The 60948-nt window shown below is 39.6% G+C and overlaps 3 protein-coding genes across 3 annotated transcripts; 2 read left to right on the top strand and 1 right to left on the bottom strand.

Moving 5' to 3' along the window:
- Positions 1-255: 255 nt before the first annotated feature.
- CUNH6orf62 (chromosome unknown C6orf62 homolog) lies at positions 256-7988 on the top strand. The gene is made up of 5 exons (XM_051812825.1): positions 256-2508; positions 4440-4616; positions 5207-5329; positions 6063-6197; positions 6700-7988. Exons 1-5 carry the CDS (start codon positions 2380-2382, stop codon positions 6823-6825), a joined length of 690 nt encoding a protein of 229 aa, XP_051668785.1. The 5' UTR covers positions 256-2379; the 3' UTR covers positions 6826-7988.
- A 7792-nt stretch (positions 7989-15780) lies between these two features.
- On the bottom strand, positions 15781-21401 carry ACOT13 (acyl-CoA thioesterase 13). The gene is made up of 3 exons (XM_051812845.1): positions 21266-21401; positions 18081-18269; positions 15781-15924 (listed from the first exon to the last, which is right to left on the bottom strand). The coding sequence occupies exons 1-2, from the start codon at positions 21344-21346 to the stop codon at positions 18081-18083; spliced, it is 270 nt and encodes an 89-aa protein (XP_051668805.1). The 5' UTR covers positions 21347-21401; the 3' UTR covers positions 15781-15924.
- Positions 21402-21426: 25 nt separating this feature from the next.
- TDP2 (tyrosyl-DNA phosphodiesterase 2) lies at positions 21427-27907 on the top strand. The gene is made up of 7 exons (XM_051812802.1): positions 21427-21639; positions 21714-21796; positions 23839-24006; positions 25224-25315; positions 25754-25872; positions 26245-26415; positions 27255-27907. Exons 1-7 carry the CDS (start codon positions 21427-21429, stop codon positions 27534-27536), a joined length of 1128 nt encoding a protein of 375 aa, XP_051668762.1. The 3' UTR covers positions 27537-27907.
- Positions 27908-60948: the final 33041 nt, after the last annotated feature.

Below are 60948 nucleotides of genomic sequence, written 5' to 3'. Positions count from 1 at the left end.
TCCGGGTACTTGTCCCGCGGGCAGTTACACGAGGCGTGACGGGGGGAGAGGGAAGAGCATGGAAGTACGACCCAGATTCCTAGTGTGGTGACGGCTCGGAGATGCTCAAAGCCGCTGTTGTACTCTCTTCTCTGCCTCTTCCGACAAGACTTGTGCGTTGCTACGGAGGCCGAACCCTCCTGCCGGGAGCATAAGATAGCGCCCCCCCCCCCAGAGACGTAGGCGCTTGGTACGCGCCGGCGGAGCGGTCAGGGCGGCGCCTGTGTGACTAAGGCGCTGCCATTTTGAGGGGTCGGTGGTGGACGCGCAGCTTCGCTTGGCGCTCGCTCTCTGCCGAGGCGCAGGCGCTTCCGCAGCCTCCCGTCCGTTCCTGCCGTCGCCTCCGAGGACGCCTGGGCGAAGAGCTGCTTTCCTCAGCCCTTCCATCCTCCTCCCGGCCATACCCGTACTACTCCACCGCCGCTCCGGGATTTCTATGCCCGCCGCCCTCCTCCGTAGGAGCCGCTAGCGCAGGGACCGCGTCCTCCTCCTCGTTCCACCGCCGCCTTCGCCTCTTCCTCTTCTCCTCTTCCGCTCTCCGCCACGATTTCCCCACTCCCCGGCCCCGGGGCGCTGAGCTAGACTATGGGGACCAGGTCGGGGCCGAGCGGCGGCAGAGCAGGCGGCCCGGTCACCGTGTCCCCTGCGGCAGGGATGGGGGGGCTCCGCGGCTTCGTGGCTTTATCTTGACATGGCTCCTCTCCGTGCTGCCAGCAGCGCCGCCGCCTCCTCCTCCTCCACTGCTCCTCCTGCGCCCGCCGGCTGCGGGTAGAGAGCGGCCACGGCCCCGGGCTCTCATCGGAGCCTCTCAGTCTCTTGCTTAACTGGGGGGGGAAAGTTTCGGGAGGGGTTCCTTTTGTTTTGTTTTTGTTTTCCTTTCTTTCTTTTCCTTTCTCTCCAGACAGAGAAGGGAGGGGAATACTTTTTCCCCCCTCCTCTTCTTAACCTGGTCCCACGAATTTGCTAACCTAAAAACTTTTTAACCCCAACTAATCAAACACCTGTGGTGGGGGAAAAAAAAATGTCTGGAGAGAGGAAGAAAATAACCTGATAATTGGGGATTTGCTTTTTTTTTTTTTTTTTTTTTTTTTTTTAAGAGGGGGGAGGGTATTTTAGAGGTTTAAAATTGCAACGCAGATTTGCAATTGAACAAACCTCGGAAAAAAATTTTACACTGAAAAGCAGGAGCAGAAAAACACTCCATGTTTTCCGAGTCGTGGCCATGAAGTGAGAGGGGAGAGACGCGGTGTTGCTGTGGGTGTCCCGCCGCCCCGGGCGCTGCCGCCCTGTTTGCAGAGAGGGGCCGAAGGGAAAGCCAAGAGCGCCGGCCATGCACAGCCTCGGCTGACTGTGCTCGCAGCAGCAGAGAGAGAGAGAGAAGGATCCCCGGGGGATCAGCAGCCCAGGGAGTGTATGAGGTGTCGGGGGATGTAGGGCTCTCCCAGTGTTAGGGAGCCCGGGTTTGGGGCACCGATTCGGGTTTTAGTCTCTAGGTGAGATAATACTGTCCTTTGAACCCCTATCCGCCCCTTGTCAATGGCTATCATGATCCCTCTCCTCTTTGGCAGCAGTAGCCTCAGGGCAATGATGAGCAGGATGAAGTTAGAAATGACTCCGCTGTCTTTTCTCTTTGCTCCCCTGCGAACCAGCGCTGTGTTGTCTGTAGTTGATTTTGTTGTTGTTGGCAGAGAAATGTCATACTTCCCGGGTTGTGCACTCTTCCTTTGCACCCTTTTCTCTGCTCTCCACCAAGTGTAATAATTCTAAAGAAAAAGGCGGGCAACATAGCAATAGTGGAAGGCTGAGAATAATAATCAGTAGAGTCATGAATCTGGCTGGGGTAAAACGCAATTTGTGATTTCAGCTTCGAGGTTTTTTTTTTTGTAAGCAGAGCAAAAGTACCCCCCATGGATTGGGCTTGTGCCAGTTGCTTTTTATTGTTCACATAAATTGTGATAAGATTTGTTCGGGGCTTGTTTTTTTTGTTGTTGTTGTTTTGTTTTTGATTTTTTTTTTTTTTTATTCTTACCCCATTATTCCTGCGGCTAAACTGTTCAAATTTTTGTCTTTAAAATTCTTCGGGTTTTTTTCTTCATTTATTGTAAAACCTCTTGTCTAGCCATGGCTGGACAACTACTCACTTTGTTTCCTGACCCCTCCAATACGACATTTTCTTAAAATATTGCCTGAGGTGCGGTTTTGGGTTACATTAGCGTTTGATCTATTCAGTCGTATTAGCAGGAATCAAACGACTTGTTTCTGTTGTACTTGAGTCTTACGAAAAGGTGCCCATAGTTTAGCGACAGTTTCCAAAGGCTTTAGTACCACCTGTCTTACAAAATGGGGGACCCAAACTCCCGGAAGAAACAAGCTCTGAACAGACTTCGTGCTCAGCTTAGAAAGAAAAAAGAATCTTTAGCTGACCAGTTTGACTTCAAGATGTACGTTGCCTTTGTGTTCAAAGACAAGGTAACTTGGTTTTAATGTGTCTCTCTGTGTTGTCTGTTGTATATGAAGTGTGCTGTGCAAAGTCTTGCTGTCTGATTGCATCAAATGTTTTGTCTTGGATAGATTCCATTGACTTTTTAACATTTATTTTTTTAATTGCTAATTGCTGTAATATTTACTTAGCTCGTGTTTGCCATTTTGGCTCTTTGTATGCTGTAGTTTTGTAACGCAGAGGGTGCCAGTGCATCATTACACGGTTACTTGGTAACTTCTGTATTGGGTAGATATTTTTCAAAGTTAACACTGTAACTTGTTAACTCTGATTGGTCCCTAACTTTCACAATTGTTCGCTGTGAGGAGCTGAGTTGTGAAGGGAGAAAAGGGAGAACTGGCTGGGGCGATTGCCGAGTTACTGCTTTTATCTGGTGAAAGCAGAAGGGAAGACCTGGCAGTTGAAGGGAGGAGTCGCAAAATGGGATGTGGAAATGGCCCAAGTGCGCACGCACATGTGAAACTGCTGCTACCATTTTGAAAGGGAGCGGGGAGGGCGCAGAGGAAATTTCCATTTGCTTGGCTGCCTCTACCGCTGTGCATCCAGGTGGGGAGCCGGGTGATATTTCTAAAGCCAGCTACAGACCTAAAATTGTAGGAGAGTTTCCATCCATAGACGGTGAAGAAAAGTAGGTGCTTCAGGAAGTGAATGTGCTGAAAAAATGACGAGGAAGTGGAGATAAAAGGAAATGGCAACAGAGTACATAATACGCAAACTGCACGTAGATGAGGACTGAAATTGTTTAATCCTCTCAAATGTATAGTTTTTTTGCATTCACTGCAATAATGATGTATTTTTAATGAAGACTGTTTCCTGAAAAGCTTTGAAAATCTTTTAAAATTCATGAGTTCAATTTGCTTTTCTTTGTCAGTCCTAGTACAAGCAGAGGTGGATATGTTTGGATATAATTTCTGGGTACTGACTCAGTAATACAGATACGAATGTTTAAGCCGTGCCAACAGATTTTCTTAGATGACACAAGTTTAACACTTTTAGTTGAAGCATTCATACAGCTGCTGGGTTGCTGTATAGAAATTTGTTGCAAGTTTCTTTTCTTATATCATAGTGAACTTGAAGATGTCCATCCCATACCAGATTGCTTAAAGTAGGAGTTTAGCTCAGGTTAGCTTGGTCAGCAAATAGTTGCCTGCTGTGTATGTTCTGATGAGGGGGGAGTGGAGCATTATTTGGTAAAATATACTTTGTCTGTTATGTAGCTCTTAAGTAGCTCAAGATTTCTCATGAGCTGTAAGAAAGCTGTTAGAAACAGAAATACAACTTCAGGTGATTTTATGTACAGCAAAAACTTATTTCACATTCTCATAATGTTTTGGCCTTCCTTGAGAGATACTGCAATATTTATAGTGAGTACAAAAGTTACTTAGCAAATTAAAATAGACCTCCTTTGAGAGGATTATAGTTTATAGTTAACTTCAGATGGACTCTCAATCACCTGCTATCACCAAATGTGGTATTGAAAGATTTCACTTTTCATTATAGGTCAACTATAAAAAATTGAAAAGGGGGGAAAAAAGGTGTTGATTGGCAAAGAGAACCTTGCAGAGGGCTCTTGGTCAGCCCAAAACCATGTACTCTACTTGATAAAGCAGAAATTCTGTTAGTGTTTAGATATAGCTTTAATGTTTGCAAGATTAGTGTGCACATCTTTGGAGACTACAAAAATGTGTTCAACTTTTATAAAAAGTTGTTAATCTGATTCATTTATAAATTTTCGCATGTAAATTTTAGTGTGGTTTGTGTCAAAGTGCTAACTTGTGTGATGTGGACTTTATACATTTATACAGAAAATCACAAATCCCAAACCAAAGTGTTACCTCTAGTTGCCTAGAAAGGATTGTAGTCTTTATGTAATCTGTGATTTTTTTATTGTTTTTTTTAGAAGAAAAAGTCAGCACTTTTTGAAGTGTCTGAAGTGATACCAGTCATGACCAATAATTATGAAGAAAATATCCTGAAAGGTGTGCGGGATTCCAGCTATTCTTTGGAAAGTTCCTTAGAGCTTCTGCAGAAGGATGTAGTACAGCTCCATGCACCCCGCTACCAGTCTATGCGCAGGGTAGGTCTTCTTTTTACACTTGCTGAATCTTAGTCTTTCAGCACTTGTGCTTTTCTTTGTGAATCTTAAGGCTAATCCTTCCTTTTTTTTATTTTCTCACCACATTTGCAACATGAGGGTTCTGCAGCCATGTGTTTATGGGGTCTAGTTTGAAGGGTAACAAGAGCATATGTGTTTTAAAAACTGTTTAAATATATAGTGCCTAAGCTTTACCTTTCATTTGTCTCATTCGGAGGTTTGCCTTGGGAATTGTATCTTCTTGTCCTGTTTGTCCTTTAGTAGGCATGTGTTTATAATTCTTACAGTGACTCCTGTTGTACAACTAAGTGGTTTTGCTTTATGAATATTGGAAGGTAGACAGTCTTTGCTAATGTTTTCTTAAATTTGTAATTTACATTAACTGGCTGCTGATACTAAAATTCAGTGGAAGGCAAGGAAGACTTTAGTTGTGCTTTGAGTAATACAAATGGAAAATTACACAAACATTGTAATAAGTACCACCTCTAAATTATGTACCTGTATAGATAATTTGCTTATCTGTGTCTTTGATTAACGAAGGGAATATAAACACAGGACTTTGCCATTCACAGGATGTGATCGGCTGTACCCAGGAGATGGACTTCATTCTATGGCCTCGCAATGATATTGAGAAGATAGTCTGTCTCCTGTTTTCTCGGTGGAAGGGATCTGATGAACCCTTTAGGCCTGTTCAGGTATTTGGTTTTGGTTTTTAACTTCAATAAATAACTCACTCCTGGAGGGGAGGATAAGTGCTCACCTTAACCAATAAGCTGATAAGGTATGTGACTTCTGTGGTATTAGAAAGTATGCTATTTTTATTTATAAAGAAATCAGTGTTTTGAATGCCAAATTCTGCCTTCTCTCTTTATGCACTGTTACATTAGTCCTTCCAAAATTTAAGCTTCCGAAGGATCTTTGCAAATGCCATGTATGTAGAAATGCACACAGTGTGTTTGTATTTGTAGAAGTGGATTAGCCTCGTAGTACAAATGAATCTTTGTGTAAATATGATGGTGTCATTAAGGTTCTGTGAGCATCCCAAGTTGCTGTATTTGGTTGGATGAAAGAGGGTCTGAGATGGATGGAACCTTTGCATTATAATTTTCCCTAGAAATTGATGCACAGGGATGTTCTGCCACAACAACAAGGTAAACTGAGTGTTATATCTGCAGTTAGTCATACCTTTGAATTGTTAATATGTCATTGCAATGGCTAATGTCAGTGTTGGCAGAATGAAACTAGGGAATTCTTTAAATGGTGCCAAGACTCAAGTATGTTGTTGCTGTGGTCCCCAATTTCTACTTTTCATAGATCAGAAAAGGAAAGAAACTAAAGTGGTTGTTAAGCCCCAGATTGAAGGAAATTAATAGGTTGCACAAGCTTTATCTTAATAAATATTTTATTCCCCTCCCTCACACCATGTAGGCCAAGTTTGAATTTCATCATGGTGACTATGAAAAACAGTTTCTGCATGTTCTGAGCCGAAAGGACAAGACTGGAATTGTTGTCAACAACCCTAACCAGTCAGTGTTTCTCTTCATTGACAGACAGCACTTGCAGGTAAGCTTCTTTTGTCCTCATCTTAACAAGTGTGTTTTAATCATAAAAAGCCTTTTCTACTTGGGAACATCAGTGATTTTGTTGGAAAATGCTCAAGTAGAAAAATGGATCATGCATTCATGATTGCGTTTTGGCAGTTTCAGAGGAAAGTTACGCTATAAATAGGATTCATACGTGCAAAAGCTAACTATGGGCCACAGATGCATTCACATAGAATTAATGTTTTTGTATTAAAAATTAAATAAGTCCTAAAATAGACCTAGAAGTGTTCTGGAAAAATTAAAACATTGTTTTGATTTGGGTGATAATACAGAAATTGTTCAAGCGAAGAATGAACAGAATAGCGAAAACATTTTATTCATTAGAGGTTGCAGACTAATTTTAAGTTCAGGCTGTTTATATGTATGAAACAGTGAATTTTAAATGTCTGTGGGGTCTGCCTGTTAGTCCTGAGTTAACTTTTAGGTTTAATAGCTTTTCTTTGGGTTTTCTTTGCCTCTAGACTCCAAAAAACAAAGCTACAATCTTCAAGTTATGCAGCATCTGCCTGTACCTGCCACAGGAGCAGCTCACTCACTGGACGGTTGGTACCATAGAGGATCACCTCTGTCCTTACATGCCAGAGTAAGATACTGGCCAGCAAAATGGGGAAGATCACAGAGTGCAGCAGTGGATTTTCACTTTCCTCACCACTTTATTCTTTCAGAATTTAGAAGAAAATGGACTCATGTTCAGAACACTATACATTGTGAAACTTGATCATCCTGGATTCTTTTAATCATTTGTATCTCAGAACTTTGCAATTTTTTTTTAGATGTTTTCTGCATGGACCTTGTGAAAGAAAGGATGCTCTGCACACTTCTGCACTGCATCAGCATCTTGCTAAAATGTGAAATGAAGGGACTCTACATTGAAACAAATGTATCCGAAAGCACAAGGTGATCATTTGTGGTGGTGTTCCCATTTGTGCTGGTCATGCCCCCTAACATCTGTAATGTTAACCATCAGTATTTGGAGGGTGAGAAGTGAATGTAACGGGTATAAAAGCCTTATAGCTTTGCTATTAATGATTGTATCGAAGAGCACTATCACTCGTTTTAATGAACGAAAAAGTGTCTATTACAATAGGACATAAATGTGGGAAAGAAATCTTTCTTTAAAAAAAATGCATCTCATTTAATGTGTAGGCATTTTTTGCCTCTTTTAGTTTGCTTGGCCATGTCTAAGTTTACTGGCACTTTTGTTTTGGATCTCTTTCCCCAAGTTGCTGTATAACTGTATGAAGGTATTCTTTTGAGTTGGATGCATTTATACAGATGAGGCAGACCTGGAGTCTGAAGTTGCTAAAGCAGCTCAAAAAAAGGTAAAATAATAGCTGCAGAAACAATGTTGGTAGAGGATTATTTTTTCTTGAGAGTTGAGACTTGTAAACTTGCAGGTGAACTGTGCAGGAAATACTGGTTTCTAAAACATTTCTTATGGAAAACCCATTGAGGTTTTTTTTTTTTTCTTTTGGAATAGACATTATAAACCAATGTAAAATAGTGTTTGGAGTGTCAAAAGTTGGTTCTGGCAGAACATTTTAAGATTGTGCAATTATAAAAGGAAGACTACTGTATAGTTTTGATGACAAAGAAGGCTCTGCTTAAGGGTTGAGTACTTTACTGGAATAAAACTGCATAAGCCTGCTCCCTTTGGATAAAACTAGTGCTTACCTGTTTAAAACTTGTATTTAGCTTTTGTTTGGAATTGGAAAAAAATTGGAATTTAAATAAATTAGGTGAAAGATGACTGGTTTTATTTATGAAAATCCTATGAATTGAATTTCAGTAGTGTCTTATGTCTTAAGTGTCCCCCATTGCAAACACTGAAAATGTACAGAATGTAAATGTTTATGAAGGTTAGCAAAGATTAGTGGCAAAGGTGTTCTATGTGGGCTCTATGTTTTGAAAGTACCTGCCAGAAATAATGGAATTACTGGCATACTGTTGTATTAGTACACGGGTGTTTTTACTTCCTCAGTTATAAGTTCCTACAAGTTAATCTGAAGCACCCTAGAAGAACACCACGTGGAAGCTCCAACTTCACTTTCACAGATGCCATACATTACAAAGAAATATCTTGAAAATGCTGCTCTACAGAATGCTAAGACTTTCTAAAATATTTAGTAACCACCACACCTCTTAAAATCACTGAAAATTTCCCAGCTTTAAGTGCCTCTTCCTTGAATGATGTGTAAGGTATAATACCAAGGGTCCACATGAAGCTTGAGATGGGAAACAAATTCCAGGCTCCTGAAACTTTAACTTTCAAGACCCTACAAAACCTAAATGCCACCCTTTGTTCTTAATTTGTCATTTTGGACATCATCTCACAGCAATGAGAACAGGGCCATAGTTACCTTGGTTAGCAAAGCAAATGATGTAGTTCTTGCTTTAGGAATTTTGGTTTTCTTCATTCTGATTTCTCTTAGAAGAAACCTCAAGGTGTGTGCCTGAGTGGCTGCGTGCAGTGTTTTTCAAGTGTCAGCAGTGGTATGATCCTTCAGTTTAATTGTCTGTATTACAGGAAACAACCCATTCAGTTTAATCGCTTTAGTTTTGTATGGGATGTGTAAGACAGGCTGCTTGTTTGTTCCTTGTGACAGTGATCCCAGAGTTCAATAATACCATGCTTTCTTGGGAGAACACAGTTGGAATTAGGCGAAACAAAAAATTGGAATACTAATTTTGCTAAATGTCCATTCTACCCAGCTAACAAACATTATGCCTTTGCTGTGCTATCAGATTGAGTTGGTAGCCATCTGTATTGTCTAAGTAGTGGGGGGAAAAAGGTAAAGGGGACCAACGGGCTTCAGAGCATGAGAATCTTGGGGAGTGTATGCGAGTTTGTTCTTGTGTTTTCAGCTTTGAAGGGTATCTCTTTCTCCTCTTAATCAGAATGGCTTTTGAGGGAAGAGATTAAACTCTTGTTCCACTCTTCCTCAGTGGAGCTTTCAGTTTGATCTTAGAATATTCTTCTGATAAGTTACTTCAGCAAAATGCCCTTCAGAAGTGAATGGAAGCAGTTCACAATATCTAGCTTTTGGTTTCAGGCCCTCTTTATATCAGCTTAGTGGCTTTCTGGTAGGCTTTCTTCAAAGTGTAGGTTTTATCTCAAAACTAATGTTTCCAAAGCACAGGTTGTCATGGTGTGCACCTAATTTGGTGTTCAGTGGAGCTGTTTGTAAATACAGAAAGGGCTCTTATATAAGAATAATAGTTGCTACCTGCTGTCAACTGCTTGTGTGGCTACTTTGGATATGCTACTACCAGTAATTGAAATACACTCAATATTTCACCTGAATATGGAGTTTTAAGAGGCTGTTTTCTTGAGGATTTGTCCTGAGAATTTGGTGAGTGCCAGTGGGGCACAGATAAATTAAGTAGATAGAAGCCCGTTAGATTTCTTGCATCTCAATGAATTGTCTGGTGAAGGGAAGCTTGTGTCAGGTGCTTCCTGCATGATGAGGAGAAGCTTCTTAAATGTCATAGTTGGTACATGTTTCTCACTTTTCAAGCTTCTTCAGCTGCGCAAGTTACCAAAATATGGTAAGGCAGAACTGCTGTACAAGCATTGCCAAAATGTAATAGGCCTGTAACTAGTTTGCAGTCGATGCCCATTGTCACGTCTGTCTCAAAACAAATTCCTTCTCAAAAACTATTTTGTTATGCTAAAGTTGATCTGTTAAGTGATAGATCAGATAGTAGAAATACATTGAGATTATTCAGCCTTTCTCTTTAATTTTTTTTTTCATCACAGAATGTTAAGCCTATTAGAAACAAAACTGGTGGGGTGGAAAAATGGTAATTTTACAAATTTTAATTTTTTAGGCACTTAAAAAATTGACACTTCTGAAAGACCTACGTGATTTGTACTTAGAAAATACAAAACAGAGAATCACTCTTCACTGGGGGTAGGTGGCTATGGTCCTTGTGAATTACCATAACTTTATTTGGCACACTAAGATGCACTGTATTAATTTTGAAATAACTTTAAAACCCGACAGGAGTGCCATAATCTCTTGCTCCTTGCACATAGTCCCAGCTTGTGAACTCTGCAAGCATCCTTCCCTGCCCACTCCTGTTCCACTACTGAGAGAACCTGCTTTTTCTTGCACTTGTCGTGTACTGAGTCATTAGATTACTTGCAGTTATTGAATGCTAAGTTGTGTTACATCTAGATCTCTGGGGGTTGAACAGTGAGAAGAGTCACTGAAGGGTTTTTTGTCTCTTAATGCAGAGATTAGTCTAATGGACTGTTGAAGGCTTCATTTAAGATTACATTAAGGTTCCCGCCATTGAGCATGATAGTTGTTAAAGTCAAGAGTTACTAGAGCATATTTACATCCACTAAGCAGATGGACACGCAGTGTGAGTTTACTTAATTGCTATTTACTTTTATCAGCCGGATGTTTCATTTTTGCATTTATTGCAGAAGCAAATTCACAAGCTATGTAAGCCTACAAATTCTGGAACAGCTCTTAGGAGTGAAGTAACATGATAAAACTACTAAAAGCCTTTACATAAGGGGGGAAAAAAAAGGAGTGTGGATGTTTGAAGAATGGTACTAGTCTGAGTGGTGTTTATTCTAGAATTCATTCTGTGAATTTTTTCATTTTGGTAATCTTTTCTTATAAATGACTCTTTCCCAAACCATAAGGCCAATGTTGTAATTTATCCCTAAATATCTTAGCACCCAGAAATGACATTTCTGTGTACAAGTTTTGCCTTCATTTGCACCTGTACTACTTTATGGCCTGCTGTTGTTGTGAGTGCAAGGCTTCAGCTTGTAGGTCTTGTCTGTATCTGCTCGGCTGTTGCACTTCAGAGGTTGAGACAAGAGCAAACCTCTACACTACAACTGGAAGTCCCCTTAGCTTTCCCTGCTGTCATGGACCAGAGGTGGGTGCTTTGTATAACTTTGGTGTTTAAGTCTTACTTGGTGTGGTGGTCTTGGAGTAGACATGAACGGTGCTGTGAGGAATACCATGGAGGAGGCCGCAGTTCTGTCTGCAGCAGTAGGTGCTGTTTCCTGATTTGTGCACCACAGCTGGGAGGGAGTTCATGAGCCTGACTGGGCAGTGCAGATGCCGTGGAGGGCTGTGTCAGCTCTACAGGTTAACTGAAGCTAAGTGTAGTTTCTCTTCTGCCTGGCTGACTGAAATGCTTTTCAGGGCTGAAGATATTCGTGACCTACTTCTGTTTGGAAAGGATTTACATATGGAAAGGTCCCTTAATTTGAGCACAATTACAATATGCTAGAGCACCCATTCAGCAAACTGCTTTTCTGGACTCCTGAAATCTATTTATTCAAACAGCTACTGCTTTTAAGCAGAAGAAATCAAAGATCTAGAATTTTACTACAGTGGTACAGCCGCAGGTACTGTCTTGGTGAACAAAAGTAGGGTTTCCGTTGTTGGGTGGGGTTTGTTTGTTTTCCTGAAGGGATAGCAAATGTGTCTTTTTTGATGAAAGCTTGCATGTAATTTAACTCTGTTTTAGGCAAGGACAGTATATGCTGCTGCGTCCACAACCACAGCAGCTTGAGACTGGGATCTGGTGGTAGCAGTCATTCAGTGAATGCATTATAGAATCACAAAGGTCATAACTGTCATCATGTTGTCCCTGAACTCAAGTAGCAAAATAGGAATCTAAGTGTTTTTTATTTCATTCCCATGGACAATGAGGTAAGGGAGAGGTTTGGGGGTTTCTTTCTACTGGCTAAATGGCCTCTGTAGATAGAGAATTCTAAAATGGTCAGTGATATAATGCAGTTGGAAATTCTTCTGTATCCCGTGGCAGTGGCTCAGAGCCAGTCAATGAAGCTGAACAGATTTGAACTGCTGTTCAGAATAGTTATTTAACTGCCTAATTCTCCTCACATCCCTGCCCTCCCTGCCCCATCCCCTTTAGGTGGTAATGTTTGTCAATTTGAGAATTGTAAACCAACCAGCTAGCTCATCATTAAATTGGCAGATTACCCAGCAGCTCAGCTGTGAGACCCCTGTGATGGAGTGGCTTGACCTGAAGGAGTAACAAGGAGTCCTGATAGTTTAACGCCTATTTCAGCAGTGATGCCCTTCCTTACCCATTCCTCCCCTCAGTTAATCACTGACAAATTGAGTCTTCCTGAGAGCTGGAATCCTTAATGACTAAACCCCTCCTCACTGCACCTTAATCTGTTGTAGGTATTTGCCCTGATTAGTATTTGGACTCCTGGTTTTAAATGCCAGAGGGAAGAAGTCTTTTCTGATTTCTCACTTTCTTAAGGCATCTGTAATGCACAGCTGTACATGGTGCAAGCCCCTGGGTGTCAGTCTGAATGCATTCGTGCAAAAGTCATGATGTGAAACCAGCATCAAACACTTGGCTGGCCAATGTATTGTATGAAGTGGGAAGCTGAAGTTATTTTCACTGAGAAAGACAAACTGTTCCACAACATATGGCATACCACTATGTGGCCCTCCATGAGGACAGACGTCTAGACATCAAGTATGGTGTAGGTGTTTGGTATGTTTTAAAAAAAAAACCCGACCCAAACCACAACAAAATACAGTATGGGAGGGCTGGTCTCGAAGCTCTAAAATATGGAACTTGCAGTTGTCTGTCAGTTACTGGATATGTAATCTGGTATACTACTAAGACTCACAAGATGATCTCATGAAGTCACTGTATTTTCTTGCCTGTAAGAGAATTGTGCCTAAATCTGCAGTGATGGAACCAGGTCAACCCCACAGGCGATCTGTTTGTTCTGATGCCAGGTGGAGCCAAGTACCATTTGTCCTTATTATGGTAATTTTTTTCCATTGCTTTCTTCAAGACTCAGCTAAGGCAAGATACAGAATTTTCAGTGTGTATGTTGGAGTGAAATCAGCAGAGAACACATCCAAGTATTAGGTCTGATGTTTGACAGTTTACTCCCAAAGCAAGGCAGGCTCAATGGTGACAACTCCTTCTAAGGTCATATCTGTGCCTAAGTTGTGAAATAAATTACAAGGTCAACATGCTGCTGGTAGAGGGATAACAGACAAGGTTGTCTTAAAATAATCAGTTTAATTAACTTCTTTTAAAATAACTGGCCTGCATATTAATGATGTCCCTCATTAATTAGGCAGCACTAAAATACTATGTTGAATAGTCTGTTTTAAAGGAGAAGAGAAATTCACTTGTTTTTTCAGGTTTTTTTTCCCATTTCCCTCTTGGACTGAAACAGTCCTTGCCAGGCTTGATTGGGAACAGGAGAGTACTGTTGTTTTTGTGTTGAGGTTTGCCACTCTCAATTTGCCTGGACGCTTTTCAGTTGTAATTATGTAGATATGATGAATGCTAAGTGATAGAATGAGACCACTTAACTATGGTAAGTTCCTGAGGCAGCCAGTGTTGATTGAGGGAAGTCATGTGAAGTTGCAGTGGGACAGTTAGACAAGGACAGAATTGCCCAAGCACACAGAGCTGAGAGCATTCTCAGTCTTTCAGCACATATTGAATTTGGCACCTCCTTTGTTCTCACCCTCTGCCTTTTATTTCAGGTAATAGTCAAAATCAGTCTTGTGTTCCAGTGAATTGGGGGGGTGGTTATAGCAATTGAGGGAGCAGTTTCAATGTTCACTTTCATTTCCTTACACTCTACATGAGTAGCCTATGGCAGAAAACCGGTAAACTTAAGAATGAGAAAAAAGATGACTGGAGATGCCAGAACATGTTTATAGGAAGATAACCAGATCAGCAATTGCCAAATTCACTAGGTGTGTCCACTTGCTGTGATGAATTCTCTCTGACTGCTCATCCTAGCAATTGTAGAGGAACTGGAGATGCTTGAGACTCGTAACAGAGCTCCAGGCAGAGGGAGCGGTAAAGTGAGAATTTAATACAGTGAAGTATCTAGTTCTGCTTAGTGAAGATTTAAAACCAAAAAGGTTGCTCTTGTAGGAAGCATCTTTGCAGAACTACTTTAGCAAAGCATTATGCTCCTTTAAAGAGGATTCGGGGGTGATTCTGAGCATGAGTAACTGCAAGTGCTGAGGAAAAAACAATTTATGAATGTACTGCTGAAGAGAAGATGCTGCTATTAAAAGTTCAACTAGCCACAGGCATGTAAGCAATGTTTACTTCTGAGACAGTGTCAGAGAAAAAGCTTCTGTTGGAAATGTATATACCATGAACAACTGTTCTATTTTTCCTGAGCAGGAAAAATATATGCTGATAGCCTGAGCCCACTATTTTTTTTAGAGAACTTCCAGTGAGGGGTTAGTTATCAGCTATATCACTTGTTTAAAAGTAATTTCGGAAAGATTGATGACACATTAGTAAACTTGTTCGACTTTATACTGAAAATCAGTCTGCATGAACAGGTCACCTAACTCATTGGAAATTATTTCTTTAGGTTGAGGAACCCACAGGAAAAAAAAAACCCAACTGCACATTTCATCAAAGAAGTCAAATGAGTAAAGACAATGAGTCAAATTCCACGACATGTGCTCTTTACTAGTGTAGATTAGCTTTTTCAAATCTCCCGCTAGGGAAGAAAAATGTGCCCTGCATATGTAGCATTGCTGTCTTTATTGCAGTTTAATAGCCTGGCCATGTATAGTTTGTCATCAGTTAGAAGAAAGCAGTTAAGGCTGTCCAGAACAGTGCACGAGGAGCCCAGTCTTCAGCTATGAACAGCAGCTTAACTACCACATTCAACCCGAGTCAGACAACCTACAGCCTCAGCCTGATCAAAGGTCACCAGATTTATTTTGATACATCTCTAACGTGCAGCTGATGAGTTTTAAACAAATATAATCAGAACTTCAGGTAGGTAGAGGTGAAAAACACATATCATATAACTGCATTTTCACATTCAGAAATCAGAGGGAGATGATGACATCTGAGGTGAGTTTGTGTACAAAAGTTCCACTACATCCTCTCAAGCACATCGTGTTGGCAAACTTTTACTCAGTGCAAAGAGGTTACCAACCCATGAAATAATCTTTAAAAAGGTAGTTTCAGGAAGCTTTATTGAATACTTTTGAATTTGTTACAGCATCAGTAAATTAACATTTTGCATTAGCTTGCTTTACACTTTTAAACCAGTTTTGCACTATAAGAACTCTGTACTATCATCTTACAGAACAAGTACAGTTTATAAGCATATATAGTTGTGTTTGCGTGTGACTGTGACAGGCCAGAAGACAGGGTTGCTCTGTCACATGACACCACAGGTAAAGAGAACGGATCTCTTAAAACTCTGTCATGCTGGTAAACCATATGGCTGTTCCAAAGGCTCTTCTCTTCTGCTACCTTGACCAAAAAAAAAAAGCCAGATGCATCCCTATGCTATCACACTCTGTTGTTCGTCCCAAAATAGGCACTAGTTTTAGCCTAGTGGCAATTCTGGTGGCAAAAAATTTGTTCATGATGGAAGTGAGACAAATTCACTTTCTACAGAATAACACAACTTTGTGCAGGTATCTTATTTAAGTGAGAAAATAATTCTGTTTGGCATTCTGAAGTCCAACATTATTATTTACATTACTTCCTTATGTTAATGTTCTAGGAACTTTGTGTGTCTGCCTTGTGCAATTAACTTTCCTGTTGCCTTATTTGTTAAATCCACGGTGGCAAACGCGAGACTTCTTCCTTGCTTCAAAATCTGAGCTGTAATCAATATCTCTTCTCCAATCTTAGCAGCAGAAGTGTATCTTGAAGGAAATAAAAAGTGAACTATTAAAAGAGGCTGTATAGAGGACAAATCCAAGAATATTCCTGCATTTTAGATTATTATGAAGGGAATTAGAAAAAGTGGGCAATAAAGACACGTGTCTCTAACTGCCTGCTTGCAAATCCCCACTTCTTAAAGTATTTGAGCTCCTCTAAGTACTATCAGTGGAAGTAAGTATAAGAGTTCTCTGAAAAAATGGAGGCTAGAAAGAAACCCATTGGCTTGGTTCTGAGGAAAAGTCCATTTTGGAACTGAAACAATCAGTATCCAAGACCTCAGTTAAAAGTTCAGTGCCAAGTCCTATTCCAACCACTACTGGCTGCCTACAGCCTTTCTGAACTAGTCTGGCTGGTTCAGCTGCAAAATGTAATTGTTTACAAAAGCTCCAGAAGGTCATTTCTGTATGGAACCTAAGCATAGGTTAACTGCTTCCCATACCCCGGTTAGAGGGAAGTCATGGAAATCTGGGCAGCCCTCAAATGCTGTTTCCATTCATTAGATAACTCTTTGTTTTTATTTACATGAGCAGGAGGGTGTGCTTTTGAAACACACTTCAGAGAATAGGAAGAAATTCCTCCACAAAAAGCCTGGAAAGGATTAGGAGGAACACGATTCAATTTCCAATCATGACCTGAAGTAAGGGAACAATATTCAAATGTTAGAACTACAGAGCAGAATGTAGAATTGCTGGATATAAATCTTACTGAGATAAATTCCATCAACCAGTCCGTTTTTATACATGACACCATGTCACAAGTATGTCAGTCATGCCTAATGCTGATGTAACACAAGGTCTGTTAGTTGACAAGGGCAGAGTTTCAGCCTTGTCTCTTTCCCAGAGGCTGCTGATGATCCTCTTGTGGTTACAAAAAAAAAATGTTTCTCTGTTTCTCTCTGTTCTTTCCATTACTAAAATAGCTATCTCATGACAACTTTTTTAAAAGCTCCTTTCCCAAAAAGGAAAAAAGTTGTCTTATAGCAATGTTCAATATCCAATATTACTTGTTCAATGAAAGCAGTAGCCAGATTAAACAAAGCTATTAATACTGCTTCATGTAACATTGCCTAAAGGTGATTTTGAATCATCTCCAAGAGACAGCACCTTCCTAAGATTTTATCCCTTATGTAATTGGGTGGGCATACTTGATAGTGTAAATAATTCAGATGTCAGATACAGGGAAAACCCCATAATCATAGGGGAATTTCAGGTTTTAATTTCCAGTAAGATCCTAGTCATCACAGTGGTAATATAAAGCTTAAATAGATGCTTCAGTCCCATCAGCCAGTGGACAAATCAGAAGGTGCTGGGGGAGAAAGCAGGGAACCTTGGAAAGATACAGATCACTCCCCACACAATTATAAGGCTTTTTTTTTTTAAAGACAGTTTTGAAGAGGGGTTACTTTTCTAAGATTTTTAATGCTCTAGTTATTCCAAGTAGGATTACTTTAGTTCCAATCAGTCATAATATCTTCATTAAAAGTAATGAAGCAAAGCTGACAAGCTATAATAGCATGATCAAAGAAAGTTTCAGAACAACTATTTTTAAAGACACTGTGCTTTAAATCTGCATTACAGGAAGAACTGTTCTCAGTATAAAACTACCTTGAAATGACATAGAACAAAGGAATCTTCTTCCACTGATAAATTCTGATTCAATCTGTAATTTACCCTCTGTATGAGCACACAACAGAGCTGAACTGTTTCCTGTTTTAATATTTTTTCTGGTTTAACATTTTATGGACTAATACTGAAAGAGGGTTTATAGAAAGCTGCTTACCCTAGATCTTGGTTTTTGAGGAGACATTAATGTATCTACACAAGCCAAGTCTGAAGCCGAACCAATTTCTTAAGACTACAATTGACAACATATCAACATACCTTTACATTCTATGAATGAATGGACACTGTCTCTGAAACATGTGTAATAAAAGCTCAAAAAAGTGCAACTCAGAATTTGCAACCAAATGCCAATGTCTCCAAATACACATCTGCCTCCCCTTTATTTATCAAAACAGGACTTCTGAAACCAAAGAAACCACCGGTTTCAAGTGGGTGCCACAGTACAGAAATGAGGTACAGTGGAGTCAATATGGGAAGAAAAGTTAGTATGTTTTAGTAAACATGGTGAATGATACCTACGAGATGTTCATGTCCACACTGACTCCAGGTGCTGCTCTTTCCGTGTACAGCAACGCTGCTGTTGACACCACATCCACGAGTGTGGCTGTCAAACCTCCATGTAATGTGCCATATCTGTTCGTATGTTCCTCCTCTACTTTCATTTCACAAACAATGTTTCCAGGAGTTGCAGAAACAAGTTTCATCTGTATGATCAAAAAGGGAATAAAAAGCTTACTGATCATAGTACCAACACCCAATATCACCCTGAATCCAAACGAAAGTAGAGCTTGTTTAATTCTGGACTCATGAGACAAAAGATAAAAAATACAGTAATTCAACTGTCACATTAGGTATTTCCATAAATTTTGAGCAGAAGACTATTGCCTTAGAAAAATGTGTATTTCTAGTGCACACAGCTTAATAAAACTTCAATACTTTCTATGCTGTCAGGAATCCTTAGGAGGCAGCATTCTTCTTAAGTTTTCCTTTAGCTTTAATCTGTGAGTGAAAGGCCAGATTAGAGGGAACACAAAACTGCTCTATCTCTGTGTACCACAGTTGTGAAGCCATATTTGTTGGCTCACAAAATAGGAACAAGATCACCAGTAATTCATTAATCATTATATTAGAGCAATCTCAGAATCAGTATTTTGAAATGAGTACTAGAAATACTAATCAGATTGGCCTCTCTGATCTGAAATTCATACTCTTGCGTAGAAGTATCCAAGACTGTATCACAGTGTTACAGCATCATTATTTGCATATACAGTTTTATTCCACCTCATAGGTGTTAAATAGAGAATTACAGTACATCTGTGGTACCATGCTTTCCCCTGAAACCAATACATGAAGCTAGAATTTTGAGACCAAGAAGTTACTGCAATTCAGCATTTTAAAGTCTCAATTCAAGTTTCCTCAGTTAGTAGCACTATCTTCAAAGTCTGAAAGCAGATGAAAAACTGGGCTAAGTTCAGCATATATTCCTACAACTTTTGACTATGGAAAGTGAAATGGGGACATATTCATTATAATTCCTATTAATTTTAATTTTTTTTAAAAGCCTTTTCTTAAACTTCCGTATTTCCATACTGTTATCAGCTGAGTTGATCTAAATCTCTTTTAATCTTAAAAGGTATTGAGATTGAAATGTCTCCAGTTTCATTATTCCTTATTTATAATGCAGCGTAAGAGCTCAGTGTCAGCCAGTGTCCCTTTCTGATAAGCCAAAGTTTATTCAAATTTTGCAGAGAAATGATACATCATCAATGATGATGTAGTACACAGTCTGTCTACGAATGGAAAAAACTGGGATTAAACAGAGGGGAAATCACTGAGGCAATGTTCTAATACAGAAATAGCACCTTGATCAGTGAAAATCCCAAGTCCTACACCAGGCATGCTGTGCTGCACTCACTGGAGGCCTAGACTTCTGACAGAATTCCTAATGAGGACTTCACTGACGCTTGACACTGGGAGCAGATGGCTTCCACTTCTGTCAGGGAGTGGTGCTCCAATCCACCTGTGAGGCAAGGAAAGCATCCAGTTCCATTTGCCATTGCTCTGATCTGGCACTAGGTGCCTGCTGTCATTGACAAAAATAGTTCAGTATTTGAGTGCTTCCAGGACCTACACAGCTATAACTGCTGGTCTGTACTTCTCACAGCCCTCCTGTGCTTGTCCTCCCACTCGTCTGCCTTAGGAACCAGCATATTGCTTCAGCTTCCAGCCACTATTGCCATGCACTACTTTGCAAAAAGGGCTTTAAAACTCACAGTTCTGAGCCCTAGGTAGATACCACACTGGAGTTAAACCAGAAACTAAGTCTACTGCTGGAGCTGAACCAGTTTCAGACTAAAACCTGTCTTCTCCAGGATAGGAAAAATCTTGGCCCATTTAGTTACGGTAAGAAAGATTTCAGGTACCTCCCAGAAAAACAGCAGCTACTTTCAATTCAAACACAACTGTACTTTGATTCTTACTATGACCAGGTTAGTGTCATCGTAATTCTAGAAGATTCCAGGAAAAGTCTAAAAGTATTCCAGAGCAAGGAAGGAAGCCTGTCTCCCAAGGCTCACTGTCCTTTATGAGCTGAAATGCTGCATTTGCTCTCCACTTCATATAATTTTAAGGTAAAGGACAGTAAAGATATCACAGGAAGAGGTGACTAAAAACTAACTGGACTCTTTATAAATAAATGAGCTTCTTAAACGTAAAGCTTTATACATTTTTTTTAAACTTCATACTTCCCAACATGTCTTGGAGAAACATGACAGTAAGAATTGCTTTGCAAATAGTTGGTTTTACTGGATTTATCAGATCATGGAGCTGTCAACAAAAGCACTGTTTCCATCATTACATTTGCTCCTCTACAATGCAAATCATATGAATTTTTACATGGTTGGTTTTCTTAGATATATTTACAGCATCACTCCATGTCACAGTTGCACAAATAAATAGAAATTCAACGGAGAATTGTAGCATTGCAAAATTTAATGAAAACCCTGAAACTGCTTCACAGGACTGCCGTACACAGCAGCTACGCTACCACGCACTACACAGTTTAAGACAACTCAGTAACTTCAACCTTTTTGAGCATAATGTACATGTGATACACATAATTATACATATGATGCACAATTAATGTACATATAATACACGTAATTGTGTCTATAAGGAGGAGTAAGTCATTACAGCAGTACCAGTCAAATACATTTCTTTATACCAGAAGGTATTACTGTAGGGCCTTGTGTAGAAACTCAGAGAGCACTGAGGTGCTTGTGTTTTCAGCCTGACTTCAGGGTTAGGTGTGAGATGTCATAATGAGCTCCCTTTTTAAACAGAGAAGAGTAATCATTTATTTCATAATTTCACACTCCTGGAAGAAGAATACCAGCTACTGAATGACTCCTGAAGGTTATTCAGCACAGTCCTCACCTTCAGAGAGCTGCTGGAAGGCAGCTGGAGTATCTAACGAGAATTACTGAAGAACAACTGTGTTTTCTATCCCGTGTTACCACCACGGCACACGCCCCGTTCCGAGGCCTCGAATCCGGGGAAAACACCGCCGGGCCTGCAACACCGGGCTAGTGCCGTGCCCACCCCCCCATCCCAATCCAGCCCGACATTCCGGGAGAGGAGAGAGCGGCGTTTAAACGAGCAGCGCGGCGGGACGCGCTCCCTGCCTCCCGAGTGCCCGTACCTTGCGGAGCACCCGGTCGAAGCCCTGCGACTCCAGCATGAACTTCATGGCCTCCCTGAGGGTTTCCACCGTGAACCCCATGTTGCCGCCCGGCCGATCGCTGCCCGCCCGCGCCCCGGAACGGCAACGCCGGCGGGCGGTGCTTCCCGCCGCCTTCCAACATGGAGGAGACGGCGGCGGCAGAGGGGCGGCGGGAGGAGCTGGTCCAGGCAGCCCGGGACCCACCGCCGGCGGCGCGGGAGGAGGGTGAGGATGAGGAGGCGCTGCACGTCGCCAAACGGAGGAAGGTGCTGTGCTCCGAGTTCGCCGCCATCACCAGCAGCGACGCGGCGGTGGCGCGCAGCTTCTTGGCCGGCAGCGACTGGCACATGGAGGTACGGCCGGGGGCGGCGGGGCCGCGGGGCTGCCCGGCGGCGGCCCCTCGCTGCCACCGGCCCCTGTGTTTCAGAGGGCGCTGAACGCCTACTTCGAATCGCCGCTGGAGACGGAGGGGGCGGCAGGCGGGGCGGCCTCCGCGGGCTCCGGCACCTGGTAGGTGAGATCGGGGCAAGGGGGGATGTGGCAGGAGGAGATGGGTCCGAGGTGGGGGCAGCGGTGCCTCCCCGGGTGGAGGCAGGTTCCCCTCCGAGGGAAGGCGCTGGGACCCCCTCACCTGGGGAGGGCCATCCCCGGGTCGGGGCTTAGCCCGGCGAGCATGGCATCGCACCTTGGCTGACATTTGCCGAGACAGGTAGTTCTGTGCCTTTTCTGCACTGTTCTCGGTCGTTTCCCGGCGTTTCTCTCGCCTTGAGAGGCTGTCAGACTTGGGGGCTGCACTTTCTCTCTGTGGATGCTTCAACCACCTTCCGCTGGGCTCGTGGATTGCGAGTGTTTTGGAGAAGGGACAGGCTCACTTTCTTCTCATTGCCTTGTGCAGCAATACACATGCAGATTTTACTGTACACACACACACATTTGTGTACGTGGAAACAATACATATATGTATTATACTAGATGTATGGATGTTTATATCTTTAAATAAAATCAGCATGTGCATGGACACCTTGTTAAATGTACCTGTGGAAGTTAAGATGTAAGATCTGTGTCTTACATACACAGTCTCACAGCACATCACCAGGCCATACAAAAGATATCAAACTGCAAGTGGAATTGAATTTTTACACATCTCTACCTGTCATGGTTTAACCCCAGATGCCAACTAAGTGGCATGCACCTATTTGCATGGACACCCTCAGTGGGGTGGGAAGGAGAATTGGAAAAAAAAAAAAGGTAAAACCTGTGCGTTGCGATAAAAACAGTTTTATGGTTGAAATAAAGTAAATAATATAATATTAATAGTAATGAAAAGGGAGACAACCAAAGGAGAGAGAGAGAAATAAAACCCAAGAAAGACAAGTGAGGCAAAATACAGTTGCTCAGCCACCCACTGACTGATACCCAGCCCATCTCCAAGCAGCAGTTGGCCCCTCCTGGCCAATTCCCACCAGTTCATACACTGAACATGATGCTCTGTGGAATGGAATATCTCTTTGGCCAGTTTAGGTTAGCTGTCTTGGCCATGTTGTCTCCCAGCTTCTTATGTACTTGCTTGCTGGCAGAGCATGAGAAGCTGAACAGTCCTGGTTTTGGGGAAAGTGCTAGCTAGCAACAACCACAACATCAGTGTGGTTATTCTGTACTGGGTTTGTGTGGCAAGGTTTTGATTGTGTGGGGCTACAGGAGTGGCTTCTATGAGAAGGTACCCGAAGCTTCCCCTACATCTGACAGAGCCAATGCCAGCTAGCTCCAAGATGGACCTGCCATGGAACAAGCCCAAGCCCATCAGTGATGGTGGTAGCACCTCTGGGATAATGTATTTAAGAAGGTTAAAAAGCTGCTGCACAGCAGTAATTGCAGCAGAAGAGAGAACTGAGTATATGTGAGAGAAACAGCGCTACAGACTGTTCAGTGAAGAAGGAGGGACAGGAGGTGCTCCAGGCATTGGAGCAGAGATTCCCCTGCAGCCCGTGGTGAAGACCGTGATGATGCAGCTGTGTGTCTGCAGCCCAGGGAGGATCACGGTGGAGCAGAGATCCACCTGGAGCCCTGGAAGGACCCTACACTGGAGCAGGTGGATGCCTGAAGGAGGCTGTGACCCCAGTGGAAGCCTGTGCTGGAGCAGGCTCCTGGCAGCACCTGTGCACCCATGGAGAGAGGAGCCCATGCTGAAGCAGGTTTGCTGGCAGGACTTGTGACCCTGTGGGGAGTCCACTGGGGAGCAGCCTGTTCCTGAAGGATATGGGGAAAGAGTGAGAGCAGGAGGAAAGAGTTGAACTACTCAGGTGCTTTGGGTTACACTGATTGTCATCTGAGTAATTTAAATCAGAATGGTAAATGTTATTTTGTGTCTGTAAGGAGGAAGAGGAACCACTTACTTCACCTGTGTACTACAGCTCTGTGTGACTGGAGTCTCTGTTTTAGTTACTGCGCTTTTAAACTATGTTGAGATCAATATATGGTTTAGAAAATAAGGGAGGTAACGGTAGAAAGAACAGTATTATGCATGTTGACAAACAAGTAAACTCTCTCTTTAGTATTGACCTCACAGCAGATGCAACTACTAGTAATGCCAGTGTCAATAGTGCAGACTCAGAGCAAAAAGAAGATGACAGTAAATTCTCACTGATAACCTGGAACATCGATGGGCTGGATCTCGGAAATGTGAAAGAACGAGCTAGAGGGGTCTGTACGTACCTGGCATTGTAAGTATAGCTTCATCTTTGTATTGTCATGTACCTGGATTTAAAGGAAAAAAAAAGTTTCTTGATTTAGGTATTTACAGATCTTCATGCCCAAATTATCTTAATGTTAGATGCGCAGTACAATCACTTCATAAACCCTAAGTAGCTGAAAGTTCGTATACTGACTGGAAAAGGTATGCAGATCCCAAAGGTTAAGTGTTCTGCGATAGCTACTTTAAAAATCTGTTGATGAACAATATTGTTCTAGTTGAAGTCACACATCAGGAACATACTTCATACTTGCATCCTGTGCATAAGAAGAGTAAAACTGCAAGAGACTTTCTTGTCACATTCCAGTAGTATGAACAACTTCACACGAGAGCAAACTGTTTGAAACAACAAAGATTTTTGTAGTGAAATTTTTTCTCTTGCTAGACAATGTTTAGTTGTCTATCAAAAAAGTAAATATGCAAGATAAAAGCAATAGAATCTGTGATTATCTTTTATAGTTCTATCAGTGAAAGCCTACCTTGAATACATTTATGAGCAATTTAAAAGCTCAATGATTTATCTTAGTACAGTAACTTATCAATGTAAATTAAATTATTTAAACATGTGGTAATTTCCTCTCAAAACAGCAGAAATTCCTTAGCTAAGTCAAGTGAAAATTGATTTAGTTAACCTGGGGTGACAGTATTTTTCTTCTGTAAATAAGGCCTTAGGTTTGTCCTTCACCTGCTATTCACCAGCGTAGCAAAAATAGGGACAGCTGTAAAGTCATGTCTAAATCAGCATTTTCAGGACTGCTGCCCCATGTGAACTGTTACTGATTGTACAGCTCTAAGAAATAAAAGAGCTTGTCGTCATTGAGACTGGGACAAAATGAATTGAAGGTTACCTGAGGGGATCTGTTATAAGGAAGTAAGGTGGTGGTTGCAGTCTTATGGAGACCATGTCCCAGAGCTGCTTTGCAGCTTAAGTTGAATTCCTCATGTATATAGTATATGAAACCTGTGCAAACGTTTGCAAAGTCATGGTGTATAATGGTGATGTGTCTACATGCTGCTAAATATGATGGAAATATTTTTTTTCTTTATTTAAAGAATAGATTCTTACAATATCTAGGAAAATGAGGGCAAGGGGCACCTGAAATCCCTGACCCTGTTCTGTTTGGCCTCAGAGTGTAGCAGTACTACCTTTTAGTAGTTAAATTGAAAATCTTGCCTTGCTGATTTCAGATACAATCCAGACGTTGTATTTTTACAAGAGGTCATCCCACCACATCTCTGTCTTCTACAGATGAAAGCAGGCAGTTACACTATTATTCCAGGTAAGAAAAAAACAGAAAATGAAGTTTGGTTTTATTCCGTCTCCCTTGCCAAACCCTCCAATGATTTGTAGGAATATAAAGAATGAAGTGAAGAAGGAAGTACTTAAATTATTTTCTGTGTTTTCATACTATAGCTTGATGCAAATTATGCATGTCTAAAGCTTGCTTGCCTGGTGGTTTCCTTTATATTTTTTCTGCATTTTGAAAGACTGGTAGCAGTGTAGCCGAAAAGTACCACAGATAACTAATTTCATAAAAATTTACATTTAAAAAATCTGAAAAATTCAGACCACTATTATGCAACATTTCACTAGTGACTTTGTACAAATTAATGTTGATTCTCACAAGTTGTGATAATAAGGTCTCTTTCAGAACGTTAACTTATTTATGGTACAGCATAAGATATCCTCGAACATTCCTTTCCCTGGTTTTCTTTAGGTAACATGGATGAGTATTTCACTGTCATAATGTTAAAGAAATCCAGAGTGAAGCTACTGAAACATGAGATAATACCTTTTCCAACAACTGCCATGAAGAGGAACCTTTTGGTTGTGCATGTGAGTGAGTCAGTATGTACTAAACAGCTGTATTTCTGCCTTCCAAACAAAAAATTCCAGGAAATGCTGGAGTGGCTTTTTCTCTGTGACAGCAGAAAAATTACTTCTCCAAACATACAAACCCAGTTGCATTTGATACTAGCAAACTTAAATCTTTTATCAAAATTACTTACCGTACTTTATTTTCAAGTCTCATAATCTCTGAAAACAAAACTAAAAGCCTGTTATCCTCCTGTAAGCCACTTTTCTTCAATGTGAAACTAATATTAACCAGAACTCTGTCATTCAGTAATTTGCTTTGTGATTGGATTTTGTCTTTGAACTTCTTATCGTGGTTTGGATAGTAACATTGCCTCTTTGTTTCACACATAGGTGAGCATATCTGGTAATGAACTTTGCCTTATGACCTCTCATCTGGAGAGCACTAAAGATCACTCTAAGGAACGTACAAAGCAGCTGCAAATAGTGTTAAACAGAATGCAGGAGGAGTCTGAGTCCACCACTGTTATATTTGGAGGGGATACAAACCTCAGAGACAGCGAGGTAAATAGAAATAAACAACCATGTTATTTAGAGAAGGTATTCTGACAAAATCTTCTAATCTTCTCAGGCTTTTCTGTTGTCCTTATGAGAAATTAACTGCTTAAGCAGAACAGAGATATTCAACACTTATTCTTAAAAAGTGAAAAAGTGGCTAAGTAGAGGTAAGCATTGCTATGCTGAGGCATTGTTATAGCTGAGATGATTTATATGGAGACCCTTTCCCAATAACGAAATGCTTTATTGACAATATTTACATCTGAGCAGATGCAGGGATAGTTGATGAAGTTTTGACTTCAGAAACATCTTCTCATTTTGAGAACCTGATCTTTAGTGGCCCAACTTGCTGATTCTCAGCTTGTAGAACCAATGAAAGAAAAGGGTGCTCTGGAGAAATAGATCTTGGGATTTTAATCCCCCATAATCAAGACATTCAAAATTAGAGGTAATTTTTGGCTTTTGATACTAGAAGTGAAATTTGTGCGTTATTACTAGAACATCAGAGTTTCATCTCTCCCTGTCATGAAATTCCATTGCAGTGAATTGGAGTGACATTGGTTCAGAGAGCACAGTGTTGACCCCTGTACCTCAGTAATTCAGAGCTGAACATTTATTTTGTAACATGTTTTGGATTTAGACAGTACTACAAGAATTGGTCAGGCTTTAGAGTATCCTGAGAAATACCACAGTTTAGAAACATCTCCAAGATCTTTGTTCTTAACAACTTAATGTTTTGCAGAAAAAAGCAATGCTGTGACAACTCAGTTCTATTTTTGAAGGTAAAACTTGCGAATTCAGTACGTTGTGGGTTTGTGTTTTTTTTTCCCCTCTTCTACCTTCAGGTTGCTAAACTTGGTGACTTACCTAAAAATGTTACGGATATCTGGGAGTTTTTGGGTAAACCACAACACTGCCGCTATACTTGGGACACCCACTCCAATACCAACCTAAATGCACCATACAAGTGCAAGATGAGATTTGACCGTGTTTACTTTCGTCCTGCAGTGGAAGGGGGAAATATTATTCCTCGAAGTATGGACTTAATCGGCTTGGAAAAACTAGACTGTGGCAGATTCCCTAGTGATCACTGGGGTGTTTTGTGTAATTTTGATGTGATATTATAAAAACGTAATTGTTAGTTTTTACATGACTTATTCTTGGTTGTACAAAATTTTACCTTCTCAGTTTAAGTAGGGTGTATTTAAATTTTCAGCCCCAACATATGCTCTGCTCTTTGCCAGAATGGCTTTGGCAGGAATGGCTTAATTTCAGGCTAGGGTTCCCTCTTCCTTATTGTTTGCATCTGCTCTTGAATCACATTTTTAAATATTTATTTTTAAGAATATCCACAAATACTAAACCAAATTCTAGTTTTAAAATGGGAGGAGAAACCTGTAAATACAATTTACAAACGTACTCAGTGGTTTTAAAAGCACTTTTATTTTGGCACATATTATGATCTTATAATAAAACCTGCTTTTTTATTTTAAAACTACTTTTATTGTGCCTACTGTGTTTATTTTGTAACCATTTCCGTCATCCTTTACAACCTTGTCTTTTGTAGGGTGTTTTGTATTAACTTCTGAAGTTTGTGTTGAATTTACATACCCCTTCAGGCAAGACAGTAAGGCAGCCAAGGAAAGAATGAGTAGATTCTCACAGAATAAGGGTTTCTTAAGTAGGAATTAAACTACTATTGAACAGATTTAAGACCAGTATGCCTTCTATTTGACAAGAAAAGATTATAGGCAGTTGAATGGAAGTTGTTTACTTGGGATAGTATATACCTTCCTTTATGTTTATTAACGTGGATATAAGTTGCGGATTAAAACGTATTGTCTTTCGATGTTCTTCTAGAAGCTCTTGTAAACTGCTGTGCAAAGCCTGAGCAGCCCAAGGTCTCACTGACTTTGCAAAAGATCAAACAGAATTTCTTACTCTAGGGACTGTGTAATCATTCTCGTAGAATGGAAGGGACCTACAAGGACCATCTGCTCCAGCTACCTGACCAATTCAGGGCAGACCAAAATTTAAAGCACATTGTGAGGGCACTGTCCAAATGCCTCTTAAACACTGACAAGCTTGGGGCATTGACCGCCTCTCTAGGAAGCTTGTTCTGGTGTTTGATCACCCTCTTGGTAAATAAGTGCTTCCTAATGTTCAGCCTAAATCTCTCCTCAAAAGGTTAACCTTAACCAGCTCCTCCCTTCATCACAGGAACAGGGAGGCCTGAGGTAGGTGTGGTTTTCCTTTGATTCAGCAGGAGGCCCAGGTGACCGTACTAAACAAGCAAATAAACCTCAGGATATTAATTCATCTCCACAGAAATCAGCTGCGGAAGTCTCTTGTTCTGCTTTTGCTTTAAACATCAAAACCCAAATTCCTTTTGTGGAAGGTAAAAGAACAGCCTGTTTTGGGAAGGATGTCCAAATCTTTGTATCCTGATTGCTGTCAACATATTCCATTATTTTATTATGACTCAGCTTCAAAAAAAGGAGGGCGGAGTCACTGATATATTTTTTAACTCACGTTGAGCCCATGATCTCTTCTTTCTATTCCCAAATAAACAGTTATATAAGAAAGTGAAAAATATCTACAACTGCCAGGATTTTCCTTTCAGGCTTAAAATGGGGCTGACACAGGTCACACATTCTGACTTGCTCCATGATCTTGTCTTCCTCACCAAGAGCCTTTGAAGAAATGTCGAAATGTCATGGGGTTTGTTTTCAGGGCTTAAACCTCCTCCTCCTCCTCTCTGTTAGTTATAGCCAAAGGATTTGTGGGCAAGGTAAAGGCGAAGGTGTAGAATAAGTTTGACTTTTCTAAAGGTGTTGGAGAAGGGGAAAGCACAATAAACTCATGTTTCCTCACAATAAACACCAGATTATGTGGCTTCTGTATTAGGGTTGCTTTTGTTTTTGAGGCTGCATCTTCTGGACTGTTTTGGAAGACATGAACAAGGATGACTCTTGTTCTAGAATAGGCTTTTAACTTGGGGAAGAAAGAACAAAAAGAAGGAGAAAAGATTCAAAAAAAAGAAAATATTCATAACAGTGTGTGACTTAGCTTAGATACCTAAACTCCAGATCCATTTTTAGCATTGACTGATCCCTTCTCTGATGAACAGTCTTTCTTAAACTTTGGAATAGATAATGAGGGGCTACGTAAGATTTTTAATAGGCACAAGCAAAGACATAACACTTTGTAAGGGCCAATTCATTTTTGTAATTATAAACGGTGGGTAAGACTATAGTCAGTGCAATTAGTGGTTAGTCATGCTTTCAAATGAGGAAATTATGCCTACGTCTTTTAAAAGTCTTATTGAGTTTTTCTATGGAAAAAGTGATAATACTTAAATAAATTTAAGAAGACATAAATGCTAAATGTTTTACCGACTACTGGATATGAAGCAATACTTCTTTAATTAAATGTACTTTAACCACTTAATAAGCATCCAAATTGCTGACAATCAAGAGCAGTCAGAGTCCTTAAAATAATTTGTCTTAATTTAATCAGTGATGTAAAAGGTAAAATATCTGCTGAATACAGCAACTAAAACCTAAAGGGGTAGAAACAGCAAAACTAAACCAAAGATGTCTTGGCCTGCAATTTGTAATTTGATTTATTTTCCTTATTCAGTAGCATAATCTTATGGCATCTTTATAGCCCAAAGAACTTATACAAACATGTGAATGTGAGAAAGTGCAATCATTCTCTTATGTGCTGTTGGAGGCATTGTTTTATTAATTCTTTGATTCAGATATCAAGAGAAGCAATTTTTCCTGAGAATCCAGCCAGTCTTACACATTTTTACATCAAAAGAGCTTGAATTTGCTAAAAGAGAAGAGATATACCTAGAATAAAATAAAGAAATGTTAAACATCTAGGGAGGCAAATAGATGGATTGCAGAATAAGAAAAGGGGGAAAAAATAGTAGCAGGCACAACCACAGTAACAGCAGAAAACTCCCTAATCATTATTGAAACTGTATATGTAAAGAATATCTATGCTCTTGACTGTAGGGAGTAATCTGAAACTCTAACTAATAAAAAATTATTTTACAAAGAGGAAGTGTATGAAAGATTAAAACAATAAACATCACACATCATATGCTGGTTTCAAAGTTAACTTCATGCAATAACAGACAAGACATATTCAAAATTACTAGATCAAAATACAAACATGATAATCTATATTATGTCAACACCTGCAGACCTCAGTGTTATGGATGCTGTATAAAATAAAAGACAAGAATATTTACACAGAAACAGATGGACTGTGTTTTGATGAGCTAGTGGCATGGTTTTCAGTTGTTTCAGCTCAGTATAGTTGAAAAACTCCATAAAGGTCATGTTTTCACTTCTGCATATCTTAACATATTTTCCCCCAGTGGCAGCCAATCCTGTACAAAATCCTGCTGACGACGCAGTGGCTGTGGGTGCTGTCTTGGAATACCGAGGGCAGGTTAACCCCATACAGGGGTTACAAAGTGAGTTCACTTAACTTCATTAGAGTAAGTTTTCCAGGTTTTTGTTCACTAAGAGTATAATAAATACTAATTAATGAAGATTCAAAAATAGCGTATTTTTATTTCTTGGAGACAAGGCTTGTTGTGTGATATGAGCTCAGAGGAAACGAGTCCCAGTGACTGAGAAGCCGTCAGTGTAACACTGCTGTTTTGTTAATGGCTGAGAGATGAGGAGGCTTAAACAGGAGGCACAGTAGGCAGAAACACTGCTTAATTACAACTACTGAAATGAAAGTTATATTGTATCTGCAACAACCCACAGAAAAAATCACTAGTGTTGTCTTACGTATTTATGCTCATATGACAAGAAATTGGCCTACTAACATATTGTAGATCTACAGTTTTGACCAAGGAAAAGGGTAAGAACGTCTGTTCGTCTTGTTGAAGGGTAACACTTAAATGAAAGACAAAAAGTAAGGATTACACCATGCCATTATAATATTTTGAACTATTCTATTTCCTGATACTGCTACTGGTGGGACAGAGATGCTAACAAAAACCTACTCAGAAATCATTTGCTGAGACAGAAGCTTTACCTGGACCTGGTAGTAGATGCATGCAAGTACAACTGACAAGGCTGAGCAAATAGTCCAAGAAAGGGAGCTCACTTCCTTGTGGCTTTCAAAAATTTTTCCCAGTGATTGAAGAATCAGAAAAAAATCTGCTTCGAAGATGAATACAACCCTCCTTTTCAGTGTTGGCAGACATTTCCTTTAACTGAAACAGGTCAAAATTTTTATCCATTTAAGATGGGAGGTGGGGAAGAAGAGTCTTTCTGGAAAAGCATAACACAATCTCACCAAGGTGTGATAATCAAACCAGTGCCTCTTCCAGACCTCTTTGGAACAGGTGTCGTATGACAAACTTCCAAACAGCTGGTTGATTTGTGAACAAGGCAGATAAAGGGAAGGCAGGGTTCAGGTGCTCAGAGGGCTGCACCAGCTCCCTGCAATAAGTGAAACCTCCCAGTAATGCCATGCCTTGAGTCAGGGCTTCCCTGCTATCAGCATCGACTGAATGGCAGAAGGTCCATCTGGTGGTGATGGAATGGGTGCTTGCCAGGTATCCAAACTACCTCTGGATGTCTGGCAATGAGTTAGTTGTCCTGGTTGATGACAGCTTCACAGCTGAATGAACTTACTGCAGAAAGGAGCTGGAGGTAACCAGATCAACATTTGTTTAGTAAGCTACTTTGGTGGTCTTTAGATAGCTTAGAGCACACTCAGCCTATTATATCATCAGTGTTAAACTTTTAGCTCCTCAGTGCTATGAAAGGCAAGAATTGGCTCAGCTAGAAAATACCATCTTAGCCTCAGCCATCTGCTTTCTTGGTATACTCCTCAGTTTCATAGCATTTCTGGACTTAGACAGTGAGTAGGCAATATGAGCTGCTGCTAGAGTTCATGAGTGAGAGCCATTTGCTCTGATGCCTTTGTGTTTGCATTGGACTGTTTGCATTCTGTTTGTTCAATGAATAAGGAAAGTCTGTCTGCGAGAAAACCAAGGGCACTGCACCAGCTACTGCCATGCAGGGAAAGCAAAGAGATGCAGTTGTTACTTTCATCCTTTTCCCCCTACTTTCACTAAGATGTCTCCTCCTGACAGGATGAGAAGAGGCCTTATCTCCTTACGCCTGCACTGCACCATGGAGCCTTTTGCATACTTGCACAGATGGTTCAAAAAGCTCTAGCACTGAGTATCTAAATGAATATTCTTTCCTGCAGAAGAAATAATAAAATAATAAAGAAATAATAAAAAAAAATCTGCAGTTGTATCTGGTGCTTTTCCAATCAGTAAAATTAGGAACTCACAAGCACACAATGCATTGGAGGACAATCATTGTCCCTCACTGGCTCTGAAAATCAACCCTGACAAGAAGGCTGCAGGGCATGGGAAATGGGGGTGCCTCACAAAGGAGAGATAGCCAGGCTTCCTCTCTCCACACACACTTCCTTTTCAAAGCCAAGCAGTCTCTGGCAACATCAAAAAATTGCAACATTCTCATTGATCTTTTTTTGTGTTATTATTAGAATAATTATTTTTACACCAAATATGCTGACTTCAGCCTCCGTAACTGTAGCCTAAACATGGCAATCACAGAAACCGAGGAATCAAAATTGACATAACAACACAGCATGAAAAAATATTTTAAATGCAGTCAGACAGTTTCTTTAGGCTCCTTCATATATACCCACAAGAAATCCAGTATAACAGTTCAGAGATTAATATCCTCATTTACAGATCAAGTGCATAAGTTACTGGCTCCTTGTACAAGGGAAGATTTGAGTAGCTTCAGGAAATGTCATACAGCCTATTGTTAAAAAAAATTGGTAAGGTGGGAATTAGAGGAAAAGTAAAAAGACAAGGCAAAAAACTTATATGCTGAAGAGATGACATTTTTACATCTTTAGAACACCTTTTGTTCCCGTCATCCTCTAGCACCTGCGTAATACCACTTTCCTGTGTCAAGAATTGTCAATTTATCAAAGAGTAGGTAGAACTCCACACATAGGGGAGCAGCCATAAAGGTGACCTGGTTATAAAGGGAAAAATACAGAACAGAAGAAGGTACCTGCTGAAATACTCACAGGGAAAATGCCTGCCAATCTGGGAAACACAAGCATCCTTGAGAAGCAAAGCTGGCATCTTTGAAGTGCAGCTGAGTACAGAGAAACTGGGAACATCTTGAGACACCATTGATAAGTACAGAACTAAGGAACTAAGGAATACATATAGGTGTATACTGTTGGGTAGGTTAGGAAAATACGAGCATCTTTGAACCATTCTACTAATAGTTTAGCAAACTATCCACTGCTTATTGCATGTATTACAATATTTTTGTATCCTCCACTCATTCTGACACAGAAATTCCATGGCTCTGCTCCTAGATCTGTGCTGACGTTCTCCATTGTGCAGCTTCCATACAAAGCTGTTTTGACAAGCAAGACAGGCCATGATGGCAAAAATACCATTCCCTCCCTCCACAGTAGTGAGCAGAATGCAATGTCCTCGAGTGTTGTGCTCCTTGTGCCAGGGCCTGCAGAGAGACTTTAAATCATGAGACTGGCCAAACAGCCTCAGGAGTTTGTGCCTCAGCAGCATCCTTGCCATAAACTTGCTCAGGTGCGTGTGTGGGTTCTGTATGTGGCTTTGAATATGGCTTATGGAGTTTGTCCTTTCATTGAGTTAACTGGCTTTTGGGTTTATCTTCAGAGTTCAGAGAGATTGTTTGAACTGCCAACCTTAAGGAGATCAATAATATGAATATATTTAGAAATCTGGACAGAGTAAACACTGTCAAGGTACCCAAAATTAAATCTGCAGTGCTGTGCATCCTCAAAATACAACACCTGGGGTGCATTTATTGTCTTTTTAAAATCAGTAATTAGCTGCTGATGAGTTTTTTGAGGTCTTAGCAGTAGCTGGAATATGACTGTGAAAAATAAATATTTTTCAAATATTTATTTAATAGGTTAGGCCTGACTTGACTCTTGACTGTGTTGCATTCTCTAATCCTGCTATACCCTTTTTGAATGGGTGATGTTAGGCAACACAGTGATGTAACAGCATTTTTATTTTACTTCCACTACTATCCAATAATTCCTAACAATTCTCTTTACCTTTTTGACAAATGACGAGAATCAAACTGATTTTTTTTTTCAAAAACCTAGTCACACTGACTCCCATATTGCTAAATTAGTCCAGCACTGCAGAGACACGTATGGTTATCCTTCCACGAGGACACTATTTGCGACACGTCCTTGTTTTGGTCTATATGATAAGAAGAAAGCTTATCTGATGGGCAGTGAAAAAGGAACAAGCCAGGGAGAAGACCTTTTTGCTAAAGCAAGCTTCCCCATTGCATGTCAGCAGCTTTCACTTCTTCGCTGACTCCTGAGTGACGATACTAGGGAAGAAACAAATTCTGTGTCCCACACATCTCTCCTCTTCATCTAACTACTGCACTTCAGTACAGAATTTCCACAATTAGAGCATAAATGATCTTTGTGCTTTTATTTTTGAGGAAAATTCTACCTTATTGACATCTTTCTTTAGGGGATGCCCGTAAGCACAGGGAAAGGGTCAGGTCCGTGAAAACTTGGGAAGTAGATTTTGGAGCAGGGTTGGAGAAATTTCCTTCTGCAAGGAACAGATTACAATTTGCCACTGCAAGGCTGTCACCTTCCTGGTGTTCAGAGTGGAGGAACCATTGTTTGCATATTTCCTTATTTTACAGAAGAGTAACTGGTAAAGTTACACTACTTTGTGTGTGATGTGTTTTCAACAGACCACCTGCTGCACTGATTTGCAGTCTGGGATGAAAGTTTAAAACTTACTCATCTACCTAAAAGTTCCCTCACATCTGTATGGCTTAGCTGGGCACTTGGCATGCTCCATATTGTAGTATTATCTGCCATTGCAAAACATTCTGAGGAGAACAGGGGCACTGAGTGAACTGCAACGTTTTTCATTTTATTGCAAGGAAGGGAAGTTTATCAGGACTGTGAGGTCAGTCTGGCAAAGAAAATAACTTTCTGTGTTATTACCTGTGTTTATTAATTTTCTGTTAATAAACTTGGCATGTCTCCTCCCTTCCAAGCATGAGGCAAGGGGAAAAGAGGGATTCTTTTGTTGCCGTTATTTGCAGTCTAGTTTTTCAGGCCAAATGATATTCTGAATGACCTGAATTATCAATATACTACAGGACCAAGGTGAAGTACAAATCCTAGAAGATCCAATGATTCTGTTTCAATCGAGTAGTTTCTCAGGCAGTATCCTTTGGTTGAGGCTTTCCAGAGAGTTAACTAAGGTGAAAACAAAATGTTCCTTTCACAATATATTTTTGGTCTGAAAGGAGACTGGTAGCTTTCTTCTGTCTGCTTGAAGCCTGCTGAGCTGCATGTACTGTACTCTCTCAAAGCTCCGTTCTTTGCAGCTCTGAAAATAAAATACTGCAGTTTCTCACATTGACTGACTCAAATAAAGTAATCTATGATGCATGAACAAGTCTAAATGAAATAATAATATCCTTAGCAGTGAAAACTGGATTGGTAATACAATAATTGAGCAGATTTATTGTCATCCCCTTGGACTAGCCTGCTGAAACAGCCTGCTATTTTATTTAATCTCATATCAGAGGAATTACTGCTGGTAATCCATCATTAAACATAATTTAGAATGATGGGTGAAAATGTCAGCTTTTCCAACATAATCAATCCATGTCTCATTAGCACATGTTATTTATGATTCCTATAATGGAACCTGAAGGAGTTTCCAGGGAGAAATGGAGACATCAACTGTTGTTGAAATGAGATGAGATATACTGTAGTTTATGAATTAAAGCTGCATATAAAAAATACTTACCTACAGTATCAATCATCCTTTACCATTTTACAAATGAATTGAGTGACTTGGCTTTCCTCTTCTTGTGTTCTGTTCATTTTGTTAGTAATAATTTTGTGAGAAAAATATTTAAAAACATATAAGAAAGACCACTTTGCAAATTATTTCTAAGATACAGTGTGGGGAAAAGCCCTTGAATGTAAATTAGTGAGAAACACCTTACTGCTCTGTTGTTGTTCGCTAAGGACTTTGGACACCTTTCCCCCCACCCCCTTAGTCCCTATGCAGACAAATCAATACGTCTCTTCAACTACAGCACAATTCTCTTTTAAGGATACTTTCTACTGTATTTTACCTCAAAGATGAATGAAATCTAGATTCATGCAGTTGTTCTGCAGCGATAATCATGGTCACAATGTCAACTGTTACCTCAGTTTAACTACACTTGAGAATCATTTCATACTTCAACTCTTACCCATCGATAAAGGGAAATGAGCAGTAAATGACTGCCTAGAGTACAAAAGACCAACTCATATTTCGGATGAAAATGAAGATAAAATGTAGCTTTGATTTGCCCGTGGAATCCCATTAGCTGCACCACTGGCAGAAAGGAGTTGGATCAATAGTTGACTGGCCACAGAAAACAGGTTCTGTCTGTTCAGCAGCCAATGCAAAAGCAAAACTGTCATAGAGTGATCCTTATCAGATCATCTTCGTATCCTGGTCAGCTAGAGGCTCATTGAATTCCTGGTCCTATTTTGGCTCTGAGCACAATGCACTTACAAATTATTTGTTCGTAGTCATGAAAACCATCAGTGTCAATCTCTATTGTTCTTTTTATAGGTAATGTACTTACTCAAATTGTTTAAGAGCTGTATCAAAACATCTTTTTTTTCCTGCTGAAGAAGAATCTGCTAGCATATTTTCTGGTTGTTGAAGCTTGACTGAAAGGATTTACTATGTGTCCTTCAGTAAGTTCTTGGAGGGTATTTCTACTTTACAATAAACATTTCTGAGTTTATTTGATCAAAAGATCAAATACTGGCTGTGTAGGAAAAACAAACACTCTACAAGCTATTAGCTTTCCAGAGGACAGCTTGTGCACACAACAAATGAGACACAAAACATAGTGATCTTAATGGTTTTCCCCATCGTGGACCTGCAGAGCAGAGATATTTTATTTCTTTTCAGTGTTCTTTAATTCATATAGTTTCAAATTACTGTATGTGAGGTGAGGATTTGTATACACAAGAGCAATTCTGGCTTGGTTGATGTATGGTTCTTGAAAGAATAGGTTTTGAGAGCACAGCACCGATTTAAAAAATGTTACTATCTGCTTATCACAAAGTAGGAGGAAAAAAATCACTTCTTCATGCAGTGATGACATAAATTACATTAACAAATCCTCTAGCCTAATCCTAAAAGTAACCACAATGTTTTTACACTTATTCAGAAATTTATCATTGAGCTACAACAAAACTGGTTATGCAGATTTTATGTCTTCAGAAATTACAACGATATTGTCTGAAGATTGCCTTTTTATGGCAGCTGAAGGAGTCACACACTGGAAGGCAGAAAAGACATCTAACTAAGAACTGTTTACAGTTTTTAAATCGCAGAAAACAAATATTTTCATATTACTACAGTATTACCAATATTTTAATATCATTATAGCCCCAAAAGTTTTAAATTAAGTAAATATTCCCATTTTTTATTGTTGGTTTTGTTGTTACTATTAGTATTATTACTACTATTATTATTATTACAGTGAAGTTTTGAAAAATCTTGGCAGTCAAGTGAAGTCCTGGGTGACTGGAAAAGGGGAAACATTGTATTCATCTTTAAAAAGGGTAGAAAGGAGCACCCTGGAAACTACTGACCTGTCGACCTCACCTCTGTGCCTAGGAACATTATGGAACAGATCCTCCTAGAAGATACACTAAGGCATATGGAGGACAGGGAGCTGATTTGAGACAAACAGCATGGCTTCACTAAAGACAAGTCCTGCCTGACAAACCTGGTGGCCTTCCATGATGGAGCGACTACATCAGTGGACAAGGGAAGTGGAAGGGCTAAAGATATCATTTATCTGGACTGCTGTAAGGCCTTTGACATGGTCCCCCACAACATCCTTCTCTCTAAATTGCAAAGAGAAGGATTTGATGAGTGGACTGTTAGATGGATGGTTGCATCTGGAGGGTAGTGGTCCATGTCTCTGAGTCTCAATGGATATCATGACAAGTGCTGTCCCTCAGGAGTCCATACTGGGACCAATGTTATTTAATATCTTCATTAATGACGTAGATGAAAGGATTGAGAGCACCCTCAGCAAAATTTCAGATGACACAAAGCTGAGTGGTGGTGGTGGCACACCTGAAGGATGGGATGCCATCCAGAGGGACCTGGACAAGATCTAGGATTGGATCCAGGAGAATCTCATGATGTTTAATAAGACCAAGTGTAAGGTTCTGTACCTGGATTGGGGCAACCTCTGGTATCAATACAGGCTGGGGGATGAGCAGATCAAGAGCAGCCCTGCCAAGAAAGACTTGGGGGTGCTGGTGGATGAGAAACTAAATAGGAGCCAGCAATGGACGCTCGCCACCCAGAAAGCCAAACATGTCCTGGGCTGCATCAAAAGCAGTATGGCCAGCAGGTTGAGGAAGGGGATTCTGCCCCTCTGCTCTGCTTTGGTGAGACCCCACCTGAAGTGCTGTGTCCAGCTCTGGGGTCCCCACCACAGGAAGGACATTGACCTGTTGGAGTGAGTCCAGAGGGCCACCAATATGATTGGAGGGATGAAGCACTTCTCCTACAAGGAAAGGCTCAAAATTGAGTTTGTTCAGCCTGGAAAAGAAAAGGCTTTGGGGTGACCTAATTCCAACTTTCCACTACCTGAAGGGAGCCTACAAGAAGGATGGAGGGGGACATTTTACAAAAGCATGTAGTGACAGAACAAGGGGTAATGGATTCAAACCAAAAGAGGACAGATTCAGATTAGAAATTAGGAGGAAATTCTATACTGTGACAGTGGTGAGGCACTGGAACAGGTTGCCCATAGAAATTGTGGATGCTCCATCCCTGGAAGTGTTCAAGGCCAGACTGGATGGAGCTCTGAGGAATCTGATCTAGTGAAAGGTGTCCCTGTCCATGGGATGGGGGTAGAACTAGGTGATCTTCCAACCCAGGCCATTCTGTATGTCTTGGTTTTTCCTTATAGAGTGTGGAGATTTGGTTGAAGAATCTCTATCTAGCTGAAGTTATCTGTGATAACTCTACCACAGAGAAATATGTAATCTGACATATAGCAAAAGGACTGCATTTTGTATATGCCTACACTGATAAAGAGGGAATATTTTGCGCAAAATTCCAGACTGGAAAAAAGTTCACAGATATATTAACACATTAGACTGTAGATGAAGACTCCTATGAAATCAAGGGTCTTAAGGTAGCATTTCAATTTCTGTCCAAATCTTAACAGTGAACTCCAGAACAAAAATGGGAATATATATTATAAAAAAAATTACAGTCATGAGAAAACAATGTTGGTTTGTGTCAATAAACCAGAAAACATGCACATATCTGATTTAGTTTTCTGAGGAGCACACATACATCACAAAATGCCTGAAAGGGACGTTTGGAGAACTTTTCTTATTCATTCTTCCCAGGGGAGAGACGAGAATGAAAGGTTGTATTTTATATTATGTTCTCTCCCACACAACCACAGTTTTCTGGAGAAAAGAATTCTTTAAGATTAATCCCTATGGAATTGTTCATTCACATTCATGAAAACAGAGGGACTGATACTGCCCTTGAAAGCCCCTATAAGATGGTTGTAAAAGTATTAGATAAGGCCATCTTGCTTAGCCAGCCATTTTTGGTAAGACTACTGCCAGGCTCTATTATATCAGAAAAGAAATGTATCAGCAAGACGAGACACACAGTCTACCTTTTCTAGCAATCATAATATTTTTCCACAAACACTCAGATTTTTTGAAGAGGAATGTTTATCTTCAAGTTTAATTCTGACAATATTGTAGACTTCTAAGCAACCTGACGGTTCAGTAGAGTTGTTCCTGTCTCTTTCACACTATTGTGCTTTGCCAGTGAATGAGTCACTTCAATGAATATTCTATTCAACTCCAAAAAAAAGGAAATAATGTTAGTCTGATTCTTTCAGTTGAATTTTGTTTGTTTTTCTAAGCACAAGACAAATAAAAAAGCACCAGCAGTGTGTGGCTTTTGGAAAGAAAAATCTGGACAGCACCGATAACAGTGAGACAATCGTTGAAGCCAAATTTCATTCTGCTACAGAGAGGCAAGGTTTTAAATTACTACAAATTGAAAACATATGGCAATCAAAAGCTGTGTCTGAAATGAGAAAAAAAATGTTGAGAATCAGCAGGTATCCATGGCCTTTGTATATGTTAATATTTCACTTCTAGTGAATGAGAATTAGGTTTAGTTAACCAAAATGCATTCTTGAGAAAAGATGGCACTGAGAAAGGGAAATTTTAGTGTTTATTGTTAGTAAACTAAGCATAAGTTTTAAACAGAGCCACCAGACAGATTTTTTTATTGTTGTTGTTGTTGTTTGGTTGGTTGGTTTGTTGGTTTTGTGGGTTTTTTTAGGGGGGGAGGTTTTTTTTTTAATAGTCCTAGGGAAATTAAAACTTAAAAAAAGGGCCACTGTATAAAAGCAAAGAGGGAATGGGACAGATGATCCAAGGAGCAGAGAGGTTGCAGTATATTGGGGGTGAGAGGTCTGCCAGATGCAATTAGATAATGTCTTATTCCGCTGTGGGATGTTATTCGCTGATAAATACTTCAAGGTTTTGCTATTTTACTTAATTTACTTTATGGTTTATAATTAAAGCTGAGCTACTACTTTATCATTAGACTGCAGACATGAAGGAACACTCTTCTTCTTTTATAGCAATGACTAATATTTTAATTCACTTTTGAAAAAGTGGATGGTAAAAGAAGAACTGGATGGTGAGCTTTGAGACTACTAAAATGCTACCACAAACATATTCAGTGCACAGCTATGACACAGATGAGTATCATTTTAAGGCACAGTTAATTTTGTAAAGCTTTAATAAATATTTTACAAGTTTTTGAAGAATTTAGTAGTATTTGACTAAATATTTGCACTTTATTTTCTGCAGTAGGATAAACAAACACTATAACACCCACTTGGAGAATAATATTCATTATATGCATTATCTGTATGAGCCCATGATACTTTAGATCCAATGTAAGATGAGTGTCTTTTATATAATTGATTTTACAAAGAAACATTCTAAGTAAAAATATTAAATATAAATATTTACTACCCCTTACTCTCCATATAAATTAGTTTCTGATTTATTTTGCTAGGAAGAAACCATCCGCCTTTTGGCACTTGTGTGTATGTAGTTTGTAATATTGAATGAAAGCACCAGTATGCACTGTTTTATGCTATGACCTATCAATAATATGTACATAATATATTGTATTGAATGGAAGACTTCATAAATCAGCTATACAATGCTCTTAGTGAATTTACAGGTCATAAAACTTACAAAATCAATGTATGTTTGATTAATCAACTCATAACGTCAGAGTTTTTAAATTAATTCTGTTTGCCCGTGCAAGATTACAGTAATGATGTGCTTTGAATATTTGGGATTTAAAAAAAAAACTTCCAAATTACGTCTTTAATGCATACAATGGTAAAAGATAACTACTAGTGATACTGTGCATCCACAATGTGCCAAACTAGTTTGATTTAAAGCTGAAGTCTCTGGAATTTTTACATCACTTACCAGCATATTTATGTAAAATAATGTAAACATATAGACTGGAAATATTCAATACATTTTTTTTTAATTTTACTACATACAAAAAAACCAGCATTGAAACTTGAGGTTTTTTAAGAAGCTATTGCCTGGTCACTATCATGTGCTGGAGGTCACCAGTACTGGCTACTTCTCAAAACACCTTGGAGATATCAAAAATGCTGAAGCCCTTAGAGATTTGAGATGCTTCCACTTGAAATTCTATCCAAATACCATTTGATTATTGGTTATTTCAAGAGTGAAAACAACGTATGTATGACTTAATAAATGCCTAGCTGTAAAAGTCAGGTTTTAACACTGGCAATCTGAGCCAGTGATTCACAATATACCACAAGTGCTTTATTATCACAATCACTAGGAAAGATACTCTTCATGAAATCAAAATATCACTTTTATTGTAATAGTAAGTCCATGCTTTATCTATGGAATATCAGATATTTTCAGTTGTTTGTATTATTTTGCATTGAATAAAACAATTCCATGTTAAATCTGTTCATGCTGTGTTTCCAGATCATGGGAACTCATTCTCGACCTTTTGTTAGCTGTTTGTTGTTTTTTTAGAGAAAAATTGAGATAATTCCATTACCAGGTTGGAAAGCCCCTGGGCACAGCTCTGCTCCTCTTTGTCAGCCCAATGCTGTCATCACATGGTCCATGGATGGGGCACTGTGTGGGGAAGAGGCAGGTCCCAATCTGACACAGCAGCACTCCAAGTACTCAGTTGTATGGACTCTTACTATAGGTACACATATATAACAGCTAGGTACAATTATGCCTATCGTGAATCTAGTAAGAAAAGTTAATGAGTTCAGACTTTACCAGGTCAGCTTGCAGGTCTTTGTGCACTGTCTCTGCTTGAACATGGTGCGCTATGATGAGCACAACAGACCCTGTGCTTCTGATGCTTTTTAAGAAGCCTTCGCAATAATGAGTTATGGGAACCCGAAAAGTCAGACACTGCACGTTTAAAGAGGAAGTTGCACACACCTCTGCAGTGCTCTGTATGAAACCACTGTCGCCTGTACAGATACAATCCATGCGGCTTCTCCTCCTGAAAATATTCTGGATGTTAGGATCACAAGACATGAAAACCTGATAACACATAACAGAAGCCTCACCATTGGCATAGTCCTTGACAGGAATCCCACCCAGGAGAACCTTCTTATGTTCAAGCATTTGCAGGGACAGGATACTGGGTAATAGCTATGTTACTCTCTCTCACAGTAGTGTGGAATGAATGCTTTTGTTCTCAGCTATAATCTTGAATGTAAGCAAGTCTAATGGGAACACTGTATACTTTCAGTCTTCCAGACACTCAAAGTAAGTATTACTTTCCTGTTCTCGCCTTTCAGAATATCCTGAATAGTTACCAGATGCAAAGACACCGGTAACACAATCTTGCTGAGTTTATAAGATATTTAGAAAAAAGCCCTGTAATTGTAGCAGTTTAAAAGCTTTGACTGTTACTATAAGTACCACTTGTGGATTAAATTTGGTATCACTTTTTCAAAATAAATATTTTCAGCAGGCTCTGCAGTTAAGTGCATCATTATGATTAATTTATGCAGAATGAAGCAGCCTTTTTAATTGATAATGATTAGTGAACTTTCTAAATCTGTAAAACTTCAGCATGCTTAAGCTTCCAATAAATAGCAATGTCTATTTTTGCATCACAGCTTCCATTTAACAGAACAGGAAATATCTCATCCTGAAACTGCTGATGATTCAAGCTCAAAAAAAAGGCTTTTATTTCACCTACAGCACGAGTGTGGGCTCGTGTCAGTTTTTATAAGGCCTGCTCCAACCAGAAAGCAAAACCTAAGAATTCAAGAATCAAGGGTTAGTAGAAGTTCATTTAACTTCATCTTTTTGTTTTCTATCATCTGATTATGACCACTGCTTGTTTTGTACTTAAAATTGATTAAACACTTCTTGTGGAAGGTACGGTAATTTTACCAGTTTCTTAGCCCAAACTCTGGAATTTTGGAAAGTAGATACATATGAATTATGTAACACCACTGTGGTCTCAGCTGGAGCTCTTGGCTAGGCCAAGTGCAAATGCAGTGAAATGCTAGGGGGAAACTGGTATGACACCAGTGTAAAAGGCAGGAGAATTAAAATTTTTGTTTAAAGTGCTTTCATATTCTGACCACAGACTTGTCTCCTCATACCTGCATATCATCTCTTTTTCTGAGCAAACCTGGGTCGGCTTGAAAGGAAAGCTGCCATCCAAAGTTTATATGCATGTGAGAGACTAAACACCACTATTCTAAACTGCTGTGAAACTTCAAAGCTGTATTCTCCGGTGCTGTATTCATGAGCTGCAGAGTCTTTATATGTTATAACTGGATAAGATTAACTCAAAATCTGTTTTTTAGTCAACAGATCAAAATTAGTTGGTGGTGTACTTCTCAGGTTTCTCATGGCAGCAGGGCAGCTGCATAGGGGAGGTCAGTCACACCCTCCTCACAAGACAGTTGGCAAAGAAGAATCTGAAAAACCTATTCCCATTCTTAAAGAAGATTACTCTTGATATAACGACAACTTCACTTTCACCCACAATGTTGACTTCATAATCATCTATGTTTTCTGTATCCAAAATGTATAATTTATTTCTTTTTTAGTTTGTGAGAAAAGAGCGAACTTAAGTCCCATACAAGACATCGCAAGTCCATCTAAGTCTATCTAAGAAAAACTTAGTGGATACAAGTTCAGGTCTAGTTCAGCTTTATTCCTAAAGCTTGCAATACACCTATAATAAATCCATATAAAAGAACACCATGTCCAAGTTATTTCTATGTCTTTTGCCCTCTAGTGCCTAGGATAAAAAAAAACCATGAAGCTGTGAGATGCGTCATGAGCCGATTGCTTATATCTGAAACATTGCTGTCCCCAGAATAGCTACTTAAACCTATATTGGCAAATTGTGATTTGCACATGACTGTTCCTATAATTAGAAGGGAATAGCTACTGATTAAAAAAAAAAAAAAAGGAAAATGATTGCAGAAGTAGAAAGCAGTAAGAATAATGTTTCCATTTAACTATGTTTAGTACAAACAATGTAAAATGACAAAAACATTCAAACACTATTTGTGTACATGGCCCAATCAAGGGTAGTTTGTCTCTCAGATTAACTCCTTTAGTCTGTTTTGGAAAGATGCTACATAGAAGCATTTCTTTTTGTCTTTCTCCACCAATGTTTATTCTCACTGAGGAAGGTCAGTGTTAACAGCAGGACACCAATATCCTGTGCACACCAGAAAGTGCACTAGGAAGATAAGCATAGACTTGGTGTAATTGAGTTCCTTTCCTGTCATCTCAAATGGTACTTTTATGTGGGTGAATACTGGTGACAATTATACCCTGAACTGCTGTCTGCTGAAGTGAAAGTGAGGCAGACTTTTTGCAGTCCACTTGGTGAAATGATTCCTGCTTATGCAATGTCAGGTGCAAAAGGAATTTGATCAAAGTGGTCCTGCTGTGCAAGATACCTGACAGTGAATGGAGAGAAGAAAGGATTGCATTTTTGCCAATTATTAAGCATTAGTAGAAAGTCAACTTGATTAGAAGTGGGACTGCTTAATTGAACATGATTATTACAGTTTATAGGGCTGGGTTTTTTAGTTCCTTCCTTCAACGTGATCTCTCTGACTACTTGATAAGAGTTACCTTCTTCCCCAGTCACTTCTCTTACCTGACCTTGGCCTACAGATAGGCTTCGGCAGTTAATGATATTGTGGCTTACGACAGCAGAAACTGCAAAACAGGGTCTTCCCAACGGCCTCAAACCTAAGTGGTACTTGTTAGCTAACAGTTAGAATGGAATAGTGATAACAATGGGTGAAAAAAATCTGACATTTTACACTTGTGTTATCTTGAAATGTGAAGGAAAAACTACAGTACCAATAGCTGTATGCTTTTTTTTTGATTCTGCAAAGCATGCCTTTGTACAATTGCAGTAAAAATTTATTCAAATATTTTTGTCCATGTGTCTTAACATTCATTGATGTCTCAGTTGTGGAAATATGGAAAGCATTCTTTCTAGGGAAAAAAATGACAGCTTAGTCATAACCTCATATTTTTCTTTACCCTATCATCATTTCACTAAAAAAAAAATCTTTTAGGGAAGGTAGGGAGTCAATTTTTGCCATAGATGCAATCATTCACTGAAGTAGATAGAGTCACAGAAGGAAAAATTAAGGGCAGACTTTGACCTGTCTGTAAAACAGCTTTTCTTCTAGCAAGTCAATAAAGTGAAATATGTAGTCAGTTATGGTCAAAGTACACCCTTCACTCTGCATAATACCTGCATAATTTCTCAGGTAAGAAAAGACATGGCTCTGCTACACATAATTTTGACCATGCAAACTTCAATTGTTGATATGATGATGCAATCTGATACTTTCATTAAGCTTTTGGTGCCTGACTGTAGTAGCCTCACTTTCCACATTGAATTTTATGATTTGGTCATCCTTTTCCAGTCAAAAATTTCTCATCACATACACAGCTAGCATACAGATGATTCCAGTCTTAGGTTTTAGTCATTAGAATGAGATCCATCCCTGTTTTAATACACTGAAGATAATGATGACAAGGCAGGCGTGGTAAAGTCTGAGTCTGCCTGAAAGGGTTGGTGCCCATTCTCAGAGAGTGTGGTACCACTGCATTGGGTACCCTGAAGGGTCTGACCTACCTTAAAGATGCTTTCTGGACACAGGTCCTTTGTGACTACACAACATTGCACTGGCAATCTATTAGTACATGGTTGTAGGTCTTTTTTAAGACAATATCAGTTTGCTAACTGAGAATGAGAAGAAATTTTGTGGGAGGAGGACATCTAGTGATCTGATATGTATTTACATGCTGAACTACTTTCTTCTCACAGCTGAGTCAGCCAGCTAACCAGCTACAGGACCTTTCGAAGCATAGTGAATAGGGGACAGGTATGCTTTGCTATAAGGCTGTAGGCTTGGGGTTTTGCTAAGACAATATCCAAAACAACAACAGCCTTTTAACTACCTAATTTTCAAATCGAGCCTCTTGAAATTAAATGTTGCATAGAATTAGTGATTATGGCTACACTTCTTGTCTACAGCCATGACATTTCCCAGCCTGTATTTTGTTGACATTAATGACCACTTCCACATTTCTTGCAGAATAGCCATTAAAATCCTGATATATTTAATCCTAAAGCTGTCAAGTGAACTGTACAACTGCTCAGCATAGCAGCATCTCTGAAACACACTGACAGTTCTTTAAATACTGTTTTAAAAATACTTCTTTTAAAAAATTCTCCTGAAAGCATGATTTATTACATCTCAGACTGATGAAGATTAGTTATTCAGCATTGTAACTGCAATGGGAGGATATTTCCATACTTCATTCTATTGGTCCCTGACAGACTGGATTTCTCCTGCCAGATTTCATCTTGGAAAAGACGCTGGTAATGACATACAGCTTTTCATGAGTGTGTTTGTACCAAAGTAGTAAACGAGGGGGTTGAATGTCTGTGTGTATATTACGAACATACACAATAAGTGTATGTTACAAACACCAATATGAGCAATTCTCTAAGTCACAGGGCACGTCGAGAGGGGTTAAAAAATCCATTCAAACCATATTAAGAAATCACACCCCTGATTCAGGACTGAATCCCACCCATTCACACCAGAATTCATACAGAATAAAACCCAAATGCAGAATTGACTTTTTAAAGGATAGCTTATACTGGCAAATCCAGTATAGTGTGGAAATTCTAAATCTTCTTTGACTTTGAGAGGAATCAGTCCTGCCCTGTGTAATCTTAGACTTGTTATGCTATATGATGGTTGGAGGTAGAATCCTCTCACCTTCCTAATACAAATATTCCTCTGAATCTGACTTTTCTGGGAAAGTAACAGCAGATGATAGATGATAGCACAAAGCATTGCTCAAGGCAATTTTCCTTTTTATCTCCCTGTCTTTCTCATTACTGAAATAATCCTAATTTGTATAACCTCCTCTGTAAAGCCACTGCCCTCCCCGCTGAAACGAACTATTTGGGGGGTGGAAGGAGCAGTAGCAATCCCCTCCTGCCCCCCCTTGCAGGAGCTCTGGGGCCCTGAAAGTGCTGATCCAGAGCCAGGAACAGAGAATTTGGGGGAAGGCAAGTCCCAGCAGTGCTGAGCTGGTGAGGCTGCTCAGGAAAGAACGCAGCAGAGCACAGAAATGATACGCTTCTGGCACCATGGCAATATTAACAACTAAAGTTGTTTGCTTTGCCTATTGCATTTACCATGACAATAACACATGTTAATCTGAGAACATGTGGAATGGTGAACTTTGGAGGGTTTGGATAGTAAAGAGAATAAATATGAAGTAGATTGATTTTCAACATGCTCTTTATCTAATGTTTTACTGCTTTCATTTGTTTGTCTTTATATTCAGAAACCTTCTGTTTCCATTAAGACCAAACTTTTAACTGGAACAGAAAAAAGATGTTGTACTTTAATTCAGGTTGTACACTCATGAAGAACTAGAAAATAATTTCAGTGGCAATAAAGCTAGATAAAAAGGAAACCCTCCTTTCACCCCATTACAGAACCCGAAGTGAGATACTGAAGTAATTCTTAGGGAAATAGATTGAATTCTGTACTATTGCTTATTGTAGCATTTTCTCAATCACTAATACTGGTATATAAAGCATATGACTATTTTATATATATAGAAAATTACTTAATCTTCTTTTATTTTAGCCAACATAACCCATGGAAGTTGGCAGGAGCAAGAACACCGAGAAACTTTTTATGGAAAAATAATTCTGGATGCCTTTCAGCCTTATTACCGTGACTTAATAATTCTGGATGCCTTTCAGCCTTATTACCATGACTTTTCCTTAAACTCCATTGATTGTTGGACTAATAGTTTAAATTTCCCCGCACATGGACAATTTCTCTCAGGGATGAAGAAGATTTCTTTGTCATGCATAAAATTTTAGTTCCAAAGTCTGATAAACAAAAATGTAATTGACATTGTTGTGATTATTAACCAAGCTTCTAATTTTTAACATTTTCAACCTAACAGATACTTTTTATTCCTAAATAAAGAAAAATCCTTCTCCAAATAAAAATATATAAAAATATATAAAAATATATCACTTCCTTCTATTTCCTGATTCCGAAAATTACCAGGTCCCGAGCTCTGAACGTATTGAAACTGAAGACCCTTGAGGGTGACCTGAAGAACTATAATGGTGGAGAATTGTGATATGGTAGTTTAGCCAATTTCATAGTCTGCTCAACCCTAGAAAAATGAGAATTGAGTTTTCTGTTGCTAAATATAATGAATTCCTTTTCTGTCCTGTCCTGTCAGAAATTGTCAAACTTCATCAATGAAAAGAAAGATGTGGTGCCTGCACATATAAAAGGTAATATGAACATAAATATTTTAAATGGAGAAATGCTGCATATTGCCACAAGAGGATTTTTTTGAATCAGATATTGCATAATTCTTCTAAGTAAGTATTTTAAAATTAGCAGATAGAGTGATGTAACACAACTTCCATATCTTCAGAGCAATTTTCTACTATTTGCAAATGTGGCTACATATTCAAGAACATGAATACAGCTAAGTGACTTAATTTCAGGATAACTTTTAAGTTACATTTACTTTAAATCTGTTGGTATGCAATAGAACAAGGCAACCACTTTTAGTTAGAATTAAACACCTTACTGAATCAGAGCATGAAACACTTAATCATTTAATAGTAACACGACTTACACTTTTAATTGTATTTGCAATTGTATTAAATTCATTGTGGCTCAGCTTGATTTTGAGGACAGTAATAGGTGTCATTTTTGTTTTATGCCACATATGAATGTACTGTCAGAAAAAAGATGGTCATATTTCGCTTGATGATCACTCTAAAATGCTCATAATTACAATTTCGTTCAGTTATGACAATATTAAAACTGGAAATTTGCCACTTCAGGCAAATTTCAATTTATCTCCATCCTCTAGCCTAGGCTTTTGCTAGTCACAGGATACAATAAGAGTACTGGAATCCCCCAGGACCCTACATCTGCATATTCCATAAAGTTCTTTTAACCCAGCACATATTCTGAGGGATCTTATGGGTTCATGCCCAGGATGAGTTCCCCTGTAAGCCAAAAGTCTTTCTGACACAATTCAATTTGCATTTCTCAACTCTAGTGATAATAAATTATACCAAAACTTTCCAGAATGTGTAAGTAATATTTATACATTTAGTAAAGTCTTCTGCAACTACAGAAATTATATGTTGTTCACTTTTATGGTCCTTGTTGGCAAGTGAAACCCAATAGATTTTTTCTGTACAAAATTCAAGGGATGCCGGAAGTCATCAAGCAACTTGAACACCTACTCTCATGTTAGAACGAGTGCTTCCTGGTAATTCCAAATATCCTTTGGATATGAAACCTATTGTGGATTAACCCCAGCTAGCACCTGAGTACCACATAGCTGCTCACTCATTCCCCTCCCTGCCCTGCTCTGGTGGGGTGAGAAGGAGACAGGGAAAATAGAAAAAGTAAGACAAGCAGTTTAATAGTGGAAACAAATTAAAATATAATAATAGTAATAACAATAATGATAATTATAGTAATAAAGAGGAGAGGAATAAAGACATAAAACCCAAGGGAAATAACTGATGCATAATACAATTGCTCATCACCTTCTGCCCAATGCTGAGCCAGTCCCTGAGCAGCAATCAATGGGATCACCAGATGTGCTTTCTTTAATCAAGTGAACCAAGCATAGGATTTGTTTGCAGAATAATTCCTTCAATATTTGGTGCGTGAAGACCTTGCAGTCTTCCCTGAGCATGACCCATCTTGGCTGCACTCTAGTGATAATAAGGGTCCCTGTTGGGAAATGTCTGGTGAGAGCAGCACAGTCTCCATCAGTTGGATCATTCCTGTCAAGTACAAGTGTTTTTGTGGGGCAACAGACAACCAAAGGGTGGCATCCCTAAGAACTTGCTGCTTCTGGGCTACTTTTAGCTATTAAGAAAATTTTAATTATCAGCCTGCCAGTTCCAGTGTCTTTTTTCAGTTATACAAAAGTGAATAAGAAGGAGACCACACACATTTCTATACTAGTGCACTAAATGTGCATCTCATCAGTTTTAGAACATAGAAGACTTTCTAGGAGCTGGCATATTTCTATGCATACTTGTGCTATGCCCTGTACTCCTATGAACAGCTTGAAGGTCATGTTGAAATCATCTAGTAGACTATACATCTTCCACTCAGAAACAGGAGCACAGTGAGAAATAACTTTGTTTGCAAAGGCAAGAGAAGGTGTTGAGACAGCCTAAAGCAACAAATCCCCTTCCTCCCTGTAAACAGCATTGGTGTCAACAGAGTAGTAACTGTTCAAAATATCAGTACTAGAATACTAATTCTTTATTAGAATGTAGAGAACAGTATTGCATAAGACTCAAGAGTAACAAGCCAATAACTAATTTACACTGTCATGCTTATTTAAGTTGTATTTTTTGTTTCTTGGGGACATAACATAACACTTACTGACATATGACAGATTGTCTCCATAGCTTTATGGAATGTATGCTCTTCAAAATACTGCTTGCTACCAGCAAAATCAGTGCTTAGGATAAAAACTGATGAAAACATTTCTCTATTGTCAAAGTACTCATGTTAAAATATCCCAATTCAGCACAGTTACTTTGAAGCGAGTAATCTAAATTCAGTATTATAATATTATACAAAATTAATACTCAATCAGGTGCCAAAAGATGAAACACAGATTCCGCTTCTTCTGGATTTTCATGGTAATAAACATTTAAACTCTTCTCATCAAGTGTAGTGTAACCCCAGGATATAACAAAAATGAGTTTTACATTATAGAAACTCAGGTAAGTAATAACTCAGAATTGAGTGGTTGTATCTCATTTTAGTCAGCATGATAAAAGGAAGAAACCTATGGGGATTTTTAGCAGAACGGAATCTTAATAACAGTTAATGTTGCACAGGTCTTGCCCCAGATTTTCTTGTTTGTTGGGGTTTTTTTGTTTGTTTTGGTTTTGTTTGGTTTTTGTTTTGGTTTGGTTTTAGTTTTGGTTTGGTTTTTTAATTGTTTTTAGACAGTGATGTATTTCATGTGTCAATTATCATAAACTCAGGTCCAGATTACCCGAAGACTCTATAGAATCTTTCCTCTGCTGTCTCACCTGAACATGGGGGACTTCTTCAAGACATGGGGTTATTTCTGCTGAGCCAATAGCTCAATAGCCAATAGCTATTTTATACTCTTAGCTGCACCAAGAGTATAAAATAGTCTTTTATGAGTGAGAGGCAATGAGTGGGTAGAGGCAAAGCAGTTTCCTATAGAACAGTCAGCCTCAGGAGAAACAAGACTAATAGTTGGTATTAACAGCAAAGATAAACTCAAGGTAGGGTGTCAAGTGTTATAGAACTCCTATGACATGTATTTGGTAGCCCTGTCCCATAGGCCACCTGAGATCTCATATGTCTTGGTGGGATGTGGGCAGATGGCTGCAGTTTTTCTCCTGTCTCACATCCCCAGTGGGCAGAGTTTTTGAACAGGTAATGTTTGCTTGTGTTTTCCTGCAGAAAAACAGCCCAGGAATCAATTGTAATTTTGGGCTGGGAGACATCCAACGTAAAGTAAAGAGAGATTGGGGAGACACTGGTAAAACAAATGAAATCATCCTATATTTATTTATGCCACGTGTTAATATTTCAGAGGGTAGACAGAAATGTTATATTCCTGCAATATCAGATGTATGCATTCAACTGTCTCATCTAGTAGGTGGCTGTTCTACACCTTAGGGTTGAGTGAGAATTGCTGTTTGTTTGGAAAATGAGTGTTGTAGCACTCAAGGAGAACCAAGAGTCCTATTTATTTATTTAATTCATTTTAATCTATTGTTTATTTATCATTAAGTGTTTATTTTCAGTGATTCCAAAGTCTAACCTGTGCCTGAGAAGTCTGCTTTCTGGTGAATCCAATTCTGTCAGGGCTTGGAGTCCTTCCCAAAGCAGAAAAAAGCCTGAAATGTTCAATAAAGTTACCACAAGATGCATCACACAAACATGGATCTACTCAATAATATGTTTGTATAATATAAAACAGTACTTCAGTAAGTCCTAATCATGAAACATGACATGTCAATCAGTATGATACAAATGAAAAAAATTACATTACTTCCACGTAATCACTCTGAAAATTCTCAGAAGTAGAGAATGTAACAAGAGCCTTCCTCACAACTTAAATTAAGGGAGTACAATTTTGCTGTGCTTATAAAATAATGTTAACCTACTTTCTGGGAGTCAAATATGTAAATGGTGAAGAACTGGAATATGATACGTACAAGACGCCATAGGGGAATGAATCCCCTGAAGAATTTCAGTTCACTCTGTATTTCAAACCTTAAACTTTGTTGGTTCACACAAGCATTTCGTTTAGCATTGATGTGTCTTTGTGTCATGTTCCAGAAGATGGCAGTTGTCCCATGGTATTTGTGGTGGTTTGGTCTAGGCCTTCCTTGGTGACCAGTTTGTAGCCAAGGAAGGGTCCAGATTTACCCAGTATTCCCTACGATTTTTACGTAAGCCAGGCTATAAGAAGAAAGGAGGAGAGGCCTTTGCTCTCTTTCCTTCCGGCGGCTTGGAGGTGCAGGTTCCCTGCTGTTGAGTCTGCCGTGTTGGGGAGCGAGGCCTGGTAAGGCCTTGTCGACCCTGGGAGACGGAGGTTGCCGGTGATCATTCCAGCGTGACTCTCCATTGTCCCAAGGAGAGTAGTAAGATAGTTTTTTTGCCAATTCTTTTAGTTGCTAGATATTGGTCTACTAACCGAAATATATATATATTTTATTTTGGTTTTGTTCCTTTTCCCTTCCCCCTTCCCGTTCCCTTGTGAAATTGTATATATATATTTCAATTGTATATAACTGTAACATAAGTGTAAATATATTTATACATGTTGCTTTAGCTGTCTCTCTCTCGTTTCGGTTTTCTTGGTTGTTTTTTCCCTCTTCTCCCTGAGGTTTGGGGGGGGGGGACGGACTTCTTGTGGTAAAGTTTGGAGACTTGGCAGGGAGTCAGCTTCAAACCGTATCAGTATTTTATGGATACATAACAGCTGTTTGCTCTCCATATGGGCTGTGGTTTTTTTACTGCTGACTTTCTCTATTTTACCACTTAAGGAGTGGTAAATTAGCATTACTTCAGTGCTAGCGTATAATTTGTACCTGAATTTTTTTAGCATCTATTCACTGTTTGTTTTTAAGATTTTTTAAAATTTCTAAATAAAACGAAATGAAAATAAAAATATTTGTATTAAAATACATTATTAAAGGTCGTCTAAAAAAACATGCAATACTATGTATCTACTACTTGACTCTAGTCAAGTCTGTTCTGTTTCAGATTGAAGAGCAGAAATCTGTGCTGTCAGCTCAAGCTTGGGCTAAGGAATTATTTAGCTAATGATAGTTAAAACAGATTTAATTGCATCCCAGAGCAATGAGAAAACTTAACCGTTTGAGCAAATGCTATCTGTGCCTGCTGATGCATAAACTGAGGTACAGAGGAAAGCTTTTCTATTTTCATGTTTGTGTTGGTAATTCTTCATTTCATTACAAATCTTGCATTCATTATTCTTTTAGACTCCATAAAGCAGAATTGTAACACAGTAAAAGTGTTAGCTTCATTTTTTGAGCTTATCGTACTGTGGTTGCAGCCAAAACTGAAGATATAAATGTTCAGAACTTGATGCCAGATGGCAACGGCAACGATGGTATCTGCATATCTCTGTAGGCAGCAGCATCATATTTTGGAGATCACTGGGGAGGCTTGAGGTTTAGCATGACTACAAATCCCATAGGAGACAGTACAAGAACATGGATGGATTCTTTTCAACAGACAGTGCCTGCTGCATTTATGGTCTCTTGCTTACTGCAGAAGTTCTTGAGTTGCATGTGCATTACTAGGTTTACAATACTGTATCTGGTGTCTCAAAACCTCAAAGAGAGCTGCCTCTGTGTGTTTCACTGAGACTATGTCCTGTTTCTTTGTGTGAATTTTCTCAGTATTTACACTGTTGCCGTGGAATTTAGGTACTGAAAAAATCTCCAGAGCGGTTAATTAGGGCTGAGATAAGAAAGGGTTTATTTTGCCAAGGCTAAGATGTTACAAGACGCATGCAGGCTGTGCCTGAGATGTTACATTTTATAATACCCTCCATCCAATCCCAGATGTGTCCACCCTGTGGCCTTTACTCTGGCCTGCCCCGGGTCCACCCCCTGAGAATTGAGTTGGGGGGCTTTCGGGACCCCCTGTTCATCCCATCTTCATCTCCCTCAGAGCACAAAGGGTACATAGTTACCTAATTCTTGACCGTATTCTGTGGTTTAGGCCCTGATATGCTGTTCTGCCAACAATCTAGGCCTTGCCTTGACAAAAGACTAAATATTTCTGCTATATTCAGGGGTATGAGTGATATAGGGAGCATAGAATGGGGTAAGAGGGTTAAGGAATGTGTAAACAAGGGTGCTAGAGAGAAAGGGAAAGGGACAAGGGACAAAGGAGGGAGGGTTGCTGCTTTTAAAATCTACTTATAAAACTTATAAGGCTTACCAATATTAGAAAAATAAAAAAAAACATTAGGGGCTTAAGGCATCAACACAAAAAAACACTTGAGTTTGATGGGAACATTTGGATCTTATTTGATTAAAAGTAATGTATTACTTTAATACCATCTCCAGTATTCCTGAAGGTCAGTTTGTTTCCTGAGTGTCTTTTAGAGTCTCTAGTTTCTATTTCTTTTAATCTAGGAGCAAGCAATTCATTCCATTGTGATTAATATGTTTTTGCCCTACTAGCTGCACAAACTGCAGAATACATGGGAGTTATTTTGAGGACAATAGATGAATTGTAAAGCAGCGTTTGTGAAATTACTGTGGTAAAATCCTAGCAAGTTCTCTCTTCTTACTCTCCTCTTCTTTCTCTGTTCTCTGAAAACAGTTAAGTTCCCATTGTGATGACTTGAGACTACTTCAGGGATGAGTAAAGAATGATTTAATAAATCAATAATCTCTCTTGACCTTGTTTCTGCAGGAAAAGGAAAATGTGTTAACAATAATTCCAAGTCCTTCTCCTCTATTTCAGCTGCCAGGAGCTGAATAGACCTTCATTATCTATGGAAAAATTATTGAAAGACCCAATTTCCCTCTCCAAATCCTCTTGAATGCCTACCACAGCACTGAACTACAATAAGGTTGATACAAGGTATTAGAGACTTGTGCAAAATCATGAGGAGAGAGATGATCCCAGTTTCAAAAGTCTAAGAGTTTTGGGTCCCTAAACTATTACCAATGGATGAGGATGATCTGGTGGAATATGAGTTTACACCCCGTGCCTATGACAAGATCTAATTAACTTCATTAATTACCATCTTTAAAGTAAGGACAAACTTAATGCTTCATGGTCAAAAGATGATAGTGTCTGGTTTAAGTTGGACTTGAAACCGCCTTTGATGCAACTGAATGTGGCCCTGTGGCTCTGGCCACAGGAAGAGAGCTGCTGTGTATGTAAAGTGGCAGTTTAGGAGACAGTAAAGGCACTGTGTTCTATGACAAAGCTTCTAGAGAAAGAAATGAGTAAAACAAGACTGCAGCAAGGGAACAAAATTAAGTGTTCACCTAAATATTTAGAAGAACTAGTGAAGGCTCTAGAGCAGCACAAGGCTGTCTGGTCTAATCATTTAGAGTGGCTCTACTAGCAGAAGAGACTGCCAAAGTCCAGATTCAGACCTGTCAGGCTGACAGCAGGCAGGACGAACCTCAGCTTCAACAGACTTGGCAGTCTCAGCAAGTACAAAGCCAGAGCATTAAGCCCTTGTTCCTGCAAGTGAACATTATCCACTGATTGTACCTTGGTGCAGAGTGGGTGGAACAAGTAGTACCATAGAACCATAGCATGGTTTGGATTGGAAGGGACTTAAAGATCATCCCGATCAATGCTTCTGCCACGGGCAGGGATGCCTTCCACTAGACCAGGTTGCTCAAGCCCCATTCCTTGTGTGTTTATTAGTAGTGTTTTGGGTGAATAACTGCTGAAGTTTCCTTTACTTCCTTATGAGCAGAAAAAGGACACCATCCTTTCATGAAAACGCAGGGAACTATAGACCAGTCTTGGTTGCCAGGAAGGTTATGGAGAAAATCTTCCTGGAGGTCATGTACAAGGACAAGAAGAAAAAGAAAGTGATTGGGAACATCCCAATTCCATTTACTAAAGGCAAGCTTGATCTGATCAACTTTCTTCTATGAAGAAGTGACAGGTTCTGGTGATTAGAGGACAGGAGTGGCTGTTTTCTCACCTCAACTATTGCAAGGTTTTTTACAGTTTCACATGATATCATCATCATCATCATGGCCACACTTCGTGAACGAAGATTTGGGAGGGCTCTACCCATGTTTGTTGCAAGCGCGTTGGTGGCTAAAAAGGCCAATACGAGATAGACAAGTCTGGTTGCGAAAGGCACAACAGAAAGACTCCTTAGGAGGTACATTCTGCAAAGCCCGATTCTTTCTGCGTTGTCTTTTCTCCTCAAGAGTGATCCTGCGTGCTTTCTCAAAAGCATCAGCAGTGTTGAAGATAGTGTGTCTCCAGACCTCCCGACTGGAGGCCAGAATAGACCAGTTATGTTGATCAATATGGCCAAGGCTGAGATGTTGTTTCAGGGAGTCCTTGTATCTTCTCTTCGGGGCTTCTCTCTTGCAGCAGCTGGTGGCAAGTTCACCATAAAGCACAGTCTTAGGGAGGCGGTGGCCCTTCACCCTTGAGACGTGCCCTGCCCAGCGCAGCTGTGTTCTCAGCAACATGGCCTCAATACTTGTGACTGCTGCTTGTTCTAGAACAGATGTATTGGTCACATAATCTGACCAGTGCATGTTTAGGATTGTACGGAGGCAGCGTTGATAGAAGCGTTCTAGGAGACGCAGGTGGTGGTGGTAGATGACCCATGATTTGGATCCATATAAAAGAGTAGACAGCACTATGGCTCTGTAAACACTGGTCTTTGTACTTTTTTTCAGGTGTTTATTTCTCCAAACTCTTTTATGGAGCTTTCCGAAAGCACTGTATGCCTTTGCTAACCTGTTTTCTCTCTCTCCGTCAATCTTACCATCCGAGGAGATGACCCTGGAAGCCCCCACACCACGTGCCGTGGAGCCCCGGGGACCCCGGAAGTCCCCGGGCGTGGCCGTGGGTGGCCCCCGCCCTGGCCCCGGCAGGAGAAAGGACAGTTTCACATGATAACTTTACAACCAAATTGCTGAAATAAGGTTTTTGATAGGTAGATGGAAAATCAGCTGGCCTCCCAGGCTCCAAGGGCTGAAGCCAGTAACTCACACCAGCAGCCAGCCCTTAGAGGCGTGTCTCAGGGGTTAATACTGGCACCAGTATTTTAGACATCTTTATTAAGGACCTGGACAATGGGATGTAGCACAACATCAGCGTGTTTACAGATACCAAACTGCAGGTAGCAGTTGATAAGCAGGAGAACAAAGCTTATGTATAAAGAGGCAAACCTCATAAGAAATCTCAAAAGCTAATGCAAGGTCCTGCATCTGGGATAGACTAATCCCATGGAACAGAACAGACACCTGGATGGAAAGAAATTTCACAGACAAGGTCCTGGTTGGCAGCAAGTTGAGCATGAGCCAAGTGTGCCCTTGCAGCAATGCAAGCCAGATGTGTCCAATGAGCATAGCCATTGTTGCTTGCTGATTCACTGCTAACCCTCACTATCACCTTCCCTCTATTAAGCATTTGAAGTCACCTCTGAAGTACTGCCTCCAGTTTAGCTTCCTCAGACCAAGAAAAACTGATATACCGGAGCAAGTGCATTTGATATGACTTTATGCAAATTCCTTTTCCTCTAAAATAAATGGATTATGTGGAAATGCAGCAGAGGTCACTTTGAAACTCCGTGGAAATTAACATCTAATACCTACATTTGAATTTAGTTGTATATAATAAGGGAAGAATTCTCAGCTGTTTTTAACCAGCCTGTAACACCTAGAAATACCAGCATTCTCTGTTAAAAAACTAGGTCTTCTTCTGTTTATTGAAAATTCACGTACATTCAAAAATACAGCAGCCTGGTCAGTAAGGAAATACAGGGATTCTTAGTTCCTCCCCCAGAGTAGGAGTTTAGGGTTTGAAGGTGAAGACCCCCACAGTAATATAAGCACCCTATGAGGATAAGGGGAAACAGAGGCACATCATGGAAGTGAGATGCTTCCAGCAACAGTAAGTTGTAGGGCACACCGTGCCTGTTAGGTAAAGTCAACAAATATCACATCACTCTCTGAAGAGTAAAGCAATGGCACAGCCATAACTAGAAGTTATAACTAAGGGTGGTATGAATAAGAAACCTAACTGGTTTTAACATATGCTTTCAGCTTCTGCCTTTATTTCTTAACTCTCTATAATACCCGCTAGGGCTTTTCTGAGACAACTGAATCCTAAAATCTATGCTAGGGATGACAAACAGTGTTATTTCCTTCCCAGTACCCTATTCTTTGCCTTAAATGAACTTGCATTGGTAATAAGTGACAGAACATATTCCTTTTCAAACACATTCACAATAATGTTACAAAAAGCTAGGAAAACTCTTTCCCCCTTTTAGCAATCTATATTTAGTTTAGAGGTGAAAAAACCTAATCTAAACCCCCATACTGTCTCATCTTGCCTTGGATACCTTCTTTGACCTTGTAGAGTAGCCTTCATAAAGCAGTAGAACTAAGACGATGAGGGAATAAGAGTTGAATTTACACTTATTTGCTAGTATATAAGCACATGTAGCTTTTTTAAATTTACTGGGTTTAACAATTACAATATTTTGTTTCTTTCATAAACAAGAATCAGCCCAGGGAATGCTTTTTTCTTCCCCTTATGTTCTCAGTATGTACCTATTTATAACAATGAAACAAAAACTATGTGGGAAGCTATGCTAGGTCTAAAAATCCAGGTGAGTTAATTGGCCATAAATTTAAAAAGATTGAAGTTTTCTGCTTGACAGCTGCTCCAAAACATTAGTGCATGGATGCTTTTACCAGAAGAAGATTTTTGTTAAGGAAAGTACATACAAGTAGATGTGAAACTCATTGACGTATGTCCTTCAAAATGATTTCCATTTTCCTTGTGTGAAAGATATTTTCCCAGTGCATGCTAAATTGCTGCAGATAAATATTTCTCTCAAGACACTTAATTTTTATCTTTGCTTTCACTCTGCTCAAAAAAATGAAGTAAGACTGACTCATAGAATTTATGTTCTCCCTACACAATTAAAGCAGCTAGGACATGGGAAAAAGATAATTTTAACTATGAGGTGGCCATTCTATTTTTGCCAGTTTAATGTCACCTGTGACTTTCAGTTTTCCTCACATTACAGTGGTTCAAGGAAAATACAGCATAGGATTGGATTCAACACAATAAACCTTGCAATATTTGTTTCCTATGAAGTGACATCAAAGCTGACTGATGTTATCAGAAACTCATGAGGTTGTATTATCTGTATACTATAGACTCAAAGCAAAAACAGTATTAATACTCAACTGATACTCAGAATTTTCCAGAGTAGGATGCAAAATGTCCCCTGAAAAATACATCACAAGTTGCCATGGGAGCCTGCTGCAGGACAATGCTGTTGTGAAAGCAATGCAAACATCAGTGCACAGAACCTCAATCCTGAATTGTCACCTCCTTCTAATCCTGACCTGATTGCATGTGTCTTCACAAATCATTTCACCTCCGTTCCTGC

Source organism: Manacus candei, unplaced genomic scaffold, assembly GCF_025592945.1.
Source record: "Manacus candei isolate 608988 ecotype Guabito, Panama unplaced genomic scaffold, ASM2559294v1 h1tg000088l, whole genome shotgun sequence".
NCBI lineage: Eukaryota > Metazoa > Chordata > Aves > Passeriformes > Pipridae > Manacus > Manacus candei.
Note: the sequence above shows the minus strand (reverse complement) of the source record. Positions and strands in the feature narration are given on the sequence as shown.

Excerpts from the sequence above, each read along its gene's own strand:
- CUNH6orf62 (XM_051812825.1), top strand. The coding sequence starts at position 2,380 with ATGGGGGACCCAAACTCCCGGAAGAAACAAGCTCTGAACAGACTTCGT. Across the intron at positions 2,509-4,439 it reads CCTTTGTGTTCAAAGACAAG|AAGAAAAAGTCAGCACTTTT; the intron begins GTAACTTGGTTT and ends TGTTTTTTTTAG. Across the intron at positions 6,198-6,699 it reads TTGACAGACAGCACTTGCAG|ACTCCAAAAAACAAAGCTAC; the intron begins GTAAGCTTCTTT and ends CTTTGCCTCTAG.
- ACOT13 (XM_051812845.1), bottom strand. The coding sequence starts at position 21,346 with ATGGGGTTCACGGTGGAAACCCTCAGGGAGGCCATGAAGTTCATGCTG. Across the intron at positions 18,270-21,265 it reads TCGACCGGGTGCTCCGCAAG|ATGAAACTTGTTTCTGCAAC; the intron begins GTACGGGCACTC and ends TTGATCATACAG.
- TDP2 (XM_051812802.1), top strand. The coding sequence starts at position 21,427 with ATGGAGGAGACGGCGGCGGCAGAGGGGCGGCGGGAGGAGCTGGTCCAG. Across the intron at positions 24,007-25,223 it reads GTCTGTACGTACCTGGCATT|ATACAATCCAGACGTTGTAT; the intron begins GTAAGTATAGCT and ends TGCTGATTTCAG. Across the intron at positions 25,316-25,753 it reads CAGTTACACTATTATTCCAG|GTAACATGGATGAGTATTTC; the intron begins GTAAGAAAAAAA and ends GGTTTTCTTTAG.